Genomic DNA, 68,811 nt, shown 5'->3' with positions numbered 1-68,811 from the left:
TTCTCCATGAGTCTTCAATAGAATATGCGTTGTTTATATCTAAACAAAATAAGGAAATAAAAAGATGGGGTCACCGTAATGGAAAAAGAGATATTTCAAAAAAAGGGTTAACAATTTGAATTGGCGGGAACACAATTGCGCCAATTCTAAAAACAACGTCGAAAGACGTTCGGCCGTTTTAGGCTATATTCTCACAAATAAGGGACAACCCAGTTCTCGTTATTTGCTGTTTTGTTGTTTGTTTGTTTTAAACTACGATAAATTCACAGTAATCTACACATGATAGTACTTAGTTTTCAGTCAGTATCACTGACAGACACGTAATATAAATGCGGTGGTTGGAAAACAATGCGTTGTACAAAAGTACACACGAATGCTTCTGTGAACATTTCATTTCAGGTTATTCATAGTGCTTACGTGTTGAACAGAAATTCTTTTTAAAATAGTGAAGACATTTTATATAATATCATTGTTCAATCAAAGTACATCTGAAAGACAAGACAGAATTTTGCTTCCGGTATCATGAATTTTAATTTCGTTTAAGAATGTTGTTCCTTTTTATTTTGATGATAATTACTTTTAAAAAATCATTAGAAATCTAAGACTCCGTTTCCAATAAAGATCGATCATTTCTGAGATCGCCGATCTTTAGTATTGCAAAAATGAGAAAGATCGATCTTCAATCGGACGTAAACATTCCATCCCCAGACGTAGTTTTAAAAGAACGATTTTTTTATGAACCGATTTTTCTTCAAGTGAAAACGCTTTTATAGACACATCGCGATCGACTTTTCAATCAATCAATCAATATAAAATTCCAAGTGTTTTATGTAGATATGAAAATAAATCTGCGCATGGTCAGTTTAAAAATGTTTTTAGTGTTTATTCTCAAATGATTTGACAAAACGTGCCATGGAGATAATAAAAACCAAATTAATATATTCGACGTTTTTTGCGTCATTCTTCTGAAAATATATTAATAAAAAAAGAAAATGTGGTATGATTGCAAATAACACAATGCTCCACAAATGACCAATTGACACTGGAAATTATTAACTATGGGTCACCGTACTGCCTACAACAATGAGCAAATCCCATACCGCATACACAACTATAAAAGGTCCCGAAAGGACAAATGTAACACAATTCAAACTAGAAAATAATAAAAAAAAAAAATTAATGAAAAACAAATGTGTGACTCTTTTGCAAACAATAACCACTTTAAATTACATACTCCTGAATTGAGACAGGACCCGTTACAGCGCTCGACTGATACCGTTACTTATTCGTTCCTTATACGTTGAAACACATTGCACCTATTACGAAACAAATCTTTTCAATTGTTTTCTTGTCTCTGGTGTTTAGCTATAGGTTCTTAAAAGTGAAATATACCTATTAGCGCGTATGTTCCAGTTTTAGCGTTAGACCGTTGACCTGCTACTTATTCGCTTACAATATGCTTGTTATAGGTCGCACCTTTTTTGTTCTTGTCTCTGATGCTATATATTGGTTCTAAGAGATAAAATAACCCTATTCTAAGGCGTAAATACTAGTTTCAGTGCTCGACTGATGTCCTGTTACTTATTCGTTCCATATTCTCTTACTATACGTGTTTTATTCGGTGCACCTTTTTAAAACAATATCTTTTCAATTGTATTCATTCAGGTTTTTTTCTGTAGATTACTCATCTTCAAACGAAATGAGCGTTATAAGTATTTTTTTTCTGACAATTCTTTTTTTTTAATTACTTATGACATGTTAATCAAATATAATATTAATAAATGCAGAAGCATATAATTATCTAATGAACCAAATATTTCCTTATTCAATTATTTACGAATTTTTTGTCAACGAAATGGTTAGGCTGATTATTTTAGATATGCAATGTATACTAAATGTAAACGCACAAGTTCTTTTAAAAAGATCGAAAACGAGAGATTCTGTTCAGAGATCGTTTTTATTTTTCAATTCCGTGCAAGTATTAACGGGGTCTAATTAACACCATTTCTGTTTTGATCACTCATCCTTAGGCATCTATGAATATCGAAATATTCCGTAATGTTGCTAGAAACTCAGTCTAAGTATACTCATACAGCTGTCATACCGTGAGTATGAATAAAACCTAGTCCGACCTCTTTTCTCAAATCTCCTTTTAATTATTTTTTTCCCATATGCATTCCTCTGTAATTTCTCATTCCGACATCTTTTTAACACAGACACGATTATGTTTTTTTAAACAAAAAATGCGCACCTTATACATAAATATCAAACAATCGGGACAAACTCGGAATGGTCATATAAAAAAACCTACAATGTTAGAAGATTATATGTTAACTTCTCTAGATGTACTTTGTTTTACATGTATGCGTCATTAGGTTACTGTTTTGTTGGTCTTTATTCGAAATCTAATTATCATATTCATGTAAAAATGTAAGTGCAGTACACATTCAAAATACGTCAGTGCAATTTGCCATATCCATACCTATTGCTAAAGATACAGTGAATTTTGAGGACATGATCAGAAAGATTGATGATTTTCGTACTTTCTTAATGATTTGAAAAATATCGATGTAATTAAGAACCTACAAAAGTCTATACATGTAGAAAATTAAGGAAAAAAGTATTATATTATAATTTGATTGGCTCATCTTGTTGTCGAGTATCCAGATTCTATTTCGTTTCTTTACGGTCATTTTTGTGTATTTTTTGTTGTTAGATTGCTGTATAGTTGACTCTCTTTTCATTCTCATATTTTATCCAATTCTGGAACATGTCTATTATTTAAAATCAATTTTCATTTTTTTCTCGGCAAAGTAACCTATCAAAACGATTGTCACTCTCTCCATCGGCTCAAAGAGGAATAACTCTAATAAACGTTTCCAGTTCGCTGAAACCGCGACGTCATAAACCACTGACGGCATAGTACTGTTGCGCTTGTATATGCGCATAAACAATAGAGGGATTTGTCTTTAAGTAATCACTAGCAAATCAGTTGCGGATCCAGAATATTTTGTAAGGGGGGCCCACTGACTGACATAAGGGGGGGAGGGCGTGCTCCAGTCATGCTTCAGTGATTTCCTATATAAACAACCAAATCCCCCCTGATCTGCCTATGCAAATGGATGGTTGTACTCAGATGTAAGTTAAGTTATCACTACCAAATGGATGGTTGTACTCAGATGTCAGTAAAGTTATCACTACCAAATGAATGGTTGTACTCAGATGTCAGTAAAGTTATCACTACCAAATGGGTGGTTGCTATAAGATGTCAGTTTAGTAATCATTACAAAATAGGTAGTTGTACTCAGATGTCAGTAAAGTTATCACTTTCAAATGGATGGTTGCACTCGGATGTAAGTTAAGTAATCACTTCCAAATGCCGGAATGGTTGTACTCAGATGTCAGTAAAGTTATCACTACCAAATGGATGGTTGTACTCAGATGTCAGTAAAGTTATCACTACCAAATGAATGGTTGTACTCAGATGTCAGTAAAGTTATCACTACCAAATGGTTGGTTGCTATAAGATGTCAGTTTAGTAATCATTACAAAATAGGTAGTTGTACTCAGATGTCAGTAAAGTAATTAACACCAAGGGGTGATTGTACTCTGATGTCAGTTAAGTAATCACTACCAAAGTAGTTGTTGTACTCAAATGTCAGTTAAGTAATCATTACAAAATAGATGGTTGTTCTCAGATGTCAGCTTAGTTATTGATACCAAATCGTTGGTTGTAATAAGTACTCAAATGTCAGTAAAGTAATCACTACAAAATTAGTCTTGTACTCGGATGTCAGCTAAGTAATCATTACCAAATCATTTGTACTCAAATGTCAGTTAAGTAATCACTACCAAATAGATGGTTTTACTCATATGTCAGCTAAGTTATCATTTCCAAATCTGTGGTTATACTCAGATGTCAGCTAAGTTATCATTTCCAAATCGGTGGTTGCACTCAAATGTCAGATAAGTAATTTAAACGAAATGGGTGGTTGCTCTTAGATGTCAGTTAAGTAATCACTATCAATTTGGTGATTGCTCTTAGATGTCATTTTATTAATCACTAACAAATGTGTGGTTGCTCTTAGATATCAATACAATATATGCTTTTTTTAATGACACTCCGTTATGTAATCACTACCAAATGGGTGGTTGTACTCTGATTTTAGTTAATAAATCATTTCTTAATCGATGGTTGCTCTTAGATGTCAGTTAAGTAATCACTACCAAATTGGTGGTTGCTCCTAGATGTCAGTTTAAAAGTAATCACTACCAAATGGGCGGTAAGGACTTTAGTATGTCCCAGGTCAAAGTGACAACAAACGAAAACAAGAAACAAACAAAAATTATGAACAAAGCTGATGTTCAATTAAATCATAAAAAAGAAGATGGGGTTTCACTGCCAATGATACAATTCTTCACAATAGACCAAAACACTATTTTTAAACGACTATTCTCCCTTAATAAGAAGCCTTATAGTCGAAATTTCCCTCTTACAAGACACTATGTCCAAACTGCGTTTTGTCGCTACCTAGATTCTTGGTCATTTTGTGATGCGCATATGCATGTATTTTCACTCCACACAAGGCTATGTTCTGTGAAAGTTTTTTTCCCCAACCTAGATTTCTTATAATTTTGTGGATGTGTACATTCATGTATGTTTCCTCTTTACTACTAGTAGGCTATGTTCCAATCACGGGATGTGTTTTCCTATGATCTATTTATTTCCCTATAACCCGGTTTATGTGAAATTTGTTCTACTCTTTCCTTACTGGGCTGGTGCAAGAATAAACTTTATCACCACTATGTTTCTTTGAACAATTGAATTTCTTTCATTCTGCAATACATCCTCTAGCCATTTCCCTCCTACGTTATTAAATGTTGTAGACATTTTACCGTCCGCAACATTCATGAAATATTTGCAATTGGGCGTTAAGCAAAAAGCAATTGTTTAGACAATTCATGATATTTATATGTTTATGGTTAGAAAAATGGAAGGATAAAATGCTTTTTTTACGTTGTTCAAGAGAATAAATTCAGCGATCTTCTTACGCATCGGCCCCATCGTAATCTATATAATTTTCAGTAACTTCATCTGGTGACACCCAACTTACCTGATATGGGAAATCGACATCTGTTTTGTAAAGTGCCCTTATACTTATATTTGATATAAAACACAGCTTATAAGATTACAATCGTTTTATGCTTTCAATTGGATTTCATTTCTGACTATTGAAGTTTGAACGCATTAAATATATTAAAGGAAATTGTATCGTTTGAGATGAAGCTATTGGGAACTTAGTAAATTTGACATTACAGTTTTGTCGACATCTTCGCAAGCCAAAGGTTACGATCCACCCTTGGCTAGCGAATATGTTTTGTCGAAGGCGGTACCAATTTTGTGTAATCCACTTGTCTTTCAGTTTACAATCTAGATCTTTGAAATTAGAAACATGACTGTGTACTGTTGCCAGTCAACACATGGGCTTCAAGTTTGTTTTGTTTTGTTTTGTTTTCTCTGACCATTTACGATCATTATATGTATATAGAAATAGTACACTTAGTGTGTTCATTTTACAACAAATGTGGTAGTAAATATATAAAAAGAAGATGCGGCATGATTTCCAATGAGACAACTCTCCACAAGAAAGGAAATCATCACAGGGATTAACAGCTATATGTCAATAATTTCAAGAATTACGAATGTTGACCTTATGAGATTTCGGTCATCTTCTTACCATGTTAGTAATCTTTTCATCTCTTTATCCATTTTTAGCCTGGGACATGCAAACCGTTCATTTCTATACGAATGCAACAAGATAGTAAACTGCTTTACAGTATATACATTATATAGGCCTAAGTATATTTGGTTGGGTTACACACCATTATTCCGACAGCCCATTAGTCCGACAGCCCATTGGTCCGACAACCCAATAGTCCGACAACCCATTGCTCCGACAACCCATTGCTCCGACAGCCCAATACTCCGACAACCCATAAGTCCGACACTTATCAAGTCAAGTATCAGGGTATTAGGGTCAAATAAAATTTGTCTGTCTGTATTATTACTTTTAAATATGTAATAACATATTTTAAAAAATAACTCCGTATATATAAAATAAGGCTTAGGTAGTTCGAATACTTTCTATATACTCAATTCGAAATCTGTATATAAAATAGAACAGAATAGAATATTTCATTTTCCAAATTAAAGGGTCTATAAAGAGCATATAAATCAAGAACAACCAGTGATAGTGCGAGCTACTGATGATTCCCCCGCTCAAAAATTTCGTTATGTCTCTGAAAAAGCATCATACAGTATAGCTGACATGTATAAACATTGAAACCAAATTTCAGAAATCATTGTATTGTAGTTCCTGAGAACGATGTGACGAACATTTTTAACTTGGCTGTCATGTGAAAAGTGTTCGGTAAACAGGAAGTTGTTGACAATGAATCTGAAAACGCATCACACGATATCAGCCGACTTCAATAAACCTTTCAGAAATCCTTGTATTGTAGTTCATAAAAAAAATGCAACGAAAATATTCATGGGACGGACGGATGAACTGACTGACTGACTGGCGGATGGACGGTTGGACGGACAGACAGAGGCAAAATAGTATACCCCCACTTTTTCGAAGCGGCGGTATAATGATTGGGTCAACATTAAGACTTTACAATACTATTATGATATAATTATCTTTATAGCACCATACGCCTCAGTCACAATCGGAGCCAAAACAAAATGGAAAAAAAACTCAACTAACACATTGATATCAAATAACAGTCCTTATCAAGACATGCACTACATAATTCAAAAGAACTAACAATGTAATCATCATTTTTTCCCATTAATAGTAAAGTTTTCTTGTGTTATTAAACATCGAAGATTTATTTATCTTTTTAAAATTCTGACATGTACTAGATATATGCTAAAAGAGTTCCTCACTCAAATTATTATGAAGTGAGCATTCGAATGAAAAATGACGCTCATCCTCAACTTTATCAGCTGTACAATACAATTTTTTGAGTATCTGACATTTTCAATTAATGTAATGGGTGAGCACTGATTCTTAATTAACATATGAAGTACCTTTCTTAAAATCAATGATATCTAAATATTTTTCTTTTTTAACACAATCTTTAAATGAAAAATAAGTGTCACGTTTGCCATAAAACACAGAATGTCACACATTGTCTTAGATTTCTAACCAGTCAAATTGCGTTAACTTTATATTTCTATGTCATATACAGTCACTGACCCGATATCACTTTTCCTCATGACTATTTAAGTAGAAGTTGCCGAAATGTTCTTGTCCGTCATATTTGTCTTAATACGACCGCAAAACTTTTTTTTAGTGATCGTATAATGGTATGATGTCGTCGTCTGTGTCGTCTGCGACTGAGCAGTTGAAATAAGCATGTGTTTCAACTCCAATATAATGAGACAAATATCCCGCATGGAAAGAATGATTGGAATCAAAACGGACAACCCCAAATATTAAAGAGAACAGAGTTGGTCTTTTTAGAGAAAATTTTCCCAAACACACAAGACAGATGCATTGTCGGAATAATGGGCTGTCGGAGTAATGGGCTGTCGGAATAGTGGGCTGTCGGAGTAATGGGCTGTCGGAATAATGGGCTGTCGGAGTAATGGGATGTCGGAATAATGGTTGTCGGACTAATGGGATGTCACCATTTGGTTGTAAAGTTTTTATTTTTATTTTTTTTTGTAATTTTCTAATTTAGATTAACTGATGTAAAAATAAATTTGTTATCCAAAGGTTCTACGGAAAGAACATCCACAATCTTTCAGCTTTTTGGGGAAAGTCTTTTTCAAGCTTTCTGTATTTTTGATAAAAAAAAATAACCAAATGCGTAGAGGATCATAGATCTCTCGTATCAGAATAATTTGCAACCGTTTTCCAATAATGTAAAACGAATTTTTATCATCAGTATAAAAAAATATAATCAAGTAAAACAAATTATGAATATCACAATATTCTGGAAGTAATTAGCAAAACTTGCGAAATCGATATCGCATTCAACATATTATGGACCGTTGTTAGGTATCTTGTTTCAATGGTTATTAGTTGTATTACTCACTTTCGGAAGGCCTCGGTATGCGCATAGACAAACAGGAAATTTTTCGGCAAGGTAAATTTTGACAGTTCATTGATAAGGATAAACGTGCACATTCCAGTCAAAATGTCAGTTTTGACATTGGAGGCTAAATTAGAACGAGTGGACCCTAGCACACCATGGGGATTTCGTATGCAAGGAGGAAAGGATTTCCATAGTCCGTTGTCGATTCAGCGGGTAAGTTCAAGAGTTGAATCTGTCCATATTTGGGTGTTAGACTTAAGATTAGAAAACACGGCCTTTTTATTTAAAAAAAGAGTATACAATCTTTTTTTATGAGGTCTTGTATGTGTTCATTGTAGAGGAATATAATGGTCCAGGCCGAAAGAAAGATCCTGGCTGAATCATCAATTGGGATCTCTAAATTATCAGATTTATGACTAAACTTTTCAAAGATCAATATTTCTTTAGAGTAAGGTTCTATTTTAGAATTTAATATGAAATGAAATCAGCAAAGATAGCAACTTTTGAAAGGACATTCTGTTAGTTAAGATGTCAAAAACCTTATAGAGCTAGGTACTTGTCTTAACTAATGCTCAGAGAACTAATGCTATGTAAAAATATAACTCTTGTCTATTACTATACCTAAATGACCTAACTCTATCCCTAACCCTTAAACTTAAAAAAACCTAACCGAACCCAAAGAGTATAGGGACATCTAAAGTAAACATGGTAAAAGTAGGTAAGCTTTTTTTGTATCTTCTTACTGGTTATTGTTATAATTATTTTTCAGGATTCTTTTGTAAGAATTAAATTAAAGGAGCATACATGTATAATTTCAAGCAAATCTGTAATAATCTGATTGTCTATATACAATGTAGCTAAAAGATGATGACAAGTATGCAAAATCCACTGGTTAAAGATTGATAACCTTCTAGAGCTGATCAGGTAGACCTGTCTCATAGTGTAAATTAAGTTGTTTAATCAAGTGCACCTAACCACCTTACTATTTAATCAAATGGCTGAGGCTAGATATGAAGCACTACTATGATAGGGATAAAAGGAGGCAACATGCATGTTCAGAAAAATGTATGAGCTGTACCAATGATATCAAGAAATTAATTAGACATTTGTCCAAAGAGTTAGGAAACTTGTCATCCAATATAAACCACAGGAAGTACGTAACAGTGGTTAATATGTAAAGTTGTTAAAGTTCTGGTGAAAAATGGGATTAGTTCTACATGTACATGTAGGTGTCAATGATGTCAGTTAAATGGAAATAGATAAAGCTACATTGTAGTAAAGGAAGAAGTGACTAAAAGGTTCTTCTTAAGAAACTAATAGTTATTAATAGAACTGCTTTCTCTCACTCCTCAAAATTTTTCATTATGACCATGAGTTGTTCCTAAGGGTCAGTTTACTAATTATGTACATGTATATTAAGAAAAAAATATATTATGCTGTTATTACATGTAGTGGTCTCTAAGACAGATCTTGAAATTCTGTTACAAGTACAAACGTACATGTACATGTATGCATTATATTATGAAAAGGAAAAGGGAAATGTCACATTAAAACGTTCATATTTATTTAATACAGCATCCTTTTTTAACTAATTCGGAGATCTTGATTATTAAAGCATATTGTTTATTTTTATTACATAAATGATTGATTTGATTGAAGCAAGAATGAAGATGCATAATTACATTGTAACCACCCTGGTTATATCATACATTTCATACATTCCATCTATAATTTTTTATCTACCTAAATAATTATAATTGATTCATTTGCATTCACATGTACATGTTGGTTAACTGTGTGTGGGTACATATATATATATGTATGCATAAGGATCTTGTTACATATGTATCAATTGATTTCCAAAATGTTTGCTTTGATTACTCTGTTTAAACTGATTGAACCCAAGTGCAGGTCTCTCAACCATTATCATATCATACACTGATTTCTTGTTGTGGCTAAATGCATCTTTAGTTAGTTCATATTATATAAAGTTACATGAATAAGCTATGGGGCTAATTAACCTGATTGTAACCTACAACTGTAACTGCAAAGTTAGCAACCCTTATATCATATTTTCATTTGTAACATATGCTACAGCTAAGACTTGTTAATTACTACAATGTACATGGGGAAGACTAGTCAATCATATAATTATGCATTTTGATTTTTCTATTAATGATTACAATGTAGCTGTAGATGCATGGCATAGTCGGAGGAAAACATTTTCAAATTGTAGATCTTACTTTTTCACCCTGCATCACATTTCAATCATTTATTTTGATTTAAAATCCATTGTCCAAATACATGCATTATGGATTCCTGTGATATTAATTTTATAAAAGTACTATATAATTTTTACAAAATCATTTTATTTTGAAAATTATTATAAAAAAAGAAAGTGCAATATGCAAGTTGGCAGTTGTTTGCATTAATTACAATTAAACATTCAAATTACTTTTAAGTTTATATGAATTTACTTCATAACATGCATAACACAATATTACTCCTCTTTGCCACAGCAAAATAATATTTCAACTTATAACTTGATGAAAATATGAAACAAAATGACTTGTATGCACTAAAAGCAGACAAATTTAAAATTATATTCATACATTTTGGTGTGAAAACTAGCTTTTTATTTTTATATTCAGAAGTACATAAAAATATGAGTTGGGAATATAATGGTTTAGCTATAGATCCCTAACTTCACGAATTTGTTATTGTTAAAAGAAAATGTAAGAACACTGAGAATAGACACTTGATTAAGTTTACTTGGTTAAACTATAATAAAAACATGAGCTTTACTTCATAGACCAGCTGTGTTGATTGTCCATGTTACTTTAAACAATGTATAGACCTTTAAACATTTGTTTCTTTCAACAGGTTAACGCTGGAAGTTTAGCCGCTAAATGTGGATTACAACAAGGGGACATAATTCTAAAAATAGGAAGTGTAGAAACAGAGGTGCTCCGACACAAGGAGGCACAGGACAGTATACTCCATAGTGGAAATAAATTAGATTTATTATTGCAGAGGTAATGTTCTTCTGAAATTAGAATTGGTCAGGTCAAAATTCTGGTATACCTTTCGTTACAACATCATGATCATTGTCAGTCAAAAATTTGTAGAGTAAATGTTCACCATGTTAAGTACATTGCAGCAAATCCTTAAACTCAAATTTATATTCCTTTTGATTAGTATAGCATGTTTATTTTCATTGTACTTTTTTTTATATAAACAATGAACATGTCATTTAGTCACTCAGACTGGCAGAATTTACACTGTATATTAAAATTTATGTAAAAATATACATGTGTAAACACCAAAAACACAGTAAGGCCAAATAAAAATATATGTGTGGTTCCAGTAACCTGACCGACCCTAGTTAAAACCCCCCCGACCATAGAACTTTTTTTTTCATTTCTGAAAAATAAATTTTCAAACGATCAAATTTTGAGGATTGTGAATTAAAATAATTAATTCATAGATGTCATCTGAATTTCCATCACAAGTATCTGTTATGGCTAAAATGCAACACTTCATAACAGAATGCAACAAAATTAACTATTGAACCCCAACTTTTTTTTGGACGATCAATGCATTTGAATGGGGACATGTAATTGGAACCCCCCCCCTTTTTAAAATGGCTGGATCCGCCCCTGTACCTATAAAATTACTACCTTCTCATGTTATATAAATTGATCTCCATTTATGAACCTATTATGAATATACAGAGTGAATCATTTTCAATCATCAGAATTCAGTGCAATGTTAAAAATCATGAATGAATTTTAACTAAATCACCTTGTTTATACTGTATTGTTTATTTAACTTCACAGTATAATTTCAGACATACTTAGACTATGACAGACTTGTATTTGTACTACAATACATGTACATAGGTCATTTAAGTTCTTGAATTACATGTGGTTTAACCACAAACATTTAACGAATAGGATTGAAACTATTAAAGGTTACAATATTATACAAATAAATAAACAAGCGGTATTAATTATGAAATCATATAAGGATTGTTGTACTGATTTTGAGTCAACATTTTGGTGCAGATTATGCATAGATTTCTCAGAGACAAATAGTTTTAATTAATTATGTATATTTAATTGTTTGAAAGTATGTCTTAAAAAATGTCACAATGATTGTTAGGATAGGCATAATGATAAATACATCACCTACGTAATACATGTAGTATAAAGATCTTGTAGCTTTTTATAGCTTTTTTTTCCATAATATGAGACTATTGACAGAATTTGACAAAGAACCACCAAAATTTAGCAAATGATGTACACAATTTTGGTATCTATGCAATAGAAATAAAAGTGAAGACCATCAGATTTTCTTTATGGACCACCAGGGAAATTTGTTTTGATAACTGGGGATGTACATTTGTACATGTCTAGATAATATAAATTCCTTTAATGATGAGCAAAGTATGGGCTTTTCTCATTATTGAGGGCTGTATGGTTGCCTGTTATAGCTTATATCCACTTCATTTAACTTTGGTGGATAGATGTCTTATTGGCACTCAAACCACTGCTCCTTATTTTTCTATAAAGAATTATGAATTGCATCTCTTTTCAACAAAGTGTAGGAGGGACTGGGACATACTGTTTATGTAAAACATGTACTGTTAAATTGAATTTCTCTCCACCTGACGTTACCCCTTTTCTACTTTTCATCCTCATACTACAACGTAGTCAATTATAGTTCGACCTTCTTAGCCATTAAATCATGGAAGTCAATGAACTTTTGTATTGTCTCATGTAGATTATCTGTTTGTGAAGGCCATAATATTTGGCACCAGGACCCATCTGACTGCCATTATCAGAAACGAAATACATGTGTGTTGTTGTGTTTTGATTAAGGGAAGCAGATGAGGGGGGTCAGTCAGTAACCAGTTGCCTGTTGCTGCATATTTTAAATAATTCAGCCATGATTCCAGAATCTGAAAAAATTCTGCCATGAATCCCTAATACATGTACATGTAACAGACCAGAATCTTGAAATTGTCTTTCCTGATTCTTACTAAACAGTTATGTTTCACATTGTAATGAATGTAATTGTTGCCAGAGAACTGATAATTAGACTTTTGGCTTGGCATTCCTTGGCACATGTTTCTGATAGTGGTAGATATATCTGCATATTTTATGTTATTTCTGATTGAGATCTATTTTCACACTTTCATAATCTTACGTAAACATTCTGAATACATGCAGTTGATGCTGTAAATCCTTTTTTTAACTTTTTGGCAGGAAAATACCTCAAATTAGAATTAAAGTGCAGAAAACAATTACATACAAGTATAAATTTAAAAAAATTGATTTTACTTAATTTTCAAGTGCTTAATGTAGATAGGCTATGTTTTTGCATGTGAGTAAGTAGTAATCAGATATATGTTTTAGTGAAAATATAGACCTAGTAAAGCGCTTATCCCAAACCTGTCCTTTTATGTCGATAAATAAGTTGGTACATCAATCAGGAAAATAAATTGAAAAAGTAGACAACCCCATCAAAATCTTGACTTAAGGAGCGTGAATCAGCAATATTAATTTTGATAAATTTTGTTTTCCTTAGAAAGTAGGAAGGTATAGAGCACTATTGGACTATTGTAATTGTTTTTGTTATGACACATTACATAAAACATGTATAATATTCCTTATATCGGCTTCACCTATACACTTATCTGCATGCCATATTTATAATTACCTCAAGGTAAAAACAACATATATATAATAATTTGTATTAATTATGGACAATAATTCAAACAAATTTTACCTGATGGAATTCTTATACAATGAAATCTACAATGTTTAAATGTTTTGAGGCAATATAACAGCTGGTTATACTGACTTCAAATTTCATTGTCAGCTGACTTTTGGTCAGAATAAAATAGCTGGTTCAAAGGCTGTTGATTCTTGGTAGCAACTTTTCAATGATATAGGAAATTATACAGTTGTTGAATTTGTGAATATAATTGAGAATTGAAATGGGGAATCTCTCAAAGAGAAAACAATACGACCAAAGAGCAAAAACAAATGAAAGCCACCAATAGGTCTTCAACATAGTGTGAAAATACTGCATTAACAGACAGGAGGGGGCTTCATCTCACTGTTTTCATGGTTTAAAAATTTTGCATACAAGCATATTAGAAATTTGTACTTCAGTGAAAAGTTTAATTTCTTAGTATAGTTCAAGTTTACCCATGAAATCCATGCAAATTATTACTAATAAAAACTCTGAGTTATTATTAGGCAATTTCTGTCAGACATCTGGTTATCATACAGTGGCCAGACAAATTCTGGAACTATAAATTGCATTTTCAGCTCTGGTATTCTCTTGTCTTTTTCTTGGTAATCATGGTAATATAAATAGGAAATTGACCCCAGATACCCCCAGTTACCCCCAGTTATGCATTTGCTGTACATTTGTACATACAATTACCATATGGTATTACATATGTATTCTGTTACTGTTATTTGCTATGATCCTGTCTTTCCTGAGGGAAACATCTCTAATTCTTGTTTGTATTACGTATTTGAATAACTTTTAGCATACTTTTCCCACACACTCTCAAGGACAACAACGTTTATTTTTTTAATAATATAAGATATAATTTGTTTTCTAAATGCCTATATAGTGTTTTTAAAAAAGTACATTGCAATAACAGTAAAATATGTGATTTTTATTTTTTTTTAAATTTTCATATTTGCACATTTTTTTTATTGCACAGTCTGATAAATTTTAATAAATAAATGATAAAATTAAATGTATTGAACAGAGTCAGTGTTCTACTTAATCTGTGTCTGTGCATGTTTCATTGTACATTAAACAGATATCTTTTGATATGGAAAATAATAAGGTTTTTGTACAGACTCATGAATCATCACAAATTAAAACTCCACCCTGGCTAAGATATTGTAAACTGTTTGTAGAAAGGTATTTGCGGGGTCACTTGGAAAGAAGAAAATCCATAAAATATATCATAATAATTGACAATTTCAAGTTGTAAATCAATTCCATATATACATGTAGTATTGAATATTGAGGACTTTATCAAATTGTCACTTAGTTGGGTGGTTCACCTTGTATCCCTGCACATTTAATATTGCTGTAAATTTTCACTCAAGTGATCATTCATTATGCAACAAGGGAATGACAGAACAGGAATCCAGTTATAATGCGTCATCTTATACATGTTATACTGCTGTATTTTATGGTTCCAGTACAATTGCACAATTTACGAGCTGTGCATCAAATTGAAATCAATTTTATGGGAATATCAATACACCTGTTAACATATATTTGGATTGAAAAATCTATATGCAAAATTAATAGCTGAGAAGACAGGTTTCATAATATGCTTTAGAAAATAAAAAATGGTGTCACCCTGGGGGGAACAGTTACTGTTTAAAAATTGAGATTAAAGTAAGAACCCTACGAAACAGATCAGAAGTCATCATTTATTTGGTATTTGATTGATTGATTGTTGGTTGTTTAATTTTAAGTATTTGAATGTTCCAATGTCAATCAAAGTCTCAAACATGTACATGTAAACCTTTATCCAATGCAGATCATATGATGTATTCAGGCCCTACGGCCATCAAAATCCTACTTAATATTATAAGGTTTCTGGTAGGTTTTTGCGACTTCCGCCCTTTTCTACCTGTAGGGTCGAGTTCTTTTTTTCAGCATTTAAGACCTAATCATTTCACAGCTGGAAATTCTGGTATTACAAGTCCCTTTACATGTGTATCAGAATTGAACACTTGACTTTGTATACAGACAAACCAGTTACCAAAATATGAACTTTAATACAACAAAAGATGTTGAATAACGTGTCTAGCAGATCTACGAATTCCTCAATCACAGCAGGGAAGTTTAATATAATTTAAACTTCATACAAAGTGCTTTTAAAATACACACTTAAATTAAACAAGCCAAACGCTGATAACTCTAATCCTAAGCAACAAAGGGTATGATAAAAATTCTCATTTTGTGAACATTGAATAATGATTTGTGTACATACACAGGTCATGATTATGAGAAATAAATTATTTTGGTGAAGCTTTACATTAAATGTCAGTTTTGAAAATAGTGAAAATTTGATTAAGGGTTGAGGTCCGAAAATTGTGCAAATTTTTAAGGACAATTAATTAACATGTGCAATACTATTTTTAAAAATACTGTTAACTGAAATCCCACACAATGCAGGTACATGTAACCCCCTATATGGAGGTTGATACAATGTGATACAAAAGGTCCTTTTTTTCAAGATGGTCATCAGCTTTAAAGAGTTTTCTTTAAATTTTTTGTCAAATGACTGTTTGTTCAAACTTTTAATAAACAACTACATAAACCAAATGTTTATCCTTAAGTTTTTATTGCAAAAAGTGAGACCCTGACAGTATTTACAGAATTTATACAATATACAAAATGAATCTATCAGTTACTTTGCTTTGAGAATGCTTATAGATCTTCTTTTTCATGTCATTCCTGTTAGTTTCTTGTACACATGTATCAATTTGTCATCTCAAACATTAAATGTATCAGTTGCATAACAGAGTCCTTTCAAATAAACAGCCTCTATGGGTCAAATGGTACTTAGTTCTTTCTTTTCTCTTATTTTATGAGGAGTTTATAAATTGATTGGTGTCACCATCCTCAGAATTGAATTACTGGAAGAAGTATGATGCTAGTAAACAAATAGAAGAGGGACAAAAGATACCAAAGGGACAGTCAAACTCATAAATCTAAAACAAACTGACAACGCCATGGCTAAAAATGAAAAAGACAAACAGAAAAACAATAGTACACGTGACACAACATAGAAAACTAAAGAATAAACAACACGAACCCCACCCAAAACTAGGTGCTCCAGAAGGGTAAGCAGATCCTGCTCCACATGTGGCACCTGTCGTGTTGCTTATGTGATTACAAATCTGGTAAATAGCCTAATTTGGTAGGTCACATTCATGAAAGGGAAGGGGATTGTAGTTACGACGTAAGGAACATATCCGATATCATATGTGAAACGGTTATTCCATAACGGTCAACCAACTCGTGATGGCGTCTGTAAAATTTACGAAGGGATAGAGTGCTCATTGTAAAGGGTTGACTGATGTAAGCACACAGGACTCATATTAGTGGGACTCAAATCAAAGCATTTGGATTGGCAAATTAATTAGAAGTTGAAGAACAAATAAATTAGAAATTGAAAACAGCTTCTCTAAATCTATGCATACTGTATAAGAAAAAATGTTTTAGAAAAAATTATAAACAATGAATTTATAGAAAATTACGGTTAAAAATCTGTAGTCAAGTGTTTCTCTCCACAGTAATTGTTATACAAGAATAGGAGAGACATTAATATCTGTATCATGACTACATTGAGCAAATAGCAAAATTTCAGATTTCTACTGTTGAGTAAGAGATCACCTTACTCGAATGATTCAGCTCCCTCTATCGGTCAGTGTCCTCTAAATGTAACAATCAATAGTGAGTTTGAATATATTGACTGTTATTTGGATGGAGAGTTGTCTCATTGGCACTCATACCACATCTTCCTATGTTCCTATATCTATATAAGTTTTGTCCGGGATCACTCCATAAAAAATGAGAGTCCAGCTGCATGACCTTTAATTGAAATTCAGAAATGTCAATGTATTGGAGGTGAAGATGGTAAAGGGAGATAATTTGTACTCAAACTAAGTGTGTTTTAGTCAAACCAGCATGTCAATGAGGGTATTGTTTATGGCAATTTATTGTTCCTGTAAATGCATGAATCTTTCAAAAATGTAAGAAATTAGGAAATTTCATCATCTTTTTATTATCTATTTTCAAGAATTCGAGATAAAAGAGGTATAAATAAATTGATCGGGTAAGTACATGAATGAAATGTGAATGAATATTTAGTAACTCATTTTGTTTAGAGACTAACTAAACCAAAGAATATTAAAGAGTAGAATCTCACAAAAAAACCACCTGAAATTTCAAGTGGTCCTTGGTGTTTTGATTATCTACTCATTAAAATTTTTCGGCCATATGTCAGTATTGTTAGTAAGAAGTTTACAAAATAACCCTTTTTTAAACTTTGATCTTTCGTTGGCAGTTTTAATGAAGGTCTAAGTTTTATAATTAGCTCAGCTTGAATATTTTGAAATACAAAATGGCATGTTCAACAATGTTAACACTTCATGTCATTTCCATGGAAACATCACTGAAGTTTTCAGTGTAAATATTACAAAAGTATATTTAATTTGTACTTTATATAGTATGATTTTTATACGACCGCAAAATTTGAAAAATTTTTCGTCGTATATTGCTATCACGTTGGCGTCGGCGTCGTCGTCGTCGGCGTCGGCGTCGTCGTCGTCGTCCTGCGTCCGAATACTTTTAGTTTTCGCACTCTAACTTTAGTAAAAGTGAATAGAAATCTATGAAATTTAAACACAAGGTTTATGACCACAAAAGGAAGGTTGGGATTGATTTTGGGAGTTTTGGTCCCAACATTTTAGGAATTAGGGGCCAAAAAGGGCCCAAATAAGCATTTTCTTGGTTTTCGCACTATAACTTAAGTTGAAGTTAATAGAAATCTATGAAATTTTGACACAAGGTTTATGACCACAAAAGAAAGGTTGGGATTGATTTTGGGAGTTTTGGTTCCAACAGTTATGAATTAGGGGCCTAAAAAGGGCCCAAATAAGCATTATTCTTGGTTTTTGCACAATAACTTTAGTTTAAGTAAATAGAAATCAATGAAATTTAAACACAATGTTTATGACCACAAAAGGAAGGTTGGTATTGATTTTGGGAGTTTTGGTCCCAACAGTTTAGGAATAAAGGGCCCAAAGGGTCCAAAATTAAACTTTGTTTGATTTCATCAAAAATTGAATAATTGGGGTTCTTTGATATGCCGAATCTAACTGTGTATGTAGATTCTTAATTTTTGGTCCCGTTTTCAAATTGGTCTACATTAAGGTCCAAAGGGTCCAAAATTAAACTTAGTTTGATTTTAACAAAAATTGAATCCTTGGGGTTCTTTGATATGCTGAATCTAAAAATGTACTTAGATTTTTTATTATTGGCCCAGTTTTCAAGTTGGTCCAAATCGGGGTCCAAAATTAAACTTTGTTTGATTTCATCAAAAATTGAATAATTGGGGTTCTTTGATATGCCAAATCTAACTGTGTATGTAGATTCTTAATTTTTGGTCCCGTTTTAAAATTGGTCTACATTAAAGTCCAAAGGGTCCAAAATTGAACTAATTTTGATTTTAACAAAAATTGAATTCTTGGGCCTCTTTGATATGCTGAATCTAAACATGTACTTAGATTTTTGATTATGGGCCCAGTTTTCAAGTTGGTCCAAATCAGGATCCAAAATTATTATATTAAGTATTGTGCAATAGCAAGAAATTTTCAATTGCACAGTATTCAGCAATAGCAAGAAATCTTCAATTGCACAGTATTGTGCAATAGCAAGAAATCTTCAATTGCACAGTATTGTGCAATAGCAAATATTTTCAATTGCACAGTATTGCACAATAGCAAGAAATATCTAATTCACAATATTGTGCAATAGCAAGAAATTCCAATTGGATTTCAATTGGAGTTATCTTTCTTTGTCCAGAATAGTAGTTGAATCAACTTAAATCATTGTTTTATACAATATACAATGTATATTCACTTTTACTACCAACTGATAGATTAAAACAATCTTTACCATTCAGTAATAACAAGCACTTTTTTTACATTTTAATATTTTATGATGTATTTAAATGAGTAGTTATTGTTGCAAACTTCATTAGAAATTTGAATTGAGATCAGTTTTGAAATAAGGGAAATGGGGATGTGAAAAAAAAATTTGGGGGTCAATTTTTTTCATTTCAGATTTCATAAATAAAAAGAAAATTTCTTCAAACATTTTTTTGAGAGGATTAATATTCAACAGCATAGTGAATTGTTCAAACGCAAACATATTTTTTTTAAGTTCATTAGACCACATTCATTCTGTGTCAGAAACCTATGCTGTGTCAACTATTTAATCACAATCCAAATTTAGAGCTGAATCCAGCTTGAATGTTGTGTCCATACTTGCCCCAACCGTTCAGGGTTCAACCTCTGCGGTCGTATAAAGCTGCGCCCTGCGGAGCATCTGGTTTTAGAGAGTTAAAACTTTGCTTATTTAACAGTCTTGAAGCCACACAAAATTAATTACCTGTCTTTGGATAATTATTAAACAAACACATATTTGCTATTTGGGGAGATTTTTTTGTGATTTAAAACAAATAAGTCAAGTTTATAAACATGAATCAAAATTCATATTATCAAAAATCTGTATTTTACTCAGATTAATATGAATTTTCTATAAAGGACCCATTTAAGTTTTTGGCAAATCTAGATCGGGATTTAAGAAAAATAATTTTTGCTTTCCAAATTCCAGAAGAAATATATAGATATCAGTAAAATTATGCCCCTTAAATATCAAGAACAATCTGTTCATATTCCATTAGCAAAGCATGAACTAGAGTTAAAGGTTTAATATAGAATGTTGTACATGTATAATGAAAAACATGGCTTAGTCAAATAAGATTTAGCTTTGAAATTAAAAGCATGTTAAATTGGATAGTTGTTGTTGACTGAAGATTTTCATATAGAGTTTTCTGCATGCAGCAGAATCTAATTCCGAATTTTAGTTTTTGATTTCTAACAACGAATGTTAATAGGGTAAAAAGATTTACTCTTGTCATCCATACATGCATATGCAAATTCTGATTTGATTACCTTTTAAGTTTTGCATTTAGGCTACTTTTCTGATGTACTATTGAAAAAGATTGATATTGTCACAGTGTTTGTGTTTATGGATAGTTAATTTTGTTAAACATTACTGTAATGTCCTTGACAAAATTCAACAATGAGGTTGCTATAACCTACATTCCACACTTGAATAACTTTGGTTAACTTTTAAGTTAAGGTTAAGGTCTATTATCAGAGATTTATTGTATGATGTCAGTGATAATAATCTTTGCAGCTTTCTGTACTTTTTGAGATCAATACAGAAGAATTTAAGTGAACATGGTGACCTATAGTTGTTAATGTCTGTTTCATTTTGGTCTTTTGTGGATAGTTGTCTCATTGGCAATCATACCACATCTTCTTTTTTATATTTTATCAAATCATTATGACATGAAATGAGGACCAATTTAATAATATACAGGTATCTGAATAATTGATTATTTGAAACTGAGATGAACCAAAAATTGCTTACACAGTCAAATATATGCTAAGAAGTTTTTGGTAATGGATAGTACAGGCAAAACTATTAAGAATGGTACTATCTATCACTTTAAATTGTTTTAATGGTACCTGTATGTGTACCAAATTGTACTTTTATTCTTAATCTGAAAATCTGCTGAACAATGCCTAAAAGTTGTTTTTGTCTATGAGATATTTGTATAAATTGCAAAGCTGCAAAACTGCATATATACTTTATGTTAGATGCAAGAATTTAGGTACAAGTGTTCTTAAATTAATTAAGAAAAACATGTCTTGTCTGTTAATACATAGATAGAAGGGTTTTGAATTTGTTAAATTGTTAAGAACTTAAGAATGATACAGTTTGTAGAGATTCCAAGTCACTTTTTAGGGGTTCTCATAAGCTTTATAAATGTTTAAGAATGAAACAGAGTCACAGACCTGTAAAAGTACCAGAAATAACATTGTCTTGGCAGTCATACAAACGTTTATCTAAATAGATACACATGTTACTGTGTAAAGAAGTGGGAGGACTGTTATTGATAATCTATATGTTCTTAAGATGGTTGTCAGATTTGCCAGAACTGCTTTCTGCAGAAGAATAAAATGATCAAGTGGTTGTTCAGCCACAAAAGATGGCAAATTACTCATTAAAGATGATTTTGGTTTAGTTACTTCTTAATTAAAGTTTAATATATAAATATATATATAAAAGAACGATATGACTGTCACACTTGAATATAAAATTATAAGCAGATGTGGTGTGACCGCCAATGAGAGCAATGATAGGTCACTGTACGGTCTTCAATGATGACCAAAATCCATGCATAACATCAAGCTTGCTTCACATTTCTTTATCTGTTTAATTGAGTGCCCAGTGTTGACTTTGTCCATGCCGTTGCAGAAAATGAAATCTTTTTTCGTCACAACTGAAGACTTATGACTTTAATTTGCATAACAAGTTAACTGTTTTGTAAATTTTTCATTAGGTTAACAAGCACAGTATTCAGGCCAGTCATTAGAAGTGGTAGAATACATTACAAAATCCTTCTCCAAAATTATTATCAATTCAAACCTTATTAGGCAACACACAATTAGGTTGTGTTTCATGCATCCCTAGTTTAACTTTAATTTTTGTTACATATATCTTGTTTCAATGTTTGCCATATTTAAAAAGACATCACAAAAATTTCTGAAAATTACAGTAGTCTATTTAAAGATGAAATATTTGATTAAAAATGCTTTAGCAGTCTTAAAACTTTGCTCAGTGCTTGGAGCACAAAAATCCTGCTTGAAAAATTAAATCCAACATTTTGATTGGTTGATTTTCGAGTAAGAGTACAAAAAAACTACTCGAAAGTTTTATGACCGCAAGGCCTGGTATCTACATTTGTTTCTACATACTAGAGTATTTTTCTGTCATTAAGTTTGTTTAGACCTGCCCTATTTTTTTTCTGTCAGGAGAGACAAGATACAAGCAAATATATTTTGTTTGGCCTTGTTAAACTTTTTTCTTCTGTTCTCCAGGTGTGAAGCTACCTTATAATTACCTTCATTAAAGGTAAATGACTTATTTCTAACATTCATTGTTATTGTTTATTAGGTAGATGTTAGATAAAAACCATAAATTAGGCTGTCTGTGGTTAAACCAACCATTAAAATTACTGGACTGGCAAATCATGATTCATAACTTTTCTGACTTTTTAGTCTGTATTTTTAAATTTTAAATGATAGTTCATCAAAACTTCTTGTGATTAGGCAGAAGAGAGGTATTATTACAGACAACTTATTTATCTATTTTGTTCCCCCGGTATCTAAAAGCAAGGGCCTAAGTATTGTATCCAAAATTTGCCTAGGAACTTGCAATATGTTTAAGGTCTGATGGTGTCTGGTACAAATTGAAAAGTAGGGACAAGTTTAAGGGATATCTAATAAAAACAGACGACCAAACCAACTTTAATTGTATAAAAAAATAAGCCCCCCTCTCCCTCAATGCATCCAAGAAATTGGTCTGAGCTCTCATTTCTGATTGCTTCATATAAGCAGTAATCCTTGATTAATTTTTGAGACTCTGACAGCTCAATTTAAAAATCAAACTGATTTCATCTTGTGGAAATATTGAGTAGGTGTGATTGTAAGACATGAATATAAAAGAAAAGGTATCTGACATTTGGCAAGTTGTTGATCGTTACCTTGGAAATATTGAAGTGTGTTGAAACATAAATAACCAAGGTGTATCCTCCCTGAAAACTTTTATCCTGATCTTTTATCTAAATGACTCCCCAGAACGTTAAACACTATAAACTATATGAAACATTTCAATATATTCTATTTGATAAAATCATTGTTTTAATGAATTATCTTAAAAGATAGATACAGTGGTTGTTTTTATATTGAATCATGCTATTTTCTGCAAATTTTGTTGATGAGTTTTTGCCTCCTACGTTAAACACAATATTTTTTGTATGAAAAGCACTTTATGTGCAAACTATGTTCTGATGACGTCTATATCCATTCCTGCATCAGTTATATTTGTTTCTTAGGTAAAAAACAAAGTTCATCTTCATCATTAATTTGTTGTACATCAAAAATAGTTGCAAAGATACTGTCATGTTTTCTTATGCAAGAATTTAATCATTTTGATTTCTTTCAGCTTTATTTTAGATTTTAAGTGACTTAATGGAATTATTAAATTATCATTTACAAGTTTTATATTTTGAAATAGTAAGCATTCAGTCTCAGTTTTATGAAACTTTCCAGCAAATTGAGCTTTTTAAGTGATAAACCAAGATAGATTTGAAAATTCTAGTGTTTAATAATTATGTCTGACAAAAGTAAAAAGTAATTATAAAAAAGGAGATGTGGTATGATTGCCAATAAGACAACTCTCACCAAGAGACCAAATGACCAAATGACACAGACATTAACAGCTATAGATCACCTGATACAGCCTTCACCAATGAGCAAATATTCACACCTAGGTTGTCATATTAGTGTATTCCATTACTCCGGTCATTCAGACATATCCATTATTTTCACTGAACTTTCAGTTAATCCGTATCCATTCTAAAAATGGCTGAAAAGAAGGTACTGCTTAGTTTTTGCAAATTATACATCAGGCTCAGTGATCATCATTCAAAGGTACCTGTTGTTAGACTTTTAATAAAACGTACATGTGACATTGATATATTTTACAGAAGAAACCTAGACAAGTATGTAGATACAAAGTAAGTCTAGAATATCATGTGGTTTCTGGGAACATATCATTGCAGCGCTTCTTCTTGTGGTGAAAAGTCATTTATTGCCAAATTCTTTTCATCTTATTGTGGTACTCTACAGCTAAAATGAATTTTGTCATGTCCACATCTCCATTAATAACGGAGCGCCATACCCAGATTAAATATATTCAAGGGGTGCAAATGTTTGTTGGAGTTTGGGGTATATTAAAAAATTTCAACTTGAATAAGTAATGTTTCAAATAAAATCAACACTTAATAGTTTTCAAAGGGAGTGTTATAGCACTTCTCCCCCTTTCTGTGATGAGAAAAGTTACTTTGAATTATGTAAAAATTTGGACTTCTCAAGCTTTTTTCATTTTTCCAAGATATTGCATGTTCAAATTCAATACCCTTTTGGTGAAAGAAAAGACATTGTGCTTCCATTCTTATTTCTACAGAATAGACACATGGGGGACCACCTAGATGTTTGCTTACTCTGTGCCTAGATCCTCACCAAGATCCACAGTGGATAGGTAGAAATGACAAAATCCACCGAGGTTGTAATGTATTTGTCTTTTGTCTTCATATCAATCAACAGATCTACTAATATTTGTAACAGATGTGGACACATACATTTTATGATAACTGCATGGATGTACATGTTATTGTTATAATTCGTGTCTTATGTTTTTCAAGATAACCTTTATTCTAGTTTACAAAGATTTTTTGTGAAGTGAATCTTAGGTTTAGTTAAATTTTGTAGTTTCTTAGGCTATTATATCAACTTCTTATAGAAAAGATTAAAAGTTTGGCTTTATTGATATAGGGTCTTTCTTTTTTTCCAGATTTAAACTTTATTTTTGAATTTTTGGTTGGGTCGTTAAAGTTAATAATCTCTGTTAAGAACATCCCTGGTTATGTTGTGAAGCTCTTTAGTATTAGAGTAATTCCAAGTTCAAAGGACCAACTGATCTAAAATGTCTAATTTTGTTGGTTTGTGGATAACAGGAAGCTGTTCTTTACTTGCATAGGCCTTTCTTTTACATTAGGTTCGCGATTTTAATTAATAGTTATCCCATAAGGATGCGGTGTGTCAGTGTAAGATCATCCCGATGGCCGGAGGCCAGAGGGTGATCTTACACTGACACACCCAGTCCGAATGGGATAACTATTTTACATCCCAGCTGTTTTAGATTAGACGAAAAACCATTTACAATTCATAAAATCTAGTTTAGAACGCCACACAACCATTATAATATACTTTATATATTACTATATGATGTATACCCTTTATGACCCCCTAACACGATGAGTAGATATCAAACAATGTCAACTCGCCCCACTGGCCAATCGGCCAACACTATATCGCCACTTTATGAAAAAATCGCCCCACTCTTGAAACCGACTCGCCCAACCTTAAAAAAAGTGTAAAATCAAATTGAACAATCAGTCTGACAACTCATTTATTTAACGAGTAAAGGTCTGCCAACTCGTCCCAGTTAAAAAAAAATATCTTGCTTCCTTATAAGTATGTTAAATTTCTGATAGTTCGTACCCAGTCGTCCTGGTGAAGTGGTATGTGTCGTGGCTTGATATGCTAAAGGTCTTGAGTTCGAATCCCAGCATATACACTGGATTTTTTCTACGTGAATTTTGATAAATAGTCTTCTCCGTATAATTAATTATAAGTTTTATACTGGATTTGACATTCCCGCCAAAATGTTACAGAACAAAGGAAAGCATGCATAACAAAGAAACTTAAACTGGGGTGATCTGGTAGGGGTGATCCGGCTCAGATCACCCCTGTTAGAACAAAGGAGCTGGGATGTAATTTGCTAGTTTAGAGTTAAAAAAAGCCTGAAGTGCCATTTTTTCTTAAAAAAATTAATGTTATACATGACGATTGTACCAATAACCGATCTTTTAGAGAGCCTCTTTTAAAAAAACTTAGTTTTATGTCAAGGTCAAGTGCAAGGGTCTCCCAAAACATAAAAAGTCTATGCTTAAAGCTGCCTTAGTGGTCAACTCAATTGAAAAGTCAGTTTTTGACCCCTGGCCTTCCAAAATTTATTATTTTTAAGTTAAAGGTCACCTCTCAGACTCTTATACATTCACTGTTATTTATCCCAAAGGTAAATATAAAACCATTATAAACAGAAACGTTTATCATTTCCAGTATAACCAAGCATTCAAATATCAGTAAGGCACAATTTGATATCTTATTGTTTTACAATTGATTAATGTAGGAAAGTATTAGTGGAATCAAATTCTAACAATTTATATGTATTTTATCAGTTAAGTATTTTTTGCCCCATTGGCAGTTTTCTTCTTACTTGTTGCTCTTAGAGAGAATTGGAGATGTTCCAAGAATTTGGTAGTGATGGATTTTATACCACTGAGGAGAATATCAGCTGATCACAATTAACAAAACTTACAATAAATAACTATAGTGTTAATTTCATATTTAGAACATTAATGACAGATTTACACAATTATACAAATTAAACTGTTTCTTTAGGTGTTGGTCAATTATGAAAATCTCATTTCTATATCTATCTTTATATACTTAATCATTTCTTTTCCTTAAAACCAATTAGCACAGTGGTTAATTTCTGTAATTAAAAAGCATCAATTAGCTGTTAGGAGATATTAATCAATGCACAGCAGAAACCATTCTTGTATTTACAAATGGTTGGTTATGTTGAGGTATTACAGAATCTTTTTAAACAATTGTTAGCTGCTATAATAGTTTAAGTGTAACAATTTATTGGATTCAGTCATCTCAACCTTAGATTTTCCTGGTTGCCACAACAGCAATTTTTAATTTAACAGCAAAAATCTTTTTAATGGTCTTTGGCAGCAATCAAATGACAGACCCACAACTTACAAAAGTTGGTTAATATGCAAATGCAGGCATTTTATGCCACCCTCCCCCTAATGATCACTTGTAAAACTTCTCCCTTTACTGTTCATATGATATTGTTTTCTTTTAGTTTAACCTAAACAAATAACATTGCACCTAACAATCGACATCTGACTAAAATTGGAATAACTCGACAGTTCTGTTTCCTAATATATATAAAATACCTAAGAAATTTACATAGAATCTTAACTCATTTCATAGTTTTAGATCTAGTTTATAGAGTTAAAATATTTACACTAAATTTAACATGAATTGTCCATTGAAATTTGCATACTGAATGTTTCATGTCTTTGTCAGCTAAAGGTACCAAGACCATGATAAGGGGAGGGAAACTAGTTATATGACTGCAGAATGTACAACTAGGTGGTAAATGCTATACATTCTCTAGGGAACCTGTACATACATATATGCCATAGAAATTATAGAATCTTATGTTAATGACGTAACGTTAAGAGTATATTAAGAGACGGTTAGAAGATAAATGCCAGGTTTATTGGTTTAATTTTAGCCTATTTGTCTTTGTATGAAGAATAAAGTGTTTAAACAAGTTTTCCCACTGCAGTTCAGATTATAACATGTTTATACAGTGAATCATGCTGGTGATGCACTTTAGATAAAACTAATTTCATTGTGTGATGATTAATATTCAAGATAAAAGACTATTATTTTAAGAGGTAGTCTTTATACATGTACCCTTTCTAATTTCCAAAGTATTATTCATTAGGATTGTTCTTCTGTTAATGAGCTGTTAGCTAGGATATAAAGAAATTGCCTATGAGACATTTTGAGAAGATACTTTTATGTATTCCATGGACTTAATGGTTATTCTTTGCTTTGATACATTTTTATGCATAAGAATAATGAGATGTGGTATGATTGCCAATGAGACAACTATCCATTAAAAACTACAATGCAAAGATGTGAAAATTACAAATCTTCTTCAAAGAGCAAACTGAGAAGCGAACCTACTGTAGCTATTAAAAAAGCCTTGCAATGAAAAAATTTGAAACAATTCATATCCCAAATTTATTATCCAGTGGTGGATCCAGAACTTTTCCTAGGGGGGAGGGGGGCGCTGACTGACCTAAAGGGGGGGGGGCCTGCTCGGGTCATACTTCCGTGATTCCCTATATAATCAACCAAATCCCCCCCTGGATCCGCCTATGTTATCATTGAATATCAGCTACATCCCACCGTTAATGCTAGAGAAAGAGAGCTGTTTTTTTTGTTGGTATGAAATATAAGAATTTCTCATTTATTCTTGGTCCGGAACTTTTTAATTAGATAGTTTTTTGCTGTTTATTTGAACCAGAGATTACAGATCAAAATAACATGACACTGTATGTACGCCCAAGTCACACAAATTTCTAAACTGCGATTTCACCTTTCCTTAAATTATGGCTTTAAAGACATTTAAAAATGTGTGTTGATATAATGTATTGTAAAATCATAAACTTTCCTTATTTGCACTAAGATTATAAGTAAATAATCACGTAAGGTTAAGGATAATCTCGGTAAGTAAGTCTGGTTTACAAAGAAATTTTACTACCTCTTGAAAGATCGTTATTTATTTGGTCTAACATGGTTATTTAAGGTATTAAGATACTTTAATAACGATCAGGTGTTGAAACTGTTTTTACACCTACTGTTTTATTACTCCAGTAGTTGTTGACCATTAAAGGGGACATTAATAGGTCATCTGCTGACCAACTGTAAATATTTCTCTAGTAAAATACTCAGCGCTTATATTTGTTGCCCTAAAATTAATTGTAGTATTTAAGTTTAAGAAATAAGATACCGGTAGTCTCTTGTTAGCTTACATGACTATAAAGAAACTTAGATAGTTTGCATGTGCCTGGTTAGTGGTACTAGAATGGGTAGGGTGGTGTACGTTCTTGTATTCAGTGTATAATTTGTAGACATAGAAAGTGAGGTGATTAAAAAACTGTATTTACAGGAAACAAAACATCCAGTTGTAGCTTCAGAAACATATTTCTTAGCCATTTATTGAGGATAAGATCAGTTTCATACAAGTTATATATATATATTTTACAGGACTATGTGTTAATTGTACTAAAATTAATACTAATCAGACATGTTTCAATTGACCTTGACCTCTTATCAAAACATTACTTTGTAGACATTTGCCAGTATATATATGAATTATATGTATTATTGGTCTATTTCTTTTATTTGATCCAAGAGGGATGTTTTTTCTGACATGTTTTGTTTGATTTTGACCTAATATCAAATATTAATTCAGTATACATGCTAAAACACTTCTCTGCATCCACACTTAGATAAAGTTTGCAGTTATATTTTGGAATCAAAAAGTTATTTTTATTTTTTCAACCTAACAATAGATTACAAATTCAATAAAACAAATTGGGCAATAATTTCCTCATCAACTTGAACATGTTGAAGTTGTGAAAGTTTATTTCCTGTGATTGCTTTCAAGCATTTTGAATAAAGATTTTGATAGTGATAAATTTCAAATTGTTGAATTGTAGGTGATATAAATCAGAGATAAATGATAAACATATTGATTGAATTACTTGGGTGTAAAAAGTATGACATGTTTATGTGCAAACTGAAAAGAAAGAACATGGGATGAACGTACAGATAACAAAAATAAAATGAAATTCTAAGAAAAAAAGTATATTAAAAGAACAGCATTTACATTGCTAATATTCATCTTGACATTTGTTGGTAGATGGAATATAAAACACTTACACTAAGTCTAGCAATTACAAACTAGGCACTTTAGCACCAAAGTGTTTTTTCCTTGGTATCCACATGGTGACCTTTATTTGTAAACTTCTATTTCATTTGGTCTTTGCTGGAGAGTTGTCTCATTGGCAATCATACAACATCATATTTTTATATACAATCAAATTATGTACAGGATTGATTGCAAAAAGCACTGTATGTCTAAATGGGTGCTATCCTTCAAATTCTATCATTCTATGTCTGACAATGGACTTTATAGGACATAGGAGTCAGAAAAATAGTAAATATATCTTTGACACACAGACTTATTCCTTACTGCTTTATAAATGGTTGTAAGCAAATACATGTACATGTATCATTCAGTGAAGTGATGTCAGCATAGGAACGCTATGTTGTATTATTTTTTTTGGGTTAAAAGTAGGTTATTTTTTCAATAGAGTATTTTAAACTATATAGGTACTGGATAAAGTTCACATGTAAATGTGCAAAGTTTAAGGAAATTATGCAATAAGCTAATTGGCATTTTATAGGGAAAGGGAAGTAATTAAAATTGAAAAAAAACACATTTTGTTTGTAAATTTTTGTTGCAATTTGTAAAAGATAATCTAAAACTACTTCCCTTTCATAGCTATACATACAATTTTGAGTATTGAAATTTGAAGGAAGAATCCAATTTTGATATGCTAATATTATGAATACATGCATTTTGATTAAATATGATTTTGAGGTAGAGAAGTGAAATTATGGGTTTTAAATACATATTTCACACATTGTGATTATAAATAAAAGAACATCTCATTTGCATGCACATTTGTCTGGTATGATATAATAAAATATATATATCAAAATAGGATATAAAAATGTCAAAAATTTAGGCCTGACATACTTTTCCGTATCTGAAATTGAAATAAAATTGAACACAGAGCACTCATATTGAAATTTAGATTGTCCTATAAGAGTACATTCACATGAAACTTATGTGTATTAATGTAACTTTATAAGAAAGACTATGTGTAAAGGTTACTTGCTATTTTCACAATTTAACTTTGGTTCAGACACAAAAGTATAAGGTATAATAATTTTAGTTCCAAATTGACCAATGGAGATGATAGCAGATACTTTCATAATACAAGTTCTCAATGGTATAGCCATGAAGGTAGAATTAAAACTGGTTCAAAGTTATAAATATTATAAACTTGTTGGTGCATGAATTTTCTGATGACTGCAGTGTGATCCCATAAGGGGAACATCTTTACTCTATATGAATTATATTTTAATTCCTTGATTAATAATTTAGCATGGGATTAGATTTTCAATAATTTCATTTAAGAAAGAGCATATATCATTTTATTGTCTCAATATTCAGTATGATTTCTATTGTTATTCCAGAGGTAGTACACCAACTCAAACCTATGTATCAACACCTCCTGTAGGAGCCTATAACCTTCAGGGCTCTGGTCCCACATCACCAGCTAGCACTGCCACTAGCAGTCCAGGAAGTCAGGTAGGTCATAGATCAGTACCAGTGACGACCACATGCAGAATAAATCCTCTGAACCTAAACACCATAGAGCTCAAGTCCTATGCAGTTGTGATGCACTTTAAAAAATGATGGATATTGAACTTTTCAATTTAGATTAAAAGAAGACAATTGTCTATATAGATAAAAGAAGATGTGGTATGAGTGATAATGAGACAACTCTCCATCCAAGTCACAATTTGTAGAAGTAAACCATAATGGGTCAAAGTACAGTCGTCAGTACGGAGACTTGGCATGCATGTGTGCATCAAAACAAATAAAGATATACATGTTGACATTCATTTAAAAGGTTTCAGTAACAAAAAATCATGTTATAGATAACGATATCCCTTTTACAGCTATGTTAACCTGATCACCATTCCTCATACTGTTGTTCATATGTATAACTAGAAACTGTATGACATTGAGTTTAAATGAGTTTTATAAATATACAAATATTCGTTTTACTTTCCTTTTAAAAAAATAGCTGTAGGGTTTCTTTATCATGTAGATGGTATCATATGTTTAAAAAAATATTAATTCATTTTGACATGAAATTGTTTTGATCAGTCAAATGTTTTGAGATTTTTATTGTCAGTCTTTTAAAATTATGGGGAGAAAGGCTGACAAATTTTACTTCAAGTTCTGCTTTGGTCCTTATCAGTTTTGAAACTCTTCTTACATTGATGTAGCTTTCCAAATTATGGTCTTGATTATACCAAGCATGCCAAGAGGGTGTCACACTGAAATTGATGATAGACTTCGTTGTTTTTAACCCTGTCTGTCCATACATATATACTAGTTTTATGAAAAATGTCATTGACATTACGGAAATAAATTGTAAATATTGAAGTGAATTCCATTATTTACAAATACATGATTTACGAAAATTGGTGTTTCAAGTCATCTGTACTTGTATGGTAATTATTGTATATTTCTTAAGGACATTTGATAAATGTTTATATACAGGAAATAATAAATATGTAATTAAACAAATCCTGTTTACTACAGATACAATCTTAACGTAACCTATTTAAAAAGTATAAATTGAAGTTATACTTATTGAGCTCAATTCTATGTGTAATAGTATCATTACATCAAATACTACCAATGTTTTAATTGTGCTTTTTCATTTTCATTTCACTCTGGTTGACACGTACATGCAAAACTGCTGTTTGAATATCTCAATTTGTTGCATGTCAGATGATGTAACTGATTGAGATTTACCATTATTATCTGGCTTGATTCAGACACTTCATAAACATGTAGTTTCAAAATTAATGCAATCAGTTTTACTTGATGTTTCACATGATTTAGCCTTATTCATAGTTAGTATACCCATTACATTACTTATTAACCATGTTTTATGTTTTATAGAACTATAACCAATCAGCCAGACCATTTGGAAATACCTCCAATAAACCTAGCTATGGCATGGACAATGTCACACAGAAAACATCGCAAATGTCATTCAGTCCGTAAGTATCCACAACCCTCAGTTCATTATAAACCTAGCTATGGCATGGACAATGTCACACAGAAAACATCGCAAATGTCATTCAGTCCGTAAGTATCCACAACCGTCAGTTCAATAAACCTAGCTTTGGCATGGACAATGTCACTCAAAAAACATAACCGGTGGCATTCAATCCATATGGTACACAGCAGTCAGTCCAATAGAGTTAGGGGGCTTGTCAGTCAGAGGTGTATGTCATCTACTTCTCTATTGTGAGTTTGAGCCTTGCACTAAGTAGGTGTGTTTGACTACAATTTAAATTTACCAGGATTGTTAGTTTCCCTCCTAAAATAAAGTTACACTATTAAATATCTTATCAGTTGAGTTATTCAACATTCATTTATCCTTCAAAGTCAATTCAAAGCATTTAGGCTTGAGTCTGAAAAAAATTGTTGTGAAATCTTCTATAAAATGAAAATAACTCTTTTTAACTTTATAAAATTGGTACCCTCCAAAGACCATTCCTGTATCACCTTTGTATAGCAATGTAATTAATTACAGCAGTACATGTTTATGGGTGTTTTGTTTGTAAAACATGCTGTGCAACACACATATCTAAATTGAATGGATTCTTGACAAATTTTTATTTAAATTAACTTTTTAAAACCATATGAAAGTAAAATTATTATATATATGTCTTTTGATGAGGGCTGTATGATATTTAGGTAATCAACAACATTACTAAACATAGACAATGAAGAATGTAGATATTCTAATTATTTCCTGTTTATCCCCGATGCCTTATCTGCTGGGTTTTAATCAACTAGGTGTAGGTTTGATTCAGGTAAAAATTCAATCTATGTTTGATACAGTTTACAGGTAAAAATTCAGGAGAAAGCTATTTGATTTACAAAGTCAAAGACCTCACTTGGTTTATATAGTGGAAAACTGTAAAATATGGATGCATTGATTCAGATGTTTCACTATAGAGAATTATTGTCAATATATGTCACCAACAGGATATTCAAGTTCTGGAGTTGTAGTTTCATTCGATCTGTTTCATTATTCTAATTTTGACAAATGGTGCACGAAAACTTGTATGGTGAATGTCAGGAAATGAGTTTTTTGGCTCAAAAATCATGAAAATTTCTTTATTTTATGTTGATTTACTCTTGATATTATGATAATCTTTATGAGTATTACTGAGAAACTTTCTTTTCTGCCATTGTCATGAAGGTGCAGCAGCCAATATTTAAGCCCTTTTCTGTCTGTATCTTGATATTTTTAATGTTAAATTGACAGAGATTGGTTAAAATTAAGGTTCTAAGATTTAATGAATATTCATCTTTTATTTTCAACATTAACCAATTAACCATTAAAATGCTCAAATGATTGTTAAGGTGATTCCACACCTGTTGACCATGCCATAATTCAGTGGTTGTTGTTTGTTGATGTGCTTCATATTTGTTTTATGGTTCATTTTTGTACATAAATTAGACTGTTAGTTTTCTTATTTGAATTGTTTTAAATTTGTCATTTCTGAGCCTTTTTAAAGGCTGATTATACGGTATGGGCTTTGCTCAATGGGAAGGCCGTATGATGACCTATAGCTGTTAATTTCTGTGTCATTTGGTCTTGGGTCATGATTGTTTAGTTGGTTCCACACCAGTGGACCATACCCTATTTGACACTATGTCCATTTAAAGTCCTTGATGTGACAGGTTATTGAATATCCCTAGTTTTGTAATTACAGACAAGGATGTTTAAATGGTTACAATTACCAAAGTGATAGATCGTGTTATAAAAGACGTAATTGAAGGTTTACATTGATCAAATCTTCTAACAGATTAAAGGTGATAATCATAGTAACGTTATTAACTTCAAAATCAAGACACATGATAGTAAATTTTTTGACATATCAGTAAGATCAGTTGATAGACTTTTTGATTGTTGATATTTTGAAGAAAAGCTTTGCGCTGCAGAGAATCATAATTTAATTAATCTCAAAAGTAGCAAATTCTGTGTTTGAAGCATTTTATCAGTGTTTGTCTTCATTTTGAACATTTAGGGCTAGATAAGAAGAAATACTGTGTGTACAGTACACCAAAAACAGCCTAAAAAGTAAAAAAAAAAGTACCTTGGTACCGAATTTGTCTTTACAATACAATATTTTTAATTTTCCAAATTAAAGGGCCCATTAAGAGCATAACATTAATTACAACATGACATAGACATTACAGAGTGATTAAAGAAACATAAAATAATAATTCAAATGCATGAGGAAAGAATCAGTGGTCAAGGGGAGATAAATCTTAAATTGGAACCTAACCTCTAAGGTTAAACATTTGTCTAGAGAGAATTAATCAAAATGTATGAGTTTTCTCATTAATGTATTATCCCAACTAATTTGATGAATAGCAGATTTTATTAAATTTATTAATATCTTTTTTTAACTCGGGTGATATCAAGCCAGTATGGTCACATGCCCATTGTTGAAGACTATATGTCTGTTTTTGTGACATTGGGTTGTTGTCTTAGTTATGTAGGAGCCTTGGTGGTCATGCAGTTTAAGTAGTTCTAGTACTTTACCACTAGCCTGTAAACACCAAGGTTTGAGGCCCGAATGGGAGGTACCATCGATTAATCAGTACCAATCTTTAACTGACTAGGATAGCCATGAAGATTGTGGTTTCTCTCTGAAACTTTCTCCACCAATGAAAACTGGACGCCACAGAATAGCCAATAGTGCTAAAAACACTAAAAATCAGTTGTGTGTAAAACCCACATATTTTATTCATATCAATGAATGACTGGCCGTCTGCTCAGTCTGTTGCAACACTGCATGACATCATAAGAACAGCTGATTGATTTGTCATTTTCAATGAAAAAGATTGCAATGCAGACATCTAATTGAATCTTATCTTTATATTGATCATTCAGTTATCAGTTTAAGTTGGATATTTGTCAAAGAATTTGTAGAAAAACAAACCAGATAAACAAATCTATAAATTGGAAAAATATGATAAAATCAATGTTACATAAAAAGAAATTGTGTGATGAGATGAAGCCAACAAAGAAAATGAAAACTATATAAATTGAAACAATAAGTAAAGAACCCTAATATTTTGTAAACGAATCTTCATAAGAAATGCTCTTGTGTAAACGAATCTTCACAAGACATGCTCTTGTGTAAACGAATCTTCAGAAGAAATGCTCTTGTGTAAACGAATCTTCAGAAGAAATGCTCTTGTGTAAACGAATCTTCATAAGAAATGCTCTTGTGTAAACGAATCTTCACAAGACATGCTCTTGTGTAAACGAATCTTCAGAAGAAATGCTCTTGTGTAAACGAATCTTCAGAAGAAATGCTCTTGTGTAAACGAATCTTCAGAAGAAATGCTCTTGTGTAAACGAATCTTCAGAAGAAATGCTCTTGTGTAAACGAATCTTCAGAAGAAATGCTCTTGTGTAAACGAATCTTCATAAGAAATGCTCTTGTGTAACGAATCTTCATAAGAAATGCTCTTGCGTAACGAATCTATATAAGAAATGCTCTCGCGTAACGAATCTTCATAAGAAATGCTTTTGGGTAACGAATCTTCATAAGAAATGCTCTTGGGTAACGAATCTTCATAAGAAATGCTCTTGGGTAACTAATCTTCATAAGAAATGCTCTTGCGTAACAAATCTTCATAAGAAATGCTCTTGTGTATATGAGAAGTATTGGCAAACTTTTAGAACTTTGTGAAAGATAACCTAATTCTTGTTTTAAAGTACTGTATGACATTAAAAATTACCTTTATATATTTTCTTTCCCATTTCAGTAAACCAGTTGCAGTTGATTATCAAAGCGCAGGTCAAAAATATGCTGAGAGAGACGAAAAACCACCATCAACATCAATGCAATCTAAATCATTTAGGTTCTTGAAAGATACACTTGACAGTGGACAAGGTACAAGATCTTCCTTAACATAGACTTAAAGTTTTGATCCAATAAAAAAAATGGTTTTCTTTACAATAAAGTGCACTCAAAATGATTAGAATCAGGGAATAAAATCTGTAATTTTCAAATTTATCAAAATTTGTCTCACTTTATTGTGAGATAAATTTAGTTTAAATTTTCTGGTCACACCAGTGCAAAAATGTCAATTATGTAAGTTACACCCACAACAATTTTCATGCATTATGTAATCTAATGTATAGTTATTTGTGTCAATGCATAAATTAAATCTAGTAATTTGAATCTTAAGAAGTTTTATAATTGAGCAGTAACATATTTATAAAAAAAAATATCCTTTGTCAAAGGTTGAGGCCAGATGCTATTTAGAAAATTATTTAATATTGCACTTGGAAGACTTTTTAAAGAAAAATTAAATTTTAAAATACACAAGTCTTTCAAATGCTTTGTACAACAGGGTTAAATACTTGGTCAAATATTATAACAAAATTTGATAATATGTTATAATTTTCCAATATGATGCCAACATGTAACTTCTTGTGTAAAGACTTGCATATTATTGAGGGAAAAAAACGATGGAAAAGTATGCATGTTTAATTTAATCTAACCATGATATTTAATGATGAACTTCTATCAATCCAAATCATACAAATTTTGATTTGTACCAACATCCAATTATTAGTTTGGTATTCTGTAAATTCAGAAATTATTGTGTGCATTCACTATTTCAATTTTTCAAGAATGAATTAAAAAAAAATAATTTAAAAATGCATACAGGTCTATATTTCAGTCATCAGAATGCCAGTTCTTATTATTGCAATAGTCATCCAGTCGCAATATTCGAAATAATTTCTGAATTTACAGTATTGAAGTGTTAAGATTATTGTTTCCTCTGTTATTGTATACAAATTAATCTGCATGGTGTGTTACTAACCCTGATTTTACAGAGCCTCCAAGTGCTTTGAGACCCATGAATAAATCTGTGACCAACCAGAGAGCGGTCTCACCAAACACAGTGGTTTCAAGTAATTCTAAACCTCGACAGTTCAACACACCTACTGGTCTTTACTCAGACCAGAACGCCTCTGATGCACATAGAGCGCATGCCAGGTTTGTTTATGTGCTGTGATACATGTCTTGTTTTGCTACTCAATGAATGGAAGTTTTGATAAGATGTGTGACTGTTTTTTTGCAATCTTGGGAATTCCCCCCAAGTGCCAGAGAGCTTTGATGTTTCCCCTAAAGTGCCCAAATATTTGTTTATTTTCACCCAAGAGCTGAAATAATTCAGCATTAGCAAAAATGTAAAAAAAAATTATAAATTTTTGTTGGCAGTTATGAAAAGGTAAAGGGTTTATCTTAAAATTTGTAAATAATTGAAATTTATAAGCAACTAAATTCATAAAATAGCATTATCGTTCTATTTTGATGCAAACAGACAAAAAAAGATAAAAACAGACATTTATTTTAACATTATTTTCAATCCAAACATTAGTATTGATTATGATGTAAGAACCTCTGATTGATAACAGACACTGGAATCTTATCAAAACATGCCTGTTTATTGGGATAATCACAGATCTCATCATCTTTACCCAATATTGTCTGATGGGTTAAATTATGTGTAAATGTGTTGGAGATGAAATGATCTATATGATTATATCAAAACAATAAACATCTTCATTTATCAGAAGAAACTAATCTGTTTAATCTTTTGAACATTATAATGTAAAAGAAAAGGAAATTATTTTTAGAATTTTAAGAAATCAAATTTTATATCGCAAAAGATACAAAATATACATCTTTTAAATATGTATTAAAAGATACAAAAAAAAACCATCTTTTAAATATTTATTAAATAGCATGAAAATCTTTTTTTAATGCATCAGATTTCTATTATTCTCCACCAGTTTGCACATATATTAGAATGATTACTGTGATTACATTTATTTGACGATTATATTGATTACACATATAAACCTGATTACTGTGACATGTTAATTTTGTTTTTAATCAAGGAAAATAAAACAAACTTTTATTGTAAGATTATCCTTGATGCAACAAAAAGAAGCAGTTCACAGTAATTACATTTATAATAGAATATTGACAGCAAATGTAAATAAAATTTGATAATAATTGCAGAATCACCAACTAGTGGGCCTCAACCCCCATGGAAAAGGTAGGAAAAATGTTGTTGAGTTATCTCCCTTTGAATTGAATTGCGTTTTATGAAATTACCTTCCTTTATGGATTGATATTGATTTTGTATTATTTATCTATTGACAGTTTAACTGGATTCTTATTAACAATGTTTTTATTGTGTTGAGACCCCATAAAAGTTTGTTCTTGTATTTTTGAATGTTGCATGTGTAATGTGTTGTAAGGGAGACAACTTCATTTAGTAAAAAAAACCAACAACATGGAAATACACATAAAAGAAATAATTCATGCATTTTTTAAATACAAAAGATTGAAAAAGTACATGTATTTTGTAAAAACACAAGAGAGAAAAAGTACATTAATTCTTAAGTACACAAGAAAGAAATTGAACAGGCTAATATTACATGAAAAAAAAAAAAAAATAATGAACAAATAAAAAAAGTAAAAAAATTCTTAGTAAAAATTTAGATTGTCAATTTTATCTTTACTTGCTGCAGGGCAGTACAAAATGCCAGGAGAAGGTAACTAGTTATATGCAAAATATAGTCTTTAAGTTAGTGCACAGATTGTCAGTAGACAGATATAGGTTTTATTTTCAGTTTTAGCCACAAATTGTATTCCAGGTTGATATCTTTTCTGTTTTTTAAAAGGAATTGAAATCAGCAGAAGTTGGGCTAGCAAGATTTTGTTTTTATGTATATGTCTATCCACAAGTTAGGCAATAAAAACGTGGGTCTTTTTGGTACTTTCCTCAATCTTTAAGAACTTCTTACTTTGACTAAATTCATTTTTGAAAGTAATTGATGAAGAATTATAAATACTAAAATCTTTTCATTCTTGTAAAATTTTTAATGACTTTTTTTATTTTTAAAGGAGGCATTTCTGCCTTTTCTACATCAGGCTGAAAATATTGTTTGAGTTTTGCAGATCTTCATAAAGCTGTTTTTTCTCTCACCTACAAAAAATTTAAGAGATGACTATGTTTTATAATATTTTTTGATGAACTATGAAGATTGGTTTTAAAAAACTGTTTGTGACAAGAAAAGAGAAGGACAATACATGAAACAATTACAGGTTGCAGTCAACATTTTCTGATTTCATTTTCCTTTTGCAGTTTATTATATATTTTCTGTATTAAGTCAGAAGATGTAAACATAACATTCTGTTTATTTACATCATGAATTCAGATACAATGTAGAAAAATCCCAGCAGTTATATAACAGTCTGTTTATCTTTAAGCTCCTCCAACAAAGAACACAACACTTTAACTACAGCTTCACCATATACCTTCTTCCCCTTAAAACCTGTAGTGTTCTCTGTATTCAAACCAGAGTGAAAATCCCTGCAGTTCCAGAGCTCTCTATTTATGTTGCAAACTATAATTTAGGAACCAGACAAAACTTTAGCTTTATAGTGTCCTTCCTGCAGCAAACCCATTAACTTCTGTTCCTGCTTTATGTTATACATATATCTTGCTACTAGTCCAGATACCTTTATGCACTGAAATGTGTATCAAATGTGTATCAAATGTTTTCTTTAGTATTTTGATGGCTTTCTTTTAATGTTTTGCCGCGATATAACCTTTTTGCGCTCATGTGGCGTAAAGCAATCAACAATCAATCAATCATTTTGAATTTAAAATTTATAATTTTATGCTGATTATTTTATCTGTAAAAATTTTTCAAACTGGTAAAATAAGATTTAAATTTTTTTTTTAGCAGTGATACATTAGATTCCTTATTGTTTTTAGGGTATTGAATTACAACTTTGTCATAACCCACATATGCTTTTTAATGTACATGAAGTCTTAATTGATGATCAGTGTTTTACTATTCATTGCTTTGTCCTCGCGTATGGATATTTCATTCCTTGTTTAAAAACCCTTTTGGTCAAAATCCAGGGCAGCCATTTTCTATTTTTTTACTTTTCTTGTGTTGTGTTTATCATATTTTGGTATTTTTACTCTTTTTAATTGGGTGGTTGTACCTCTGGTTAGGTCTCTATTTTCCATACTTAGTAAACACTTGTATAACTGTATCTTGTTTGGTTATTTCTAGCTCTGATGACATACCAGTTAAGCCTAGGTTATTTCTAGCTCTGATGACATACCAGTTAAGCCTAGGTTATTTCTAGCTCTGATGACATACCAGTTAAGCCTAGGTTATTTCTAGCTCTGATGACATACCAGTTAAGCCTTGGTTATTTCTAGCTCTGATGACATACCAGTTAAGCCTAGGTTATTTCTAGCTCTGATGACATACCAGTTAAGCCTAGGTTATTTCTAGCTCTGATGACATACCAGTTAAGCCTAGGTTATTTCTAGCTCTGATGACATACCAGTTAAGCCTAGGTTATTTCTAGCTCTGATGACATACCAGTTGAGCCTAGGTTATTTCTAGCTCTGATGACATACCAGTTGAGCCTAGGTTATTTCTAGCTCTGATGACATACCAGTTGAGCCTTGGTTATTTCTAGCTCTGATGACATACCAGTTGAGCCTAGGTTATTTCTAGCTCTGATGACATACCAGTTGAGCCTAGGTTATTTCTAGCTCTGATGACATACCAGTTAAGCCTAGGTTATTTCTAGCTCTGATGACATACCAGTTAAGCCTAGGTTATTTCTAGCTCTGATGACATACCAGTTAAGCCTAGGTTATTTCTAGCTCTGATGACATACCAGTTAAGCCTAGGTTATTTCTAGCTCTGATGACATACCAGTTAAGCCTAGGTTATTTCTAGCTCTGATGACATACCAGTTAAGCCTTGGTTATTTCTAGCTCTGATGACATACCAGTTAAGCCTAGGTTATTTCTAGCTCTGATGACATACCAGTTAAGCCTAGGTTATTTCTAGCTCTGATGACATACCAGTTGAGCCTAGGTTATTTCTAGCTCTGATGACATACCAGTTGAGCCTAGGTTATTTCTAGCTCTGATGACATACCAGTTGAGCCTAGGTTATTTCTAGCTCTGATGACATACCAGTTGAGCCTAGGTTATTTCTAGCTCTGATGACATACCAGTTGAGCCTTGGTTATTTCTAGCTCTGATGACATACCAGTTGAGCCTAGGTTATTTCTAGCTCTGATGACATACCAGTTGAGCCTAGGTTATTTCTAGCTCTGATGACATACCAGTTGAGCCTAGGTTATTTCTAGCTCTGATGACATACCAGTTGAGCCTAGGTTATTTCTAGCTCTGATGACATACCAGTTGAGCCTAGGTTATTTCTAGCTCTGATGACATACCAGTTGAGCCTAGGTTATTTCTAGCTCTGATGACATACCAGTTGAGCCTAGGTTATTTCTAGCTCTGATGACATACCAGTTGAGCCTAGGTTATTTCTAGCTCTGATGACATACCAGTTGAGCCTAGGTTATTTCTAGCTCTGATGACATACCAGTTAAGCTTTTAACTTTATAATTTGAGTGTCTAAAGCACACTTGATTATCGGTTCTTTGAGATTTTTGTCGAGCCTGCAACTTTTGTTGCAGAAAGCTCGACATAGGGATAGTGATCCGGCGGCGGCGGCGGCGGTGTTAGCTCACTTTTTAAAAGTTATATATTTTAGAAGGTGGAAGACCTGGATGCTTCATATTTTGTATAAAGATGCCTCATGTTACGAAGTTTCCGTCAGTCACATGTCCAATGTCCTTGACCTCATTTTCATGGTTCAGTGACCACTTGAAAAAAAAGTTCAGAATTTTAGTAACGTTGAATTCTCTCTTATTATAAGTAATAGGATAACTATATTTGGTATGTGCGTACCTTGCAAGGTCCTCATGCCCGTCAGACAGTTTTCACTTGACCTCGACCTCATTTCATGGATCAGTGAACAAGGTTAAGTTTTGGTGGTCAAGTCCATATCTCAGATACTATAAGCAATAGGGCTAGTATATTTGGTGTATGGAAGGACTGGAAGGTGTACATGTCCAACTGGCAGGTGTCATCTGACCTTGACCTCATTTTCATGGTTCAGTGGTTTTAGTTAAGTTTTTGTGTTTTGGTCTATTTTTCTCATACTTTATGCAATAGGTCTACTATATTTGTTGTATGGAATGATTGTAAGGTGTACATGTCTAGCGGGTAGATGTCATCTGACCTTGACCTCATTTTCATGGTTCAGTGGTCAAAGTTAATTTTTTAAGTTTTGATCTTTTTATCTAATATTATATGCCAAAGGTCAACTATATTTGGTGTATGGAAATATATTATGATCTATATGTCAGTCCCACAGGTTTTATTTGACCATGATCTCAATTGCACGGTTCATTGGACAGTGTTAAGTTTTTGTGTTTTGGTCTATTTTTCTTAAACTATAAGAAATAGGTCAACTATATTTGTTGTATGGAAGCATTGTTAGCTGTACATGTCTGCCTGGCATGGTTCATCTGACCTTGACCTCATTTTCATGGTTCATTGGTCTTTGTTTAACTATCTTGTTTAATATTAAGTTTATGTGACAGTTGTAATAACACTTTATACTTAGGACTATCAACATAATATTAATGATTAGTAAAGAAGGCGAGACATTTCAGTGTGTGCACTCTTGTTATATTGGTGTTTGAAAGGGACTTTCTGATTTGGAAATTCTTTTGGAGTTCGTTATTTTTGTTATTTTACTTTATACTACCTGAAATACAATTGTAGAATTCGCCGTTTCAGAATCTATTGCATTCTGGGTAATATTTTCAAAAATCTACACCGAAATGTCGTGATTGGTTGAAAACGTCCAAAACAATGGAAATTCAACCAATGTCGTGACGTTATTTTCATTTTGGGGTACCAACAATGATATTACCCATAGTCCTTTAGATTCTGAAACGGCTAATTTATAGATGTTTCCTAAAATGTGATTTGATAATTACTAAAAATGTGATTATATTGTGGAGCTTCTTGTCAAAGTTGTGTTGTAATAAATCAATTTACAATTGTATACGAAAGCCTTAACATTCATTTTAGTTTTTAACTGCATGTTTTAATTATAGACCCTCCTATGCATGATAATTTCAGGAGTGATGAGAATGATACTTCAGATCAAAGTGGTGCAGATTCAGAAATTGACGAGCAAGGCAAAAAGATTTATAGACCCTCAGAGACTTTCAAACTTGTACATGAGGCAGAAAGTGGCGAAAAGAAAATTGAGGATGACTATAAACCTAATCATTCTCGAACATTTAAATTTTTACAACAACAGCTTAATAATGGGTAATGCGTAATTATTTTCACACTTAAAAACAAATATCTTTAATCACAAATCACTCACAGATGAACTTGATTTGTTTCCTTGGAGACTATATATGTGACTTGACACTTTGAAACTGCACAGAGAATGCAATCACTTCTCATGTATAAAAGACTATTTAGCCTCTTATATATCCTTGCCAAATTGTCTTTTTTCATATTACCGACTTTTGACTACAGGCTTTATATTTTTTTTAACAGGTTACCTTCTCTGTGGTAAGACATACTGGTACTTGGTCAATTATGAGCAACCAAAAGAAGTAAAATCCAATATATAAACAGTGCAATTTGGGTGTAAAGCTTCTTGTTTTCTGGTGATTTAGTCATGTATAGAAAACATTAAACAGTAAACTTTCCCTCAAAATTGTACCAATTAAAATCTTGAATTTATTTACATTGCTCTTGCTTAACCAAGTACTAGAATGTCCAACTTCAGAAAAGGTAACCTGTTGAAAAAATATAATTTCCAGTCAAAAGTTGTTTATATGAAAATGTTCTATTTAAGAACTAATTCATGGAAGCCATAGATTTGTTTGAAATTTACACATGGCCTGGGCCGTGATATTCGAATTTTATCCTGAGCGTTAGCGAGGGATAAAATTAACAAATATCACGGCCCAGGCCATGTGTAAATTTACAACAAATCTATGGCTTCCATGAATTATTTCGATTCTAATAGGACAAATACGATCATTAAAAAACTGAAGCGATGATGGGTATACCGTGTGTGTGGCTGTTCTATTTTACCCACTGTTCGATAAATGTAAAACAAATCTAATAAACCTGCATGAATGATTTCGTAACTAACCACTAGAAAAAAAAATGTGATTACTTTTTTTACTTCTCAGTAAACCCAACATTTGCAATTTTAAATTTACATTTTTTATCGTAAGCTACCGTTAAATTCACTGTTGACATGTTGTAACCAAGGAGCCGCCATGTTGACTTGCTGAAATTAGTAAATGTGCGAATAATGCAATAGAACAGAAAACAAGCAACACCTACCTCAATACTTTATTTTAATGCAATTGTATCCAAGTTTAGAAGGTAAACGCAATAGAAAAACCTTCAGCTTTGACGTTTTCATTCGTATGATGTCATGTTTTGAAATGACGTTAATTCGCCAAAATCATTACTGGAATTTCGCGGAATTTTAATTTATTTTGTTTTTGTCCATTTTTCCGTTCTCTAATGTGTAAATTCTTTTTGTTATGCGTCAGAATCAGAATAAATGTTCTGTAGGGTTTTATTCAATTGTAATTGTTGACACAGCGAAATCCACAACCGTTTACACATAGGTTACGATACATATGGATTTACGTGGGAGGCATATTTAAACAGCCATTTGTGTACATCTTGGAGTCTGCGCTAAGTATAGATATATCGAGAATTTTATCACGGTGCTGTTTACAAAGCGAAAGAAGAACGTCATATTAGAACAAAATATTCATCACAATTTTCATGAATGAAATAATCATCACTTATTTCTCAGAAACTATAAATCAGAGCAACATTATGTGATGTGTTTACACATTCAATGCTAGACAGCTTAGTTTACGGAATACTTGTACAAGAGGAATTATTAGTGTGTTAAATCTAAGGAGTCGACCCAGGATTTTTTAAAAGGGGCTGAAATCCAGAAATTAAGTACGGTAGTGGTTCAAATGTTTGACAATATTAGGCTAAAACAGTTATATATTTTTCAAACAAAATGGGAGTATACACCCCTTCCCTTCCCGTAAAACCCTCACCGCAAAAGCTCACAATATATAAAAAGTATTCTTCTTGTTTGTTCTGAACTAGTTCGGTTTCTTGTTTATTTTTCCGTCTAATTTGCATAAGGAAAGTTTAAAGGCATTATTTTCCCTGCAGAATTTTTTTCTCATGCTTATGGAATTATCTTTATTTTCTGTTATTTCAATACTTCGGTCTGATTCTGCATGTGCATGAGCATGAAGTTCACTTGAATTTGCAATAAATGTTATTGATAAAACAGTTTTCAAGAATGTCACTAAATTTGATTGCGTGTTCTGCAATTTATATTGATATGGCATTTGTTTTCAGCTTTTTAACTAATTAAATCAATTATGTTATATGGTAAACACAATCACATGCACAGTTGATTGAGAATTTTTTTTTTTCGTAATGTAAATGAGTGTCTGCTATTTTCAAAATCTTCATTCCTTATCTTAATATACTGTCATTTGAGGCTTAACAATGTTTTAAGTTAAAACAAATGAATTCCACCATAGTAAAAAGATACTAAAATGTGCTCATGGGGAAAATAGTGGAGGTAAAAATCAAATGATTAATGCAAAGGTAAATTGAATATAAAAAAAACCAATGGTAATGGAAAAGCAGAATTTTCTATTTTATTTTAAATTTTATTTTGGTGGTAGATAATAATGTATATTATTGTTTTCCAGCAGCAGTGATGTTCAACAATCAGCACCACCATCGGCTCCCAAGGCACCACCACCACCGTCTGCTCCTAAGGCGCCACCTGGTAAGATTTAAGTATTCTGGAAATATGACCAAATTTTGCAATATGAAAGGTCCTGATGGTCAATTGATCCAAACATTTGGTTTATAAAATAAGAATTTATTTTGAAGATGTGTTATGAAAGCCTATGAGACATCTCTCTACCAGAGAACAAATGATGTAGATGTTAGCAGCTATAGGTCTCCCAGACCACATTGAACATTAAAATAGGCCTCAACAAGAAAGTAAAATAAAGCATATGATAAAACTAAACTTATTTTATGTACAAAACAATAATCCAAAAACAAATATGACTTGTAACTACAAAGGGGTTTAAGTACTGGTCATTTGCTAAAAAAAAGACAAGCTGCACTTGGTTTATTGGTTTTAATACTATCTTGTTCAGTCACTTGCTCATTGAAGGTCAGTCTTCATCCTTGTCACTTCAGATTCTTCTGCAAAGCAAAGTTCTTATATTCTTCAGAATGTAACATACTGAAAATTTTTCAAACAAACTGTTTCAAATCAAATAAAGGAGAGTATGCATTAGAATGTGCCAGAAGTAAATCAGTCTGAAATCTATAATATCTTGAAGTTGATTTTTTTAACATAAAGATAAAGTGTTAAATTTATTCTAATTTCAGCATCTAAACCAGGAGTTTGGACACCAGGGCAATCACAGGGAGGTCATGCTACAGCCCCTAAGCCATTCTCTCCTACTGTACAGCCATCCCCTCCTGCTCCAGGAGGACCTCGTGGAGGGGCTGCACCTAAACCTACTGGGGTTGGTGCTGTGAGAGCCAAGAAAGGAGAAGCATCTATGTTTATGTCAGGTGATGCCGCTCCAGGTGGCCAAAGAACACCTGTGTGCAACTCCTGCGGCATGAATATCAGGTATGATCATTTGGAAGACTTGTTATCCTCGCTAATTATGGTAACACCTGTAAGGGTGACATTTAATCAGAAATTATTATAGTTGTTATGCCAGGGGCTTCAATTTTTTTTAAAGATGAGGCCCAGGATTAGACTCAGTGCTTTTAGACTGGCATTCATGTAAGCCAATGCTGCTTGTAAGACTTGCTTTTCTTAAATTAATGAAAACAACATTTTGCTGTTTGAAACTATATAAGTTTCAATTCAGTTTTGCCCAAAATCTTTAGAAAATACAACAGTTTATGAAAAGTGTGGCTTTGTTTGTTGTTGTCCAGGTTTGAGTAAATGGTTAAGAAAAAAATCCTGACTTTGAGTTTACATGACAATTATTCAACTCCTGTATGTTGCAAGAGTGTTGTCCCTTTAGTATCTAAAATTCAGTAGTTTTCCCTCTAGTAAATTGACATTCACAAATTATTTTAGTTTTGACTTTGTTTTTAACCAAACAGTTTTATTTAGAAATTTTTACTTACTATTAGATGTATGTTATTTTTAGAAGTTTTAAATTCTTATAAAAGGTGGATGTTCTAAAAATATACCTGAAATTAAAAATGTTTTTATTGGTTGAACTTGTTAAATTTATTGAGCATTTAGCAAATGCTAAACATCCTAAAATGTCATGGTTTTATAATTCTTATATGAAATTATGCATGTATTTGTTAAATATTGATTTGTGTTTCAGCGAACAAAAACGGTAATCCCGCATTCTTAATAGAATAATCATCTTTTATATAAGATGCATGTATTCATCAAAATAACCTTTACTATTGGTGATTGTCTCTAAGTTACAACCCATACAAGTTGACTGTTTGATTGTTTGTATGGCACTCATCAGGGTTGACCAAATTTATTGTCTCTCAAGCGCTTAGTGTAAATTCTATTTTCAAAACAAAGCTTTATTACAATTTTGATATATCTTCTTTTGTTTTATTAATAAATGAGGGTTATTTCCCTTATAGGTATTCAGTTAAAACTTTTACTTGTGCAAATATGTATTCCAGTAGAACATATAATATTTGCATTTTTACTGGAATATTTTCATTTTATACCTCAGTTTCTTCTAAAATAAAAAAAAATGTTACTGACCTCAGCTTGTAAAGATTTGGTGTCTGATTTGAAAACATTTTATTTTTGAAAATTTATCAATTATTGATAGACTCTTTAGTAGTTGTTTTAAGCATCAACTGTTAAGCTTAATGTTTACGTTACCACTAAAGTATAAGAGGACAATGAATCTGGATAGGTCTGTTAAATTCATACAATCATTGAACACTCTATTTATATAGGTTGTACACCTGAATGGTCTTGAAGGTATACAGGTGCATGGAATACAAAATTAATTCTACAGTCCAAAATATATCTTTTTCCTTTATTGTATAAGACATTGATGACCTGAGCAATTGAAGGAAATTGAAAATATTTAAGAATGTTTAAAAAAGATAATGTATAGTAAATGTATGTCATGCATCTCTTTAGTAAATCAGTCATCTATTCCAAATCTAGATACACCAAACACTTTTTGCATGACTGTATAGAATCCCTTTATATATTTATATTGTAGTTAGATGACTATGAATGTTATATGCCCATGTGTAATTAGGGGTTGTGTCTCATCGACACTAACCCCCATCTCACAGGTTTGTGTCCTCAAAAAAAAAATTTCACAGAGGTATTTTTGTATCTAATGTGCTGTAATATGTTCAAGACATACTTCAAAATAATGTTCTCATTCTGAGCATACTATTACTAAACTTTGAGGTTGTTCAAGGCAAACTTTAGAATAATTTTCTCATTTTGAGCATACTATTACTAAACTGTGAGGTGAGAGCGACAACAAAATGTAAACACTAAAATATTTATCATTGTTTTACAAATTTGCTTGAATTTCTGCAGCTTTTAAACCAAAATATATTCCTTGTCATTGCCATATACTTATAGTTAATATAAACTTATAATTTGTATGGTTTAATATAATGAATTTATAAATTTCTATGAAATTAATTTGTTTCAATGAATAAGTCTTTTATGGTGTGAATTATGTAATTATCAGTAACCTCAGCATAACAACATAAAGAAGAATACCGGTGTAGTTTACAGTTTGGGTGGGACGAAGAGGGCTTAATTTTTCCTATTACAGATTATTTACACCATTTTGGGGGAATGAAAAAGGTGTGCGCATTATACACAAATGCGTACCGTACATGGCTTAATACGGTAGCTTGCATACTTTTAAAAAAAATCTTAACATCTGAACATACTGTTGACAGACTTCAATCTATTTTCCAAGAACCTTTTTAAAGATTAACAGTGACTTTTTAGCACTCATAAATGTATCACCTACTATTTATTTTAGCTGGTAGAATTCTTTAAATAATTAATCTTTTTAGCCCTCACAATTTATCATCTAACATTTATTTTTGTTTACTAATTCATGATACAAACCTTTGGAATAGTTACATTGTTTTACCCCTCACGTTATCACCTAACATTCATTGGTCAATGGTAAATTCTATAACTGTAATTTTTTATGCAGGGTTAAGACATTTTGTATCAAAAACTTGTGTAACATTGCATGCACTTAAAATTTATCAGGTGTTTTTATTGACTTTTTTCTCCAGCAGTTTTTGTTTTATAGCGTATTGGAAACTAAATTTGTCAAAGTGAAAAGTCCTGTCACAATATATGCAATATTTTCATCTGAATCAGTAGTTTGTCCATTGTTTTCTGAAGTCGTTATTTTTGTTGGGATGGAACAGAAGTTTGCTGTTACTTTACCATTTGCAACATATTAAAATTGAACTTTAAATGCAAATTTTTAAGCTTTTTGATGGGATTGAAAGTTCTGGAAAAATATTTGAAAGATTGTTTAAATTCCCAATTGCGTCTCACTCTGTTGAAACAAATTTATTTTCCAGTAGATGATATTAAATTCAGGTTGAGGTTCAAAACCCATAATGATTTTATAAATTGACATTGTGGAACATATTTATTACACTAATTGGTGACCTTAGATTTTGTTTTTCTTCAGTTGTGTTAAGTTTTTCCCCAAAATTTTCAGCATAGGTGTCAACCAGTAAAAACTTGAAGGATCCAACAATTATATTTTACAATTTTTGAAAATCTTCTCTGAACAAATTCTACAGTATTTCAAAACTGCTCAAAATGTAAAAGGACTCAATTAAAATTTACATTTTAAATTCTTATTGTATTATTTGTATTAATTGATCTTTAGATGCTCTAATTAGCTTGCACATGCAAAATGTACTTGTTATTTTGTTTGAAATTGTTAGAACATAGTATTGTGTATGTAATATAGAAAATTAAAACTGTCAGAAATGTTGTTTTCACCAATTATCTTCAAAAATATTTGTATTTGTTTAGATGTAACTATTACAATTCTTTTAAAAACAGAATTAGTTTAACCATTGAAAAGACATTATAAAATTAATGAGAGCAAACAAAATGGATGCTACTCAAATACTTTTTAAGGGGAGATAATAAAAGTTGACACCTATGTTTTGAGTGGTTCTTTGTCCTACCATGCATGGACTTTACCCTATCTGCTAGAAAGTTTATCATCAGTCAAACCATTTTGACGTAATTATCCTAATCGATGACTGTTCTATTTCAGAGGGCCATTTGTGGTAGCACTAGGTAAGACCTGGTGCCCTGACCATTTTGTGTGTGCCAACCCTCGCTGTGGTACTAAGTTACTGGATATAGGATTTGTGGAGGAGGGAGGATTTTTGTACTGTGAGAAAGACTATGAACTTTACTTTGCACCAAAATGTGCTGTCTGTGGTAGTGCTATTGTTGGGGTAGGTACTCTTACATTGACTTGGTTGATTAATTGGGTATAGACAATGATGAAAATATTCCAAGATTCTTGTCAGAATTCCCCTTTGTTTAGCATCAAGCTTGTGTCTTTTAATAAGAACATGTTTTGTTTATAAGGAAAAACTTTTTTCAGGTTGTAAATATTATAAATTCAGATATTATTGCTAGGAATTCATTAATGTGAATAATGTGACAGGGTAAATATCACTAAAATAAGAATCTGTATGCAGATATCCCCGAAATTGCAATAATTAATCTCTCATGTTTATCCGTGGTTTAAAAATTGCAATAATAAAATTTGCCCAGTAATAGTTTATTTATTTCTGTGTTCACTCCTAACTGCCTTGCAAGCTCCAATTTTTCATAGATGGGTAAGATTAATGAGAATCTTGTAATATTTTATTATAGGCTCAATTCCCCCAAATATAACCGAAAAAAAACAAAAAAATGACCACTTATCAGTAGAAATAGTGACATGATGATAAAATGTGTAAGGAATATGTTATACAAATGTACAATCATGAACAAAGGAAGATAACTCAAATTCAACAGTTTAATTTGCAATTGAAAAATACAATTCAATGTCACAAAATTGCAAAATGAAAGAATTCTTTACCCTTTAGAGTCTCAAGCACTCTGATTTATTTTGTTGTATAAACTTGCATAAAAATATATGATAATGCATACACTAAAGTACTTTTAATTTTTTTTTTTAATAGAATTAACACTTTAGTTTTCATATTTTCCAGGAATGTGTAAATGCATTACAGAAGACTTATCACCCTAAATGTTTTACCTGTGTACAGTGCAAACAACAGATTGGAGGAAACCAGTTCCACTTGGAAGATGGCAAACCTTACTGTGAAAATGGTAATAAAATGTCAAATGAGTTTAATAAAATAAGAATTTTCACTTTCTTTCATTATTCAGGCAACAGTGACATGTGTGTAGTACAAATAGCAGATTTAAAGGAAAAAGAAAAATAGGACAGATTTAATCAATCTTTTAAAATTCGAGGATGAAAACTATTCTGTTTATAGGTTTATTGCTTCTCTTAAAAAAATGTATCAAGTAAACACATTTAATAATTTAAGTAACCTGAGTCAAGAATTAAAATTGAAATATTTGCCTCAATATATATTTAGTTAACCAAGGGATTCTAACAAATGTATGCATGCATGTTCAATGCATATTTAAAACTTTCAGGATAGTGTTTTGTTGAGCTGAGCCCTATGTTTCAGTACTAATTTTAAGCTCTAGTGGTCTTCAAACATTTAAACATAAGCCTTCCTATTTCATACAAGCATTGGTAAGGAATGCAACTTTGGGGACGTTATTATGACATAGCTACATTTTTCAATTGTAGATTGGAGACAACTTTTCCAGACCATGTGCCACTCTTGTAATTTCCCTATTGAACCCGGAGATAACTGGGTTGAAGCTATGGGCAAAAACTATCATTCTGGATGTTTTAATTGTTCTGTAAGTATATATAGTCTTTTTATGGGCAAAAACTATCATTCTGGATGTTTCTATTATGTCCCTTAGAAAATTGATGAAGCTGCATTATATTTACAGGGGGATCTGTGTCCAATGAATACATTCTTCTTTTATTTTGAAATGCTAATTTAGCTGGACAGTCTTAATTATATTGAATTTTAATAACTGTATTTTTTTTGTTTTTTTTTTCAGACATGCCAGATTGGTTTAGAAGGACAACCATTCTTTGCTAAAGCTGGTAAACCTTACTGCAAAACACATGCTCGATAGATAATACCAGATAGCAACCAGTGTGTTCTTAGATTGCTCCGGATCCAGTACATAGTATAGTGCCTTCTCATATCTCCATTTGTAACATTGAATTAGGGGATGTGAATGTGATGTTACATATTTTTAACTTATATATTATTATGCAATAGAAGAAATTTTTTAAATGTTTTATTTTGAAAACTGGATTATTTATAGTATATAACAAATTTTGGAATGAGTGAGTTTTTGTAAATTGTGTAAAAAATATGTTATTGAATAGCTAGATTTATTGAAATTTGTTATAATTAATTAGACACAGTGTAATAATACTGTAATGCATGGAATTCCCACAACTGAAGAAAAAAATATGAAAATTTTTACGTTATATTTTTCATGTTGATAAAGTTTATCATAAATCACATTTATAATATAATTACAACTAGAAGTAGATGTGATATTGTAAAAAGTAAAAAAAATCGTTTAAATTTTTCATGGATCTGAAATCCATGTCTAATAAGAATAAAGCTCATACAGCCATTGTCAAAGTGTCATCATAATAAAAATTAACTTATATGCTATTTTTTTTAAGAATAAGCATAGTTGTGATAATTTCTGTTTCAATCTTTATTTTTCAATTTGTTTAGATGAAGTTTAAATACATGCAAACCAATGTTATACAGAATTCCATACAAAATCTGATTAGAAATATCAACGTTAAGTTAATGGCTAAATCTTTGAGATGCGGAAATGAAATTGAAAATATTCAGGTTCAGAAAATAAGACATTTTTTTTTCTCTAAAATGCAAATAAACATGCTTTCTCTATATATGAAAATAGTTCAGAAAGCAGATAGAAAGAAAAATTACAGCTTTGGCCTCAAAATGTTAACTGAAACACTTATCTGTTGTTATGAGGCCCAACAACAGATATATATGTTTCATTAACATGTAAATCATTTCCATGACTTAAGACAATAACTTATTATGGTGATAATCAATTTTTTGATAACTTTTCAAAATACAGTTCTCCACTACCAGTATGTAAAAGATCACAATAAACTTCTATTTACAGCAACATATCATTTTCAGTAAAGACAATTTAGAGAAAACATATCCAGTCGTAGAATCTACTTAAAATTCAACAAGGTTACTAATTGTTGTATAAACAAGATTTTTCTTTCAAAAATTAAGACCGTTTAAAAAAAAACTGCCAATAAATATGGAACTTCTTAGTATATGACGCTTAAATTCTTATGAGTAAATACATGTAATATTATCTGATTTATTATCAAAGACATAAAAGCTCAAATATCAGCTGATATGGTTAAGGCATATGAAAGGACTAGGTCCAGTAAGACCCTTTTTGGCCCCAAAATATAGCAGTTTTACAAAATTGTTAAAATGTATACTTTTTGTTATTTATTGGACAGTAGAATGCTTCTGCTACATAAATATGGGCTGTTTTTGACAATACGATGTACATATATCGAGTACAAGCACCATTAAGACATGCTAAATTACTGAAATCTTCATAATTCTAGCATTTTGGTTAAATTTTAGACGGTTTCCGTGTAAAACGAAAGTGGCCGCATTCGTGTTCATCCAAAATATTTAAATGTAATTTGTATTTGATGATAATACATAACATACATAAAGGTTGAAGATGAACACGGATGCGGCCACTTTCATTTTTGACAAAAACCATCTTAAAAGTGACATTTTTCAGCATATTTGGTAGATTTTTCATATTTGAGCTTGAATCGGAGCATTTTTAATGACTAAATTAGTTAAAATCTTTCACATAAATTAATTGAATCAAATAAAATAGACACTTAAGTGTTTAAAAAGTGGTCAACATCTTTCGTCAGATGAACCTGAAATTTGAGGCCAAATTCGGTCCTTACCGGACCTACTCCTTTGTACTTTACTTCTAATTATAAATATGCACTAAGTTAATCTCAGCAATATAGATCTAGAAATGATCCACAAGGCAAGTGTCTTATAAGGTTTGGTTTTTTTTAGTCTGAAGCATACTTTTTAACAAGATCATTTTTGCAACACAATATATATGTGTATATTATTGCCACACAATATATATTTGTTTATTTTTGTGTATTTACTGTAAACAAGACAACAAATTACTTGTGATGAATCAAAAAATCTTTGTGATAGTATTCTGTGCCTTTAAACTTTTATATTTCTATATATTTTTTCATTCTTCACTGCTTTGTATTTGTATCAAATTTCAAACCTGGTGATTGATACTGGCATCTGGACTCATTTGATAATGAAAAATAGAATAAGTTCAATAGTTACACATTACAGGGTTAGAGCATAAAGTTATGACTATCTTCAAATTCTACAAAACCTTTGAAATGTATCAAATTCTAACCTGGTTAGTGATTCAGACATTGTAATTTTTACATCTTACTAATTATTAGAATATAATAAGAAATTTGATAATAACAATACAGGGTTAGAGTGTATAGTTAGAACTCTTTTTAAAAAACGACAATGTCTTCGAAATTTATTATATCATAACCTGGTTAGTGATACAGGCATCTGGAATTATTCACCTTTTGATATTTCAATAAAATTAGACAATTACAAACAGGGTTAGAATGTATAGTTATAACTCTTCTAAGTTCATATTTAGTGTGCAAATGATATATTTGAATGAGATGTGTTTGAGTGATTATTTTTGTTAAGAACATATTATTTGTTGGTTTGTTATATTTATTTATGTAGAGATTTTTTCTTATACAAAACGGCTTCTTCCTTTTATATCCCGTCATGACTTTTCTATTTTTACACGTTACTACAATGGTATATCTTTATATTTATAATAGTAGCTTTTTCTGATTATATGATTAAAAAAAATCATCACGCTAGAAATACATTTATTGGATATGCCTTGCTTTCAATAATTATGCTAGCTTATAAAAGAAATTATTAACACAAATTTTTGTTTCGACACAATGATTTTTACACATTTTAAAAAAAAATGGTCAATAATAATAATTTACAATCATAACTTTAAAAATAAAATATCACTTTTAAAAGTGACATTTTGAGGTTGATTTCTGTGAAAAAATAAAACTGTACAATGATGAAAGTGTACATATCAAGCTAAAGATTTAATCAGTAGCTATAAAACAACCATTCTACAATTCTAAGTACTTTTAGCAATAATCTATCAAACAGAAAAATCTTTCTTCTGAGATCAGCACACCTTCCATTTGAATGCCTCATGATCTCCAGATATTTGCATGTGCTGGATATTATTTAGTTAGGAGCATTTAAAAAATTATTCAGTTCAGCTTAGTACATGTATTAATTATGATATTGATTAACTGAGAGAAAGTAGTGATATTATGGTATGCGACTATTCAAGACAGTGTAAACAGTATATCGTATAAGATATGGAAACACAAGGTACAAAAGAAGGGCACATCTGAGAAGATGTGACTGTATAATTGGTTATTTGTATCAATAAATATATCACAGTGACCTACTTTAGTATAAGGATATTGTTATTGGCTTGTAGTACTTAATTAATATTGAATGTACATGTATTCCATAACGAACAAAAGAATTTAATTCTGATAATCATTGTATAACCCTGCAATGTATATTATAGTGGTGTTAGGAATGTTGAGAAATAAACTTGTTCTTAAGTACAATTGTTTATTTTTAATGATACCTGAACAAAAGATAGATGCAGTATAGAAGTTGAGGTACATTGCTTTATTTCATTGGACAGTAAGGTGGTTCTGTTGGTAAATTACACTATCATATAAAAAAAGAAGATGTGGTATGATTGCCAATGAGACTTTTCAATAGATACCAAATGATATAGAAGTTAACAACTATAAGTCCCTATATGGCCTCCAATGTTAACTATAAGTCCCTATATGGCCTCCAATGTTAACAACTATAAGTCCCTATATGGCCTCCTATGTTAACAACTATAAGTCCCTATATGGCCTCCAATGTTAACAACTATAAGTCCCTATATGGCCTCCAATGTTAACAACTATAAGTCCCTATATGGCCTCCAATGTTAACAACTATAAGTCCCTATATGGCCTCCAATGTTAACAACTATAAGTCCCTATATGGCCTCCAATGAGCAAAACCCATACTATATAGTATACTATCAAAGACCCAAAAATGAAAAAAAAATATAAATTATTTCAAAAGGAAAAAACTAATTAAGGTAAAAAAAAAGGATAAACAAAAAAATCAAATATGATATACAGAAACAAAGAACAACCACTCAATTACAGGCTTCTGACTTTCAAAAGGCACTTACAGAATATGTCGAGGTTTAACATGTTTGCTGGTGTTGAACTCTCCTAAACCTTGAATAGTGGGTTTACATTTCAACGTTAGATCAAACTCTAGATTTTGGTGAAAATGGCTCAACTCATCATATTGATTCAAAGCATATAAAAACCCGAACAAAAACACTAAATAGAAATATGAAGATATGGTTTGAGTGTCAATGAGACAACTGTCCATCCCAGTCACAATGTGTAAAAGGCAAACAATAATGGGTAAAAGTACGGCATTCAACACAGAGTCTTGGCTCACACAAAATCCCAAGCTATAAAGGTCACCGATGACTAGTGTTAAATCTTTCAAACTGGAAAACCAACGGTCTACAAAAAGGCAACAGTAGTATACCATTGTTCAAAAGTCATAAATAGATTGCGAGAATACAAATCCTGGTTACAAACTTAAACCGAGGGAAACACATCAACTATAGGAGGAAAACAACGAAACAACAGAAACACTGAAGTGCAACCAAAAAAACCCACAATACAACACACACAGAAACGAACTATAAGATAACCACTGCCTTTTTCCTGTACTTGGTACAGTACAGTTTGAGAAATTGAATCTGGTTTTGTGGCTAGGCAAACCTCACACTTTTATGGCAAAGTTAACTATTCCACTTAAATGACAACATTACATGACAGGTATACAGTACAAATAAATGCAAGAACATTCAGGACTGAGAAATACACAAATAAACAATACAATGGTACATTTCAACATTCTAACAACAAAATAGAAATAAACACGTAAAATAACAGAACCACGAAACTGTCCGTCACACGACCGTATCAACACCACACAATTGACGTCACAGGTTAAAATAAATGTAATATAATTCAAGATCTAATCTATTTAAAAGCGAGAAACACTTATAAACCTATGTAAAACAATTTTAAAAAGACAACCACAACATTGGACAATGAGGCGTCAAACAAAACAACGCACACGGGCATTCTCAAATACAAAACCCCTGCTGCCTAGAAAACAGCAATACCAACCACTCAACAAACAAAAGAACTGGAATGAAAACCAATTTTCACACCAAATACATATCAAGGGCAGAACACATATCAAACACAATGAGACGAGATACAAAATTAGCAAACATTGAACAACAAAACTTCACCACAAATCGTGTCAACAGGACAAACCAACACAAAATACACAACACATTAACAACAGAACTGACAGTACTCACACTTACTGAATGCTTTTGTTATGCAACTGCCATATAAGTTGGAGCTTTAGCTAGCTATAAAACCAGATTCAATCCACTATTTTCTACATACGAAACTGCCTGTACCAAGTCAGGGATATGACAGTTGTTATCCATTTGTTTGTTGTGTTTGAGCTTTTGATTTTTGCCATTTGATTGGATACTTTACGTTTTGAATTTGCCTCAGAATTTGGTATTTTTGTTATTCCAGAGCAACTCGCAAAATATCGTGAGCAGCTTAAATCAAATAAAAATTGGGAGCAACTCAAAAGTAATCAGAGCATTGACTCAATGAACAAATTATAATTGTAAATATAACTTCCATCTACTCACAAACTGATCATATAATGCTAATACTAATCATTGATTGAGGAACAACGAAAATTAGGCTCAGTACATATCTTGTCAGACAGACATGTAATAATAGTTATCAAAGGTACCAGGCTTAAAATATAGGCACTGGCTACGGTTACATGAAAATGTAACAATAATAAAAATATTATTGTTACATTGGAGACTAAATGCCGGAATGCATGGTTGGGTAAGGACCTGTTTAATTACGAATGTAACAATAATTATTGAGGCTACGGTTACATTGCGTTATTGTTTCATGAAAAAAAAGCAATGTACGATGGGACTAGTAATATGTACTAAATAATAAAAGTTGAGGACATTTATTACATACATTTATAACATACAATTTATTTACTGTAATTTTTTTTATTTACAATGACAATTTCTACAAATCCAGTAAGTTGTTTTTAAAGTCTGACACATTTTTGATGAACGAAATTACCTTAGCCGTATTTGGCACAACTTTTTGGAATTTTGAATCCTCAATGCTCTTCAACTTTGTACTTGTTTGGGTTTATAAATATTTTTGATTTGAGCGTCACTGATGAGTCTTATGTAGACGAAACGCGCGTCTGGCGTACTAAATTATAATCCTGGTACCTTTGATAACTATTTACGTCCTCCACGGATACGTGTACATACAGAATTTCTTAGTATTTAAGTTACAGTTAGCAAACTTTGCTTATTTTTGATTATCAATTTGCGTCAAGTTATGAAGCTGTATGAAATGTATGTCTTGATATTGTTTCAGTTTCGTTTAAAACGCATCCCAAGTTTTATTTTTTTCACCATAAACAAAATTGGTCCAAAGTATAATGACAGTAATAAGAGTAGGTGTGCAGTTAAGTACTTTAAAAAAGTGAAACCATTGAACTATATTTTTCGCCTTTGACAGTCACACTCCTAATCTTGAGTAGTATCTTTAAGAACATCAAAACCATTAATACGTAGTAAAACTATTCAAGTTGTACACCATTTGTTGAATAATAATATTTTATTATTTATCAGTATTAAATTACAAGTATTGTTTAGTACATATGAAAGAATGAAGCAATACAATTATAGAAGATTTAAGTTTAATCAATCTAGTGTACATTGCTGTTTTTCATGTTACAATAACGTCGTAATGTAACCGTAGACTCAGTAATTATTGTTACATTTGTAATTGATCGGTTCCTCACCCAACTTTGCATTCCGGCAATTAGTCTCCAATGTAACAATACTATTTTTTTTTATTGTTACATTTCCATGTAACCGTAGCCAGTGCCTAAAATATAATACGCCAAACGTGCGTTTCGTCTAAATAATACTCACCAGTGACACTCAGATCAAAATTGAAGAGCATTGATGACCCAAAAGTCCCAAAAGTTGTGCCAAATACGACTAAGTAAATCTATGCCTTGGGTAAAGAAAATCCTTAGTATTTCGAAAAGTTCATACTTTTGTAAACAATAAATCTATAAAGATGACGATATAATTGATTTTCTTGTCAACACCGCAGTGCTGACTACTCGGGACTGGTGATACCCCCGGGGCCTAAACGTCCACCAGCAATGGCATCAACCGGGTAAATGACGTTGATTTCCTTGTTATCATTTTTGTAATACTCCCTCTTTACTCTTCAAGTTTTAAGTGGTTTTTTTTTAATTGGTTCTATTACATACCTGTTTGTCTGAGTGCAATCTGTCATTTTGCTAGTTACCGATTTTGCTATTCCAAAACAACGATGAAGGACAATACTAGAAAGAGGTTTATTTGAACTAACATTTAAATTAATGAAAGACGCTTAAAAAGGTTTACATAGTCAATGTGACAAAAAGGTTTACAAAAAAGTTTGTGTAGTTGATAGTACATATCGCATGAGAATAAAACACACATTTTAGTCGTCAGCTGTATATATAATGTGTGAGATTCTGATTAGCACGAGATTTGAAAAATAAAAATTCTCCAAATGACAAAAACATTAAGATCACAATTATCACTCCATATTTAGCCATGCTGCTTTCAACTGACGAAGAAGGGGACTTGTGCTTATCAGCTTTCCTTTTCGGTGGATAACTTTCTCACTCACTGTTATCATGGTTATCTAAAACCTCCTTATTTCTATAAATGTTTGATAAGCATGTCTTCATTTGATGCGCAAATTGATAAAGAGATACAAATGCTAATTAAACATTTAGTTAAAGAGAAAATTATGTACCTATTTATATGTTTTCACATGGACGAAAGAATAAAAGAGAATTGTGTGTGTCGGTTTATATGAATTTCGTTACATAGGGGAAGATTTAAGAGAAATTTTGTGCTACTTGTACATTTATGTAAACAACAATGTAATGATTTAACAATCATTATTTATATTAATACCAAATTTATACTTGGTAGTTGTCACTAAATGAGGTATTTAAAACTATATTGCGACTGTTAAGATTGAATATTTTAAATCTCGTATCTATTATTATTTCTTATAGTTTATATCAAAAACAGTTTTAACTCCTAAAACTGTTGCCATTATTGACACCTGCATTAGACGTAAGATCGTCACCAGTAAGCATTTTATGTAAAAAAAAAAAAAAAGCATATGTTTGAAAAAATGGCTTGAAATAAGGCAACAGATAAATAAAATAATGTTGTCGTTAAAATTGTTTCCATTTATCCGATTTCACATGCAAATATTAAGTACCCAGAATTCAGAAGTAAATGCATTTATTTATTTCGGAAAGTTTGCGACACCTAAACTATGTTTCTACAACCAATAAAAGTGATAAGGTCAATTTTGAATGCCAAAAACACTGAATTATTAAAAACACTAAGGTTTTCTACCCTAGGCAAAGGCATATACATACATCCTTATTGGTTTGGCAGACAATTTCGCAATATTGGTTTTAATGGCTCTTCAACTTTGATTGGAGCTCAACTGCCTGCTGAGTATAATATGAAAGAGTTTCGCCTCTTACGTTAAAAATCATTAGCCCTTCAACAAGTTTATACATGTATAATAAGTTTTGTGGTCCTGTGCTGTTGAGTTGTCATCTTAATGTTATATTTCACATGGCTATAAAAGGGGAGGTTTGGCATGCCACAAAACCAGGTTCAACCCGCCATTTTTTTCTTTAAAAATGTCCTGTACCAAGTCAGGAATATGGCCATTATTATATTATAGTTCGCTTCTGTATGTGTTACATTTTAACGTTGCGTCGTTTGTTTTCTCTTATTTTTTAGTGTAAATTCGCATTGCGATAAGACGTGTCACGGTACTTGTCTATCCAAATTCATGTATTTGGTTTTTATGTTATATTTGTTATTCTCGTTGGATTTTGCCTGTTGCTTGGTCCTTTTCTGTGTGTGTTACATTGTAGTGTTGTGTCGTTGTTCTCCTCTTATATTTAATGCGTTTCCCTCAGTTTTAGTTTGTTACCCCGATTTTGTTTTTTGTCCATGGATTTATGAGTTTGAAATCGGTATACTACTGTTGCCTTTATTTATACAACCACTGGCTCGATGGTTTTGCTGGGGGACGTTTTTGTAGTTTTTTGTGTAATGTTTGGACAGTTGTTTGCCTGTTGTGTTTTTCTGTATATAATGTTGTTGTCTGTTTTTCTTTGAATTGTACTTCTTATTTTTTCCCTTTGTATCATGTTAATTTGGAGAAGAAAAAAAAACCAAGATAAAATTAGCTATGCCCATAAATAAAGGCAACAGTAGTATACCGCTGTTCAAAACTCATAAATTCAGGGACAAAAAACAAAATCGGGGTAACAAACTAAAACCGAGGGAAACGCATTAAATATAAGAGGAGAACAACGACATAACACCGACAGTGACATACTATAAGATTTATTGAACGTCTATAACAATTTTGAACATAAACAGAAAATTAAAAAAAAAAGTTGCTTGAAAATTATTCCATAAAACGTTAAAATTATCGAATAAAAAGGAGGCATTGTTGGGTTTCTTCAAAAATAAGACCTTTTTATCAATATTATCGTATTAATCTAGGAGTCTCGTGATTTGATTTGTTGTTTATAAATGTGCATTCTATTTTCATAAACTTGTTGCACTTTTCCAAGTAAAGAATGTTTAACCTTGAAAGAAGATACAAAACAAGATAAAGCTTCCAAGTAGTCAGGTGATATTATCAATACAAACAAGATGACCACAACGTAAAAAATGGGTTATCCAATCAAATGTTTTCTGAATTTAATATTTGGTATAAATTCAAAACAAATGCTATAATAAGTAATATTTATTATAAACAAACTAAAGATACTAGAACTTGTGAAGAAAATGAATAGGATACATATAAACTCTTTATTTCAAAAATGTATTAGATCAGGAATGACAAAAGGTTAGTACTTCGTCAGTGGTATGATAAGGAGAGTTGTCGCATTGGTAATCATACTACATCTACTTATTTCTATAGTGGTATAAAAACAAACATAATGACAACGTTACTCATACATTTCATAGCACTCATTTGATTTTTTTAAATTCAGTATACGATTCATAAAATTTATGTATGACTAGCACTCATCACGAAATAACGTAGTACCTATATAGTTACCATAATTACTGCTTGTTTAAGGTTTGCCAATGTCGACGTCAGCGACGGTTACAAGAGCTACAGCAGAACCGAATTTTCCAGAAATGAAAACTTCAGTTCCAGGACCAAAATCTAAGGACTTAATCAAACAACTTGGAACCATACAAGTAAGTTGACAATTTTTGTCCTTGGTTATTGGTTTCGTAAAAAAAGCTGAAAATAATCTGCAAGTGAGTGCCCAGTGAGAATTTGGAATGGTTAATGAACTAACTTACTCGAAGTCCATCAACTTCGTATTTTATATGGCCTTTTTGTCTTTTTGGATTTTGAGCATTAAAAATTGAGACGAAATTTGCCTCTGTCATAAAACGTTTAAGATTGATATCTTTGATGAGTTTTTGATTTCTGAACGTGGAAATCGTATTTTATTTTGCATAAAGTGTTACAAATGCTTATATTACCTAACTTTATTTACCTATATTTTGATATTGTGAGTACAAATATGCTTTGACTTATTCCAATGAGAAATCAATCAATACTTAGGGACAATCTTTACTAATACAAATGATGATTTCATATTCTATAGTAGTACAGGCATGCCTCATAGGTGGTGTATTAAAACGTGATGATATGGGTTTTTTTTCTTCTATTAAATGCATTTTATCATGTCAATTTGTAACACAGAATTCAGACGCTGTACATTTCTTTGTTGACTACGACAAAAGTTATGGAAACTACATTGTAGATGTAGACGGAAATACAATGTTGGATTTGTTTACACAAATAGCGTCGCTACCCCTCGGTAGGTTGCTTTATATTTATTTTATGTTTTTTATTGTTTTCCTAGCCAATTGAACATGTTTCAATCATTAAATCAATTTTGACGTCTTTTTTGCGTCTCTTACCATTTTTGTTAAGAAAGCGTATATCCTTAGCACAATTTGAGACACTATAGAGTTTGTTAAACTCATATGTTACAAATTATGTGTAGAGACCTAAACATGGCGAATTGATTTTTTATGTCAAAGGTAGTATCACATGACTTGTTGCATCCGAAAATTAAGCCAAATAATCTACATTTTTACAAGAATGGACATGAGCGTGACAAGTATAAAACAACTATATATATATATACGGTCATCCTTGATATGAGACGACCCCTTTATATTTCATGTCAGTGATGTGTTAGCTGTACTTGCAGATAATGATTTGAAATTTAAATGTATTTTTAAAATGTGTGTGGTAGGTCGCACATTCAACGTAGATGCATAAAACGAAAACATAGAAAACATAAATCTGATACCAAATTATGTATTTATTACGCTTGTATCTTGTTAATTATTACATTTATTAACATTTTCGTATTTTTTAAGGTTACAACCATCCGTCTATGTTAGAAAGCATACAGAATCCAGATAATATTGTAAGTTTGTTTGTCAATCAAGTGAAATAAAATCATCAACGTTTATTACTCAATTTATTTCACTTGACTGGTCGGAGTTTATCCACTTCGCTCACAATAAACCAGTCCATCTATAGATAGGTGTTTTAGGATACATTCATCAATGCATTAACCAGATATTCTTTTGTAAATTCCTTTGAGGTCAATGATAGGTGATTAAAAATCAGTGATAACTGTTAATACGGCAATCATCGTAATCACACACATTTTCAAATCGACTGTCCTCATGCAAATTAAAACGTAAGCTCCGCCCGATCAGTTGAAATAACATTGGTAATACGCCTTCCATATCTAGTCAACTTCTTTTGAACAATCACCCGTAAAAGAAATGAAAGAGAATTATACATTTCAACATTATAAGCAATGAAATGACATATAAAATATGTGTATAACTGATTGTAGTACTTATATATATCGTTTTAACTTTTTAGTATGCATTCCTTAACAGACCAGCTTTAGGATTTTACCCACCAGGTGACTGGGTGACCAGGCTTCGTTCATCATTGCTTCAAGTAAGTCAAACTATTAAAAAAATCAAAACAACAAGTTCTTCACGCTTTTCTTGATTTCCGTCATCAGGAACGTCAAATGCCGAATATTTAAAAGCCAAGTATGTATAAGAATCGACGCAGTTGAAGAGCTATACGACTAAAAATAATCTAACAGACATAGCCAAATACATCCCATTAGGAAACCAAAATGTAACCAAAATGTACATAATAATTACCAAATTCATCTACAGTCAATTTTGCCCGAGGGAGATGAAACCTCAGTTTCATTACAATTTAAACATTTATCAAAGGACAATTTTAGAAGTGTGTGTTATCAATCACAACGCTTTTTGTTTTGCCATATCATCTTAAAGCACACAGTCATAGAAATTTATTGGATACATCTTCAAAGCTTGATTGGTTCAAAAATATAAATAAAAGATAAAAATGTCGCTAGCATGATGACATGATGACAGCGACGACTCAAGTCTGAGGTACTAAAGCATAAAATCCGAATACTAAATTATTGCCTTTTACAATATGACGCAAATTGAAAAATATTAGTTTTACTTTAAATTTAATGAATATTCTTACTTTTTCAAGGTTGCACCACCAGGGCTTTCGGAAGTCATGACAATGGCATGTGGATCATGCGCGATTGAAAACGGACTAAAAGCGATGTTTATTTCACATCAGGTATTTTGATGCATAGACACTTTTTCAATGATAAAGTATTCTATCATGTCTACTAATTTCACAGAACTGATTGTTCGATGAGTATGTATCCACATTTCAGATAAATAATGCCAACACCATACATTCTTTAGTTTTCTGTGTTTTCTCTACTATCATTTGTCTGTTTGTCTTTTTATTTTAGCCATGGCGTTGTCAGTTTATTTTATATCTATGAATTTGACTCTCCCTCTTGTATCTTTCGTCCATCTTTTATTTTAAGCAAAGTCATTTTACAGATATTGAAAAATCTTAAAACATTTGCAATAGATATAATAATAAAAATAAAAGCTAATCCGAATGCATCGAAACGAAATGTGCTACGAAAATAAAAGCAATATATTAATCTTGAAATGCTTTTCGGATCTGATCTAGGAAGTCCTTTCATATTCATTTGTGTCATTTAGTTCTACAAGTAATCATGCACCTTTACCTTTCAAAATATCAGTCTCAAGACTTAGTGTTCAGGATTATTTGGAAAGAGTTTAAAACAAAACAAATTTACATAATGTGAACTCTAATTTTACGTCTCTCATTTTATGCATTATTTGTAGGGGAAAATGAGAAATGGTCGACCACCTTCTCAAGAAGAACTGCAATCATGCTTGATAAACCAGTTTCCTGGTTGTCCTGATCTTACAGTGTTATCCTTTAAGAATGCACTGCATGGCAGAACAATGGGTATGTTTTTTACTTTTTATTTTTTAAACAAAATCAGACACATTATGCTCTCTATGTGCACATATGTAACACCGTCAAATGATAAAAGATCAACACATTTCTGGATTATCGAGTTTTGAGCTGGTTGTTTTCCAGATCTGTTGAGACCAAAAGCTATCACAGCTTACACAATTAAGTAGATACGTATCATTACAGACCTCTATGTATTTGATTTCTCATGGCATAAAAGACTTAATTTTTTATTTATTTTGAAACAAAATCACCAATCAGATAGATTTAAAGCTCTGAAAACATTAAAATAGAGATAACTGTATTGTATTTGAAGCTTTAAGGACGTCCATCGGTAGTTTTACTGTCGCAAATATCCGTTTACCTGTCTCCGCTCCGCGTCGCCAGGTAAACTAAATTTGCGACAGTAAAACTACCGATGGACGTCCTTAAAGCTTCAAATACAATACAGTTATCTCTTAATTGTATTGCACTATGCGTTATATAAAGAATTGGAGTAAATGACATTAGGTTACACATGTTTAGTATCTGCACAAAGTAAGGCAAATACATATGAATATCCGTTTTTCGAATATACACCAATAATTACGCATTTAAATAGGTGCAGCGGCAGTTTCACACAACAAATGGACACATAAACTAGATTTTCCAGCTCCAGAATGGCCAATAGCTTCTTTCCCAGACCTGAAGTACCCATTGGAAGAAAACGTTCGTGAAAATGAAGCTGACACAAAAAAATGTTTAGAAGAGGTATTTATTTGACAGCTATGTAATAATTGTAAATTGGGGCTTTTTCTGGTTTTATACCTGTTCTATATTATTTTGATATGACACATTCATTACTAGTACTCGATAGTTATTGATAGCAAAATTGAATAACATGCTTTTGTTTTTCACTTTTGTATTTGGGTTATATTTGATTGAAAGCTTTCAATTTTGAAAAAATATTGTATCTTTCACTTAGTGAAAAGTAAAATAACAAAAATATCGAATTCCGAGGAAAATTCAAAACGGAAAGTTCATTATCAAATGTAAAAATCAAAAGATCAAACAATCAAACGAACGCACAAATGTCATGTTCCCTTTCATGAATATGACCTACCGAATTAGACTATTTACCGGATTTGTAATCACATAAGCAACACGACGGGTGCCACATGTGGAGCAGGATCTGCTTACCCTTCCGGAGCACCTGAGATCACCCCTAGTTTTTGGTGGGGTTCGTGTTGTTTATTCTTTAGTTTTCTATGTTGTGTCATGTGTACTATTGTTTTTCTGTTTGTCTTTTTCATTTTTAGCCATGGCGTTGTCAGTTTGTTTTAGATTTATGAGTTTGACTGTCCCTTTGGTATCTTTCGTCCCTCTTTTCCTGACTTGGTACAGGCATTTTCTT

The 68,811-nt window shown here is 31.6% G+C and overlaps 2 protein-coding genes across 40 annotated transcripts in view; both read left to right on the top strand.

The window, feature by feature from the left end:
* Positions 1-8,094: 8,094 nt before the first annotated feature.
* LOC139489032 (PDZ and LIM domain protein 7-like) lies at positions 8,095-54,687 on the top strand. 39 transcript variants are annotated; one of them, XM_071275109.1, is made up of 17 exons: positions 8,103-8,322; positions 10,993-11,144; positions 17,969-18,004; positions 24,578-24,607; positions 31,641-31,755; positions 33,148-33,248; positions 37,051-37,178; positions 39,327-39,363; positions 39,842-39,865; positions 44,359-44,553; positions 47,016-47,095; positions 47,716-47,965; positions 48,687-48,698; positions 51,636-51,822; positions 52,591-52,711; positions 53,208-53,323; positions 53,534-54,687. In XM_071275109.1, the coding sequence occupies exons 1-17, from the start codon at positions 8,212-8,214 to the stop codon at positions 53,609-53,611; spliced, it is 1,773 nt and encodes a 590-aa protein (XP_071131210.1). In that variant the 5' UTR covers positions 8,103-8,211; the 3' UTR covers positions 53,612-54,687. The 39 variants fall into 39 exon arrangements, with proteins under 39 accessions (XP_071131230.1, XP_071131210.1, XP_071131190.1 ...); XM_071275089.1 differs by lacking the exon at positions 39,327-39,363 and adding an exon at positions 38,132-38,294 and having other exon boundaries at positions 47,019-47,095; XM_071275088.1 differs by lacking the exon at positions 39,327-39,363 and adding an exon at positions 38,132-38,294.
* Positions 54,688-63,755: 9,068 nt separating this feature from the next.
* The window catches only part of LOC139489031 (4-aminobutyrate aminotransferase, mitochondrial-like), a 12,237-nt gene continuing 7,181 nt past the window's right edge, over positions 63,756-68,811 (top strand). Inside the window, exons 1-8 of the mRNA XM_071275087.1 lie at positions 63,756-63,848; positions 64,086-64,210; positions 64,728-64,845; positions 65,417-65,466; positions 65,937-66,017; positions 66,600-66,692; positions 67,283-67,409; positions 68,020-68,168. Of these exons, the coding sequence (XP_071131188.1) occupies positions 63,788-63,848; positions 64,086-64,210; positions 64,728-64,845; positions 65,417-65,466; positions 65,937-66,017; positions 66,600-66,692; positions 67,283-67,409; positions 68,020-68,168 (804 nt within the window). The 5' untranslated portion in view covers positions 63,756-63,787. The remainder of the gene's footprint in view (positions 63,849-64,085; positions 64,211-64,727; positions 64,846-65,416; positions 65,467-65,936; positions 66,018-66,599; positions 66,693-67,282; positions 67,410-68,019; positions 68,169-68,811) is intronic.

The sequence above is a fragment of the Mytilus edulis genome, chromosome 9 (assembly GCF_963676685.1).
Source record: "Mytilus edulis chromosome 9, xbMytEdul2.2, whole genome shotgun sequence".
Taxonomy (NCBI): Eukaryota; Metazoa; Mollusca; class Bivalvia; order Mytilida; family Mytilidae; genus Mytilus; species Mytilus edulis.
Note: the sequence above shows the minus strand (reverse complement) of the source record. Positions and strands in the feature narration are given on the sequence as shown.

Coding starts and splice junctions, on each gene's coding strand:
- LOC139489032 (XM_071275088.1), top strand. CDS start 8,212: ATGTCAGTTTTGACATTGGAGGCTAAATTAGAACGAGTGGACCCTAGC. Junction 24,608..31,640: donor GACAAGTATGTAGATACAAA/GTAAGTCTAGAA, acceptor TTGTTATTCCAG/AGGTAGTACACCAACTCAAA. Junction 31,756..33,147: donor CTAGCAGTCCAGGAAGTCAG/GTAGGTCATAGA, acceptor TATGTTTTATAG/AACTATAACCAATCAGCCAG.